Source organism: Diceros bicornis, chromosome 17, assembly GCF_020826845.1.
Source record: "Diceros bicornis minor isolate mBicDic1 chromosome 17, mDicBic1.mat.cur, whole genome shotgun sequence".
Classification (NCBI taxonomy): Eukaryota; Metazoa; Chordata; class Mammalia; order Perissodactyla; family Rhinocerotidae; genus Diceros; species Diceros bicornis.
In genome coordinates this window covers 57,127,767-57,188,714 of record NC_080756.1, presented here as the reverse complement: position 1 = coordinate 57,188,714, position 60,948 = coordinate 57,127,767, and the positions used below count along the sequence as shown (strand labels likewise).

Genomic DNA, 60,948 nt, shown 5'->3' with positions numbered 1-60,948 from the left:
TGCACATTGGAAACAGCTGGGGATTTTAAAAATTACTGATGCCTGGGTTCAGAATTTATTTTTCAGAATAAAAGTTCAGATTTTATTTTTCTGGGGTGCAGCCTGGCATTCAAAAAGTCCTAGATGATTCCAACAGGCAGGCAGGTTGGAGAATCTCTGAACTAGTCCTGTGTAACCACTGACAAGCTGTAAGCCTAGAAAAATTACTTACTTTCTCTCTAGGCCAGATTTCTCATCTCTTGAGTGACGATAATACAGCCTACCCTCTCTACCCCAGAGTTGTTCTGGGGGCCAAATGGGACTGTACATGTGACACTGTATTGAAAGTGCGGCTATAGATCTAAGTGTCCCATGCATCACTTAAGTTCTCTGAACCCATCTTCTCGTATATAACTGGGGATTCAAGGGAAAAAATGCATTATCAAATATGAGAATTTGGGTAAAAATGCATAGAAGACATTGTAAAGGTAACATTATCAAGCTTTACTAACGTAAAGGTAACATGAGCTTTACCTGTGTCATGGCTCGGTAGTGCCATCCCATTTCACATATTATGCAGTTTGAGCGTTAGAGAGGTTAACTCAGTTCTCAAGGCCCTGAAGGGTGTTAAAGAGAAATTATTCATCAGAAGCTCTTTAAAAAAACAGAGGACGTCAGGGCGGAGCTTTACTCAAGACCGTTGCAATAGGGATCAATATTGCAATGGGGGAGATTGAATTCAACTCGGAATACACAGGGACCGGTGGAGATTTATAGCCAGGGGCCAGGGTGAGGGAGAGAATGGAAAATTACTAGGAGGAACTTAGGTATCAAGGGTGAGGGGGAAGAGGAACTTGATCAGAAATCAAGAGTGGAGGAAGAGGAACTTGATTAGATAGAAGGGCGAGGGTATTCTGGGAAACTGGCTTAGGAGGATTCTTTGGCAACACCGGGCTCGGCGAGCATGAGGCCTAGTCTAGAAGGGGGCTCAAAAGAGCCTGACTAAAGCTTGCTCCAGGGGTTGTCTGTCAGGGCGCAGTAGCGGACTGAAACTGGGTCGGTCTAAGTCCGCAGACCTTGCTGATCCTACATCCCCAGTGTTAGGGGTTAAAAGCTAAACCTCACAGGACCCAATGGGTCAGGCGCTGTGCATCAGCGAGGTAAGCTACTGGCTGCCGTCCAGCCTCAAATCAGAACGACGCCAAATCCGGGCATCGGTTTCGTTATCTACCCTGAGTCTCCAGGAGGCGAGCTTGCCCGGGCAAGAAGCGCCTCCACAGCGGACTCCAGGGCGGGCCCCGCACGCACCTTCAGGCGCCAATCACAGGCCCGCGCGCAGGGGCGCAAGCGCCGCAGCCCTGGGCGGGGCCTCACCTGTCACCAGTCTCCTCCGACCTGTCGGCTTCCTACCGCCCTGATTGGCCTTCCGGAGATGACGTAGGCGGCTGCCTCGGCCTATGGCCGCGGAGCCGGCCGGCCGGCGGGGATAGGCGGAAGTGGGGTGGGCGAGGGAGCCCGCAGTGCGGAGCAGCGGCGCGGCGCGGGGCGGGGGACGCGGGCCGGGCTGTGGCCTTGGCTTCTTCTGCCTCCGGGGCCAGCATGATGACGCGCTTCGCTCTGACCGTTGTCCGACAGTGAGTATTGCTGTCGCGGAGTGCCTTTCATTGAGTGCGTTTTGTTGTGGGTGAAAGGACCGTTGGTCTGTCATCCCTTCTCTTCCCTGCTTGCTCACTCCTCGGAGGGTTAGCTTGCTCCGGGCTGTTTTCCAGGTGTTTTCGTACGTGCTGTTTCATTTCGACCCCTCCTCCCCCCAGCAACGCTGAGCCAGAAAGGCAGGTGTTAGATATTGTCAGTCCTGTGTTACAGAGGAGGAGGGTGAGGTCTGGATGAGCATAAAATGATCAAGGCTCCCAGCCGCTTGGCGGCAGAGCTAAAGCTGAAGAAAGACAACCTTGTCTCTGGACGTCTCTCTGCACCGTTTTGGTCCCCAGCAGATTCCAAGTTTGCAGAATAGCTCGTCCAAGCCTGAGAGTTCTGATGCTGGTTGCCTGCCTTCCGCCATGCCCCCTCTCCGTCTCTGCTGTTCCCCCTCATTTCCCAGGACAGTCAGCCCCGCAGACGTATATTTGAGATTTATTTCTTCTCTCCAGAGGTTACGTTTCTGGGAGAGAAAAAAGGGCCCTCCGCCCTTGTCTCAGCTGACCACGTCACCCTGAACAACTCTTTTTATCATAACATTACAGTGAGCTAAATGCTGGCATATTTTTATGTCTCTTATCTTTTTTCTTCTCAGTTATTTGCCGACTCTTAATAGGAAGTGAAATTCAGGGTGGTTAAGAGCACAGATTTTTCAAGCAAGATAGACCTAGGTTAGAATCCAGGCTCCAGCTAGGAGCCTCGTAACCTGGCCTTTTGTTAACTGACTTAATGTTTCTGAGGGCAGTTTCCTCGTATATAAAATGGGGATAGTGATCATACCTCCCTCACTGGGTTAGCGTGAGAATTAAATGGAAGAAAGGTCAAGTCTATAGCACAATGGAGGGGAAGACATATATTTGAGAATTAAATAACTTCTATAAGGACAGCTGTAATAAAAATGCAGTTAGTCCTCAAGTATGTCTGTACAGTTTATCAGACCAGCATTTTGAGTGGGTGCTATGTCCCAGTGGACTGGGTTACACAGATAAGTAAGACACCGTTTTTGACTTCATGGAGCTCACAAGGAACAGTAATATGATTTAACCTTGTCAAGCTCACTGTACCTGCTGTCTTTTCTGTCCTGTTCTTCCTTTATAGGAAGATAATCTTGGGAATCATCTGAAGTTGTCTCTTTAGGATACGCAGGATTTTAATACCTAAACTAGAAATTGAGTTCCTCTCTATCTCTTCTCCCCCACCTCTCTCCATTTTATAGAATGCTTTACCACCGTTTTATGACCTACTTAAGGTCAAGCAGCTAATCAGTAGCAGAACAGGGACTAGAGTCCTGATTGCCCTTTCTTCCGGTGTTAGAGCACTTTCTGGATGCCTTGACCCAGTCAGCACAGTGTCTGGCATGTAATTGAAGCTCAGAAGTTGTAGGAAATCTGAGTAGCAAACCACTCCCTTGAAAAGTCAGGTGATCCCTATTCAGATTCTTAATAGACAATAGTTAAAGGAGTGTGGATTTTATCCCCTCTCTGCTTCTTAAAAAGGGCTTGGTTTTTTAATTGATTCTTCATAGGATTTCTATAGAAACCAATTAATCTTAATAATTTATCATGTGCCAGGCACTGTTGTAATTAAATTCTGACAACTATCCAGTTAGGTAAGGATTGCTCCTGAATTTGCAAGTGAGGAGACTGAGACGCAGCAGGTGTGTAACTTGCTTAAAGTCACATGGCAAGTTGGGGAGGCAGCAACTTGACAGCCCATCCTCTTAACCACTGTACTCTTTTGCCTCCTGTTTTATTGAGTTAAAGCTTAGTATTTGTAGATTGCTTGAACATCACCAGCCATTTTAGAGGCTACTTTCTATTTCTCCTTATATAATGGTGAAGAATGATAAGAATAGTTTGCTTTGTTCTATTTTATTTGTGAGAAAGTGTTGAAATAATTGGTAGAGTTATGGTTAGCTGCTTTCCTTAGTTTTTTATTTTTTTTATTTTTATTTATTTTTTTGTGAGGAAGATTAGCCCTGAGCTAACATCCGATGCCAATCCTCCTCTTTTTGCTGAGGAAGATTGGCCCTGGGCTAACATCTTTCTCTACTTTATATGGGATGCGGCTTGACAAGCGGTGCATCAGTTCGTGCCTGGGATCTGAACCTGCGAACCCCGGGCCGCCTAAGCAGAGTGCACTCATTTAACTGTGGCACCACTGGGCTGGCCCCCTGGTTAGCTGCTTTCCTGTTGTAACTGAGCAAAAAGGGGCTTGTTCAATTGCAAACAAGCCAGTGGTTGAGAAAGGAAAGTTTATACGATTAGCTAGCATAATCGGAAGATGGCAGACTAGTGTCCTAAAGAACGATGGTAAAATCATATAGAATCTTGAGGCAGTTATATAGGGGAAATGAGCAGGGAAGGAGGAGGTTTAGGGATGTCAACCATCCGGTGTGACGAACTTCAAGGCGCCTCATTATCTCTTTTGTCACTCGTGATGGATACTAACCCAGAATTTTTCTTTCTCGAGGTCCTCATGTTCTTGGGGAGAACAAAGTTACCTTATCACAGCTGGGAGATATACGTGAGCAAGAGTCATAGAACTAGCAGATCATGTATTTTGCAAAATTGACAGGTGCTTAATCATCTAGGCTACGCGCAGGCTAGAATGTATTCACAGAGACTAGTGAGTCAGGGTCGTATATAGTTACAATATTGCTTCCTTTCCCTAAGATGGCTTCCCTCGTGCTAACTTAAGATCTAGCTGCTACACTGTGTGGATCATCCTGCTTTTCTCTTTTAGAGTTCTCAAAGCTAAAAATTGATGATTCTTTCAGGAAAAGAAATGATGTCAATCTTGATTGATCATCACCATAGTTAAATATACTGACTCGTACTGGAATCAGCAAGATTGGATCATTTAGCATAATGTTGAGAATAGGCACTTGAGTTTTCTATTACCTGATTCTGTATAACTCTATAAGATAGTCAGATGCTTTGAAACTGATGGCATGATCAGTGTTTTTGAAGAGTTGGATAATTCTATTGAACAGTGCGCCTTCAGACAATGCAAGAAAACTTTTAAAAGCAATTTCTTTAAGTTCAACCAAATTCTTTATGAATCTTGTGCTGTTACTTTATGTGTGTTTATCTTCATCATATTTGGAAGTGAAAGTACCAGTATGTATCATTTTTGGAATAGAATGCCCAAGATTTTAAACTTCAAGTCTGCTCATATTATTCAACTGTAACTTCTCATGATCTTATATGGTGCAGCCGTGTTGAAAACTCCAGTATGTAGGCTGGCATTTCCATCACCTACACAACACAATGAAGGCCCTAGTGCCCTTGAAATGTTAGTTGTAGGTGTCTGCAATCAGCTGCTTGAAAAACCATCGTATTTCACTTCTATTTTTAACTAGCTCCTAAAACTTAAAAATATTTTTACAAACTGAATTTACTTTACTTTTAATGACTTAAAGATGATAAATTAGTGAAGTTATTGATAGCAACACTGATTTGTTTTTCTTTACCTCTAGCGTCAGTTAACTTACTTTTTGTTGAATGTTAATCATTATTCTGGTCATTAATAAAGCAAGAAAAATAAATCTTATCATCTATAAACTTTTCTAAAGGTATGTAATTGTTATGTTACTGTGATGTTTGTTTTCTGGGAATGGAGTTGATCAGTTGGGAGAGACTTTGCAACCAAGACTAATCTATATATAAACAAAAATGTGTCATGAGTTGGGTATCTTATGTTCTTTTTCCCCTCAAACCATCTAGTGAAAGTCTCTGTTATTCACACTTGAAATCTTCTGTATTTTCAAATGAATTAATTGGTGTAGAGCAATTAGGATAAAGCTGTACTCATGATTAAATACTAGGTGAGGCTTTACATTTCCACGTACACTAAAGCATATGTATCTTGAAAACTTGTCCCAAATGTATTCTAATTCTCATGATTTGTCTCTCTCTTGTGGCAAACTGAGTACTTGTTTACTGAATTGAATCTTTAAAAAGATGTGATTGGGAAATTAAGCTTTGCATATTATTTCTAAAGAAATGCCTTAGAATATAAACTAGAACTAACAAAATATCTTTTTAAGTGAAGAACAGTGTGATAATCTACAAAGTGAATGATGCATATTTGTAGGGCCTATAAATGGCTGGTCATAAGACAGCTTCTTGGCATAACCATTTGGATTCTTGCAGAGTCGGGTGTTGTGTTCTGGAAATGGATCACACTGCAGATTTTGAAAATGAGTGGTGTTATTCTTGACTCCTTCCAAATATGTTCCTCTGACTTTTCACCTTCCCTCCACCTTCTCTGCTGCTGTCACAAGCCAAACTTTGGTTAATCGGGAATTAGATTAACAGCAAAACTATTTTAGCCACCTACTTTTCTTTGCCACTCCCAAAACAAACTAACTTTAAATGGTTGCTTCAAGGATTTATACAAACCTCTTGATAAAGCTGATAAAAGCTATAAAACTAAATATTTATGAATGTTTTTGGAAATAAATTCTATTTCTAGAGTCCTACTCTGTAATATTTATAAAGTAATTTGAAGGCAAAATGCCCATTAGAATGCCAGTGATTGTTAATAATAGAATAATGTCTGCAGCAGTTTCTACTGACTTATAACTAAATGAAATCTTTTGTTATATTATAGCTATTTTTTCTCCTTTCACCAAAAATGGTTAGATGGTGGGGCAGTGCCATTACAAAGCTATCAAAGTACTGGAATTCCATTTTTTATAGGATGACATTTTAGTGATATAATCTTTTATTTTATTCTGAATCTTTTATCAAATCAGCTCTTGGGATTAAATTAAAATCTTGAGCTGTCTTTTTAGCAAGCATACAAAAAGTTATCATCTCTGCTGATTTTCTGTGATTTGTAGAGACCTGGACTGGCAAAATTGTTAACTTCTCCTTCACTCTTGATTTTAAATTTATGAAATGAGCAAGAGAGCTTGTAATCCACATAAAGTAGGCAAAATCTTTTGAGGTTTCTGCATAAAAGTAAATATGGGATAGAGGGGGTGGGGTTCTTTGAATTTTGCTGGAAATTGAATTTGGCCACAAAACTGCTATCTAAAGAGGATGTCACTTGTATTTAAACAGCAGTTTTTTCATTCTTGGTCTCAGCAAAGTTATGAGGCTGGGATGGGAAGTGAATCCAGTGTTTGGGAACCCTACTGCATCGTTGCCCTGGGTGCTTTATCTGTCTGAGTGGTAGAGGTTAATATCCTCTTTCACATCCATTTCATATGATTCTGAGTGAGTTTTGGAGTATAAGAAATCTTTCATTAATATTAACAACAACAATGATAATGGCAAATCATTGGTAAATAGTTCTGTGTAATTTAATTTACTCGTCATACATTTTTTTAAAGCTAATAATTCCACACATTTAGAAACCAAACCAATTCTTCCTCATCTTCCTGTTGTCCTTCTCTCACCCCATAGGGGACCATGTTCGTTTCTTCTGTGTCTTTCCAGTGTTTTATTGTGCATATCCAAATGTTTATTCTTATTTCTCTTCTTTCTAAAAAGATAATCTTTTTATGTTATTCTGCACCTTTCTTTTTCTACTTAATAATATATCTTGGTGATTTTTCCATATCTTTTCATATAGTCTCTCTCTTTTGAGGGGACACAGTTACACAGTCTTCCATTATGTAGATATACCACTGTTTATTTATTTTTTTGTGTGTGAGGAAGATCAGCCCTGAGCTAACATCTGCCAATCCTCCCCCCCCTTTTTTTTTTGCTGAGGAAGACTGGCCCTGGGCTAACATCTGTGCCCATCTTCCTCCACTTTACATGGGACGCTGCCACAGCATGGTTTATGATAAGCGGTGCGTCGGTGCGCGCCTGGGATCCGAACCGGCGAACCCAGGGCTGCCACAGTGGAGCACGTGCACCTAACCACTTACGCCACCGGGCCAGCCCCTGTTTATTTGTTAATGTAACCAGTTCCCTGTTAATGGACATGTAGGTTATTTACCGTCTTTTGCTATTAGAAATAATACTGTAGCAAATATTCTTTTAAATAGGGATGAATGCAGGTATTCCCAGTAATAGAGTTGCTGGATCAGAGGGTAAACAGATTTGTCATTTTGATATTTCCAGATGACCCTCCATCACAGAGTACATACACTGAGGTTTTGTTATTTTCCAGAACTTTCTCCAGGTACTGGGCATGTTAGGGTGATGCAACCTCTGTCTGTGCCTTTAAGGAACTGGAGCCGGGATAGACACACAACTGAAAAGTTAGTTAGCATACAGATGATACCTTAAAGTAGTAGTGCCAGGGTAAAAGGGGAGCAGAGAGTTGGGGTGTTTAAGCGGGATTGGTAGGTGGGGAGCAGTGCTGGCGAGGAAAGGCTACCTAAAAGATCTGGCTGCCTGTATTGGGTCTTGAAGAATGAGCACGTAGTAGCCGGGTCCAGCAGTCTGTGTTTTAATAAGCCCACTAGGGAATTCTGATATGTGCTCAAGTTTGAGAACCACTGCTCTAGGCAGGGCTTGGCAACTATTTCTTGTAAACAAGGGACAAGGTTCCGGGCAGAGACCCGAGTTCGTGATTCTGGCTTTAAGATCTGATGGAGTTCCTTTCTGTATCTGAGAAAATCAATCCCATGTGAGATTTTTTCTTTTTAAACTAGTGCTTCACTTAAAAACAAAGCAGGGGTGATCAGCTTTCATAGTAATCAGGAAAATACAAATTAAAATCAAGATAAGATAAATTGTTCAGGTGCCAGATTGGCACAAATTGAAAACTCTTACATTACTAAGTGTTGGTGAGGATGTGGAGCACTGCAGGGTGGTAAAAATTGGTATAACCACTTTGACATTATCTAATAAAGTTGAATATTTGCATACCCTGTGGCCCAGCAATTCTAGTGCTTGGGTCAGCAAACTTTTAATTAAAGGGCCAGATAGTAAATTGTTCAGGCTTTGCGGGCCATACAGTCTGTCTGAACTTCTCAATTCCACTATTAGGGTGTGAAAGTAGCCATAAACAGTATATAAACAAATAGGTGTGACTATGTACCAATAAAACTTTATTTATAAAAAGAGTTGTTTGCCAATCCTTGAGTGGTTCTCAAACATGAGCGTGCATCAGAATCACCTGGTGATTATTAAAACACAGATTGTTGGGCCGGCCCTGTGGGTTAGCGGTTAAGTGCGCGCACTCCGCTGCTGGCGGCCTGGGTTCGGATCCCGGGCGCGCACCGAGGCACCACTTGTCTGGCCATGCTGAGGCCGCATCCCACATACAGCAACTAGAAAGATGTGCAACTATGACATACAACTACCTACTGGGGCTTTGGGGGGAAAAATAAAAAAAAAATTCTTTAAAAAAAAGAAAAAAGAACTTCATTCCTTTAAAAAAAAACCAAAACACAGATTGGGCCCTGGCCTCTGAGTTTCTAATTCGGGTCTGGGATGGGGACTGAGAATTTGTGTTTTTAACAAGTTCCCAGGCAATGCCAATGATGCTGGTCGGGGGACCACACTTTGAGAACCACTGCCCTAGAGAATCTGATGCACACTGCACAAACACATTCATGGCAGCATAGCCCCGAACCGCAAGCAATCTAAATATCTGTCAACGATAGAATGTATAAATATATTGGGGTAAATTCTTACAGTGCAGTGTTACACAGTAACGAGAGTGTAAGAAGTACAGCCACACTCAACAGCCTTGAGGTGTCTCACAAACAGTGTTGAACCAAAGAAGCAATATACAGAAGACTACATAGACAGTAGGCCCCCCTTATCTGTGGCTTTGCTTTCTGTGGTTTCAGTAACCTGTGGTCAACAGCAGTCTGAAAATATGAAATGGAAAATTCCAGAAATAAACAATTCATAAGTTTTAAATTGCTCACCATTCTGAGTAGCGTGCTGAAATCTTGCTCCATCCCGCCCAGGACATGAATCATCCCTTTGTGGGGGCCATCTTGGTTATCAGATCAACTGGTGTAGTATGGCAGTGCTTGTGTTCAAACAACCTTTATTTTACTTAGTAATGGCTCCAAAGTACAAGAGTGGAGATGCTGGGTATTCGGAGATGCCAAAGAGAAGCCATTAAGTGCTTCCTTTAAGTGAAAAGGTGAAAGAAAAAAAATTGTATGCTGAGGTTACTCAGATCTACAGTAAGAATGAATCTTCTATCCGTGAAATTGTGAAGGGAAAAGAAATTCATGCTAGTTTTCGTGTCACACATCAAACTGCAAAAGTTACGGCTGCAGTGCATGATAAGTACTTAATATGGGCAAAAATGTAGTGTAGACAGGGTTCAGTACTGTCTGTGGTTTCAGGCATCCACTGGGGGTCTTGGAATGTATCCCACACAGATGAGGGGGGAATACTGTAGTAAGGTGCAATTCATTATAAAATTCAGCAACAGGCAAACTGATCTGTGCTCTACATGGATGGGAAAGGAAAGCAGAGAGCATCCAAGGTAGTGGATCCACTGGGGCTAGGAGGGCATTGTGATGGGAAAGGGACAGGGTCGAGGAGGCTGGCAGTGATCTGGTAACTTGGGTGGTATTATGTGGATGTTGGCTTTATAGTTACGTTATTTGCTTATATTGTTTATTTCACAATTTTTAAAAGATTACAAATGCATTAAGTTAAATCTTTGATTTCTGTATAGCTCTGTCCAAAAATGACTTACAAGTATAATTATTGAGTGCTTACTAAAAGCTAAGCACGGATCTAAATGCTTTACCTGTATTCACTCAATTATCACAAGAGCCTTGTGAGATGGAGACTATTATTATCCCCATTTCACGGATGAGGACACTGAGGCACTTGAGATTAACCCAGCTGGTAAGCGTAGAGCTGAAGCAGTTTTATTCCCGAGCCTGTTATATGGCAATGAAGTTTATTTTAAAGGATTTTCACCTCTCGTTGACATAGAGGGATATAAATTTGGGCTGTAGAAGTTTGATTCCAAATGAGGAAATAACTTGCTCTGAAGAAACCTGTTTACTATTTTTACCCACCATTTCCAATTCTAGGTCCAGTGCCCACACGGAACAATCCAGCTGCTTTCTCAGGGCAGCCACGGGTCTTTTGCGTCTCTGTGTCTCCAGTGCATAGCGCTGTACTTAGCACGGAGGAGGAGCTCAAGGGAGTCTCGCCTGAATTGTCCTTGATAGCTTTCCATGTATTTGACGATGGCTTTTACTGTAGGTCTGCCCTGTTGCAGTCTTGTCCGGGTACCTGCCCCCCACTTTCTTCCCCTCCAGCGTCGAGTGGCCATTATTTTGTGACAGTATGCAGTCCTTTCACTCTTCTGGTTGCTTCAAAGTTGTTTTGCTTTGGTTTGGTTGTCTAATTCTTAAAAATGTAGTACCAAACCTCTGTTCTTCAGTGTGATCTGCAAGATCGTCCTCAGCACTACACAATGGAGCAGGTTGAGAAGATCTAGGAACTAGGAGAAGGCAGGGCATCTGAAGGCTTGTGAGCTTCTTTCCCATCCATTCAGATTCCCTTGTGCTTTCTCCTTCGGTCCGGCAACGAACGGGCTGACTTTCATGTTTTGGTCCTGCTGCCTGGGAAGGTAGTTTTGGTTGACATTATTATAACAAGATTATTTAACAAAAATTATATGTATATATATATTTTAATAGAATTTTCTACCTTCAATTCAGTTAAGATTGATTTATGATCTATACATTTTAATTTGAGGCGGTTTGAAATTCTTAGCTCATTAAGTACATTAGAGTAGATGATTGCAAATATTAGTTTAGAATAAACTATAATTTTACAGATTAGACTATGAAGTATGTTACAAAATTGATATGCCATCTTTTTGAATATCATTACCTTTCATTGCTGATTTTTTCTCTTCTCCAAAATAACCTAATTTGATATTAAAAGTTTTTTCCCCCTCTCTCTGTTTTAGTGGAGAAACAAGATTTAACAAGGAGAAAATAATTCAAGGTTGGTATACTCTGACTATTATTTTGGCTCTCTCCTTTAGTGTTAATATGATACGTGAGTTAATCAGATTTGGGATTACAGAATTAAAGCATCATAGTCACAGAAATATGATCAGAGCAGATGGTAACCAAGAGGAATAAGTCTCCTAGGTGAACCGGCTGTAAAGAACAGTGCTCCAAGTTGTTTATGGGTAGCTTCAAAGTGGCCCAGTCAGCTGAGGAGTTATATTGGGTCTAGTTGTCTTAAAATATAACTTGTGGGATTTAAAATTATTTCATATTTGGAAGGATAAAGTTTACTGGCTGGTGTTAATGGTATTTTTCTGCTAAGATAGTTATTTTATTTTTAGTAGTAACAAAGAAGAGGTTTAGATAGAGAATTCCTGTTCTCACACGGGATTGTTACTTTATTCTGGACAGATTCCCCCTCCCTTATGCTGTTAATTGGACTCGGATCTTTTACTCTCCCTATGATCCAGCTAGTCTGGCTTTTAAAGAATATCTTGGATCAGCTTTCAGCTGGACACGCTGTTTCTGTGCTGTGATTATAAAAGCATTTAGTTTTAATTTTTTTTGGTTAGGGACATCTGGGGTTTGCAGGAACTGATTTTCATACCCAGTGAGCCTGACTCCCTCTTCTGGAAACTAGTCTGATAATTAAATGAACCTTTGTTTTCCGGGGACATGTGCCCCACCCAGAGCATCCTTTGGAATTGTGTTCCGTACCACCTTGTCCTTCAGGACTGCCCTCTGTCTCATTTTATGAGAAACCGACGATGGAACACGGATAAAAGTTTTTGGGGAGGGGGGGCGGCCCCGTGGCACAAGCGGTTAAGTGCGTGCGCTCTGCTGCAGCGGCCCGGGGTTCGCCGGTTCGGATCCCGGGTGCGCACTGACGCGCTGCTTGGCAGGCCATGCTGCGGTGGCGTCCCATGTAGAGTGGAGGAAGATGGGCACAGATGTTGGCCCAGGGCCAGTCTTCCTCAGCAAAAAAAGAGGAAGATTGGCAGATGTTAGCACAGGGCTGATCTCCTCATAAAAAAAAAAAAGTTTTTGTGTTCACACTTGTCTTTTAGGTTTGTTTTGTGTTCTTTTCCTAACTTTGTAAGTTAGATGCTTAGTTCTTTAAGTTATAGCCTCTCTTTTTTTTCTTTTTGTTAAGCATTCAAGGCTTATGTATCTCTAAGTACCATTTTGGTTGCATACTTACAGTTTTGATATGTAGTAATTTTATAAGTATTCAGCACCAAGTATCTTACATTTCCATTGTGATTTCTTCGTTGACCTATGAGTTATTTAGAACTGCTTTTTAAATTTCCAAATGACTAGGCTTTTTGTTTTTGTTCTTCATCTTTTGTGATTGGCTGCCAGTGTAATTGTTTGTGTTCTGACAATATGGTCTATTTGATAATACTTCTTTGAAAGTTGTTAACATGATCAGTATTTATAAATCTACCATTGTATGCTTGAGAAGAATCTATGTTCTCTGATTTTTGGGTTTGGAGTTATATTTCAGATGAACAACCTTGATTTTGTTTAAATCTTCTATACTTTACCAATTTTGTAAATTTACTAATTTGCCTGCGTGACCTAAATATTAATTTATGCATGAGATATTTTGAATTTCCCACTGTGATGCCCAATTTATCTTATACCCGAAATTCTATCAATTTTTGCTTTCTATATTCTGCTTTTATATAGTTAGATCCTATTTTACTAGGCATATACAAGTTTAAAAATAGTTGTATCTTCCTAGTGAATTGGATTATTGATTATTTATAATGATCCTCACAATCTTTACTAAGACTTTTGCATTAAGGCCTGCTTTTCTGATAGTAATATAGCTACCCCAGCTGTTTGGGGGGTTGGGATTTGCCTGGTATGTATTTCCATTCTTTCCTTCCCACCTTTCTGTCTACTGATGTCTTAAGTGTTGGCTAGTAAATAGTAGGTGGCTGATTTTGGTTCTTTTTTTTTTTTTTTTTTTAATGCAATGTGTCTTTTAATTGGCAAGAGTAGTCTGTTTACTTTTGTTCTGATTACTGATGTTTGGACTTTCTTCTTTGGTGTTCTTTTCTCCTTTCTTTTTCTAGTCTTTCTTTTCCTTCTTACTTGCTTTTACTTCTTAAGTGCTTATTTTTCTTTTTCTTATCCAACCCCCTTTTGTCTTCCCTACTGGCTTTGAAATGATAAACCATTTCTATTCTTTTAATGGTTACCTTTAAATGTTTACCACTCATACCTAATAAAACATAAGATTAATATCCTCCCCCCAAAATACAAAGAACTTATGTTACTGTTGTTTAATATATTAGTCCTATGGTTTTTTAACCACATGAAGTAGACATTATTATTTAATTTATTTAGACAATGTTTGTTTAGATTTATATATATATTTACCAGTTTCTCTCCTCATTTCTTTTGCATCTCAAACTTTCCTTCCTGAAGTATCTTCTTTGAAAGGTCCCCTAGTGTAGATCAGCTGATAGTAAAGATAGTCTCAATTGTTTCTATTCTAGACAATTCTGTTCTTGTTCTATTCACTCTCTTTTAGTCTAGACAGTTCTAGACTGCCGGTTCTCTTAGCACGTGGAAGATACTCTTCTGCTGCTCTTTTGGCTTCCATTGTTCCTGTTAAGAAGTCTTCTTTCAGCCAAATGGTGTTCCACGGTGGGTAATCTGTCTTTCTCTGTAACTGCTTTTAAAGTCTTTTGTTTGATTTGGTATTCTGCAATTTCCCCTAATATATCTAGGAAGGATTTTTTAAAAAATTTATCCTGCTTGGTGTACATCATGTTGCCTTTATCTGTAGATTTATGTCTTCCCTCATATCTGGACAATTCTCAGCCATTATCTCTTCATATTTCCTCTCCTCCATTTTCTCTGTTTTCTTTCTGGAGTTCCAATTGATGTGCGTTAGGAATTCTTGTTTTTTTCTTCGTGTCTCTGATATGTCTGAGATGTGTTCCATCTCCTTGTATCTGTGCTGCATTCTGGGCAATACCTTCAGCCCTGTCTTGGAATTCATTAAGCCTCTGTGCACTTGAGTCTCTGTCACAGCCCAAGGTGGGGTGGTCATCTGCCCACCACAAGACATGCCAATAGTCAAGAGGCAAGGAAGTAGGAGGGAAAGGACTTTATTACAGCTTGCTAGCAAGAGGGAAGATGGCTGACTAATGTGCAAAAGAACCATCTTACAGAACAAAGACTATAGGCCAGTTATTTAGGGGGATGGTCTCTGGGTGGGGGCATCCATCTGGTCTTAGTTCCTGATAGTCTTTTGTTTTACTGAATATGCGTCAGAGACTGGAGCAAAGCCCTATACCCTGATCTTTCAGTTGTCGTTGATGATGGCTATCAGCATAGACTTTCTGCCCAGGGATCATCACATTCCTAAGGAACTCAAAAGAACAAAGTTATCAACTTATTGCAGCTGGGAGGGGCCATAAAATCTACAGTGTGTCTGGGTTAATCAGAGGTCATTCAAACTTACAATATGGTTTCTTTTCTACAATATGGCTTCCATTATGTCAACTTTGTGTTGAGCCAGTATCAAATCCATTGAGGGATCCCCCTCACCTCCAGCAGTCCTGTTTTTCATTATTAAAAGATCTGTTTGGTTCTTTTAGTTGTCTGGTTGTTTTTGATGGCTTCTTGTTACTTATTTTTGTGATTCTTTCTTTATGTTTTATTCACAGTTTATAGTCTGTATTTGACGATTCCAACGTCTAAAGTATTAATAGTTCTAAATCTATTTTGTTGCTTCTGCTGACTTTCATTCATGATGGATTGTTTTCTTGTGTGTTATATTAGTGACTGAACTATTATTTGCTCTAAATTAGGAGAAAACTTGTTAGCTTTTATTGAGAATGACTTGCTCTGAAGAGCATTTGCATTTGATTTGACCACTGACTGAGACTACATCAGCCTCCTTACAAGATCCCTGGCTTCCAGGAATGCTGAGTTCAGTTCTCCCACCTTACTGTCCCATGCAGTGGCCCCTCCCCCAACCACCCCCTGTTTGTGCTGATATCATGGCAGCTCCATTTTCTCCCGTTGATGTTCAAGTTTCAGCTAAGGATATTTTGGTTGCTTTGCTTTGCCTCTTGGACATTTTGCTTATGACTTGTGAACAACACACACACATACACACAAACACACACACACATTTCTTTTGTAGTAGGAGGATCCTTCAAAGTGTTTAATCAGCTTTTCTCCTGGAAATAGAGGTTTCAAAGTATTTTTAAAATGTAAAAGGAAAAGGAAGGAGGAAAGAAGGGAGGGAGGGAGGGAGGGAAAGTAATACAATATGGAACATTTGGGTAATGGAGATAAAGAAGGAAAAGCTTGTTTAGGTGATGCTCCTTCTATCCAAACGTAACCCTGTCTTGAGAACGTGCTCTCGGAGCCAGCATTAATAAAGTACAGCCGATAGAGAGATGGGCGGATATGAAGGAGGGGAGAGCTGGAGATACCTGAATTCTCATCATCATCTAGTTTTCATTAGGCAGACATTCTTTTATGAAAATTTGAATACTGGAGTCTTTATAGGAGTATAGCTTAATTTTACATGCTGTCAGTTCTCTGAAAAGTTATGTGGAAAAGTACCCAAGGAAATCTTTTAATAAAATATACATAAATGCTATTTATGTTCTCTTTAGTATGATTTTATTTGCATCCCTTATATGTATATTTGAGTGTTATTGTTCCTTCTCTTAACACCACAGGACAAGGAGTAGATGAGCCTCTTTCAGAAACTGGATTTAAACAAGCAGCCGCTGCTGGTGTATTTCTTACTAATGTGCAGTTTACTCATGTTTTCTCCAGTGACCTCACCAGGACAAAGCAGGTAGGTCTAGAGTCAAGGTGTAGGCTGATGATTCAAAAGTGTCAACGGTTGTGACTTTGAAAACTCGGCTACCAGAGTCTGTAGGGAATTAAATCACACACAGACATCACCTCTCCCCGCAACAGAATTTCTTTTCTTTTCATTTTATTTCCCTACTTTATTTTATTTTGGTAATTTTTAAATTAGAGTAGCTTGGGGAAAATGTCTAACAAAATGTCTAAAAAAACACACAGAAGGTTTCATAAGAGAGAGCCAGCAGAAACAACAGACAGGAGAATTTAACCCATAAAGACATCAGATATTAGAATTACCAGATACAGTTAAAAAAAAAAAAAAACTACGTTACTATAAAGAAATAAAAGACATGTTTGAAATATCTTTAGGGAACAGATTACTATAAAAACTTAAAGAGAGATTTAAAAAAGAGCCAAATCAACTTCTAAAAGTTCAATGGAAGGAGACTTCTGTGACAGTCATGGGGGAATAATACCGTTGGAATGTAGCCTACGCCCACAGACAACAAGAAAACAGGACAAAATTTGTGGAGCAGTTGTGTTCAGACATTGGGCTTCAGGCAGCGTAGGCCTCTGATCCCCAGATGAAGTGAAACAAAGGAGGTGAGCCCTCAGATTGTCCTGGTTTTCTGTCTGAAGCAATTTCCAGACTCTGGTAGGAGAAACCAAGTAGAGCCCAGGGGTTTCAGTGAGTTAAGGAGACAACGCTTGGAATTTGGGGAGGTTAAAATAACTAGAATTTGTGGGGCAGAGTACTGGAAGAGAGAGCTGCATAGAGAAAGAATTCTAGACGTATGTGTAGAGATTCCGTAGGTCTTTGGGGACCCATTAATCTGCACATGCATAGAATGAAACTGCGTGAGGCCAGCAACACACAACTTCAGGGGAGAGAACAATTGCTGAGGAGCTGTAAGCCAAATAATTCCTAGAGCCCACAGAGGGTTGGGAGTCATTTGAGTTCCCACCAGCCAAAGTGGAGAAATTTTGTTCAATACACAGAGCATGTGGTGGAGAATTCAGAAGGAACACACCTTAATAGTGAGGCTAAACTGTCCCCAGAGGAACATAGTGAGAAGAGAAATAGAAGATATAAAAAAAGAACCAAATTGATCTTCTAGAGATGAAAAATACAATATTGTGTAATGAAAATTTCACGAGATGGGATTAACAGATTAGATGCTGTAGACAAGAAGTCAGTGAATACGAAGATGTAGAAACAGAACATTCCAAAATTATGAAAAGAAAAAAGACTAGAAAAAAGAAAAATGAAGTTGTCAGTGAACTATGAGACAATATTAAGCAATATGATATACATGTAGTTGAAGTCCCAAAAGAGAAGTAGGTGGGGGTGAGTATGGAGGATAAAAAAATATATTTTGAAGAAATAATGACTGAAAAGTTTCCAAGTATATATCTAGTGAAAATACTTCAAAAATTAGGGTGAAATAAAAACTTTTTCTCTCAAGCAGAAGTTGAGAGACCAGAAATAGATCCACACTTATATGGTCAATTGTTTTTTGTTTTTTTTGGTCAGCTGGGTTTTGACAAATGTGCCAGGGTAATTCAGTGGGAAAAGAGTAGTCTTTTCAATAAAGGGTGCTGAAACAATGGGCTATCCATATGGAAAAACATGAACTTTGGCCCTTACCTCACGCTGTACAGAACAATTAACTTGCAATTGGTATAGAACAAATCTAAAAGCTAAATCTATAAAACTTCTGTAAGTAAACACAGGAGAAAAATCTTTATGACCTTCGTTTGGCCAAAGGTTGCTTAGGACAAAGCGTGAACAAGCGACAGATTGAGAGAAAATTATAAATGTGTATATTATATATATAAAATGTGTATATGTATACATCTGCAAAGACATATATATACATATCTGTCTATAGATTGATAAACAGGTGTGTATATATATCTAAAATTCTTTCAACTCAGTAATTAGACAAACATCCCACTTTAAAATGGGCAAAAGATTTGAATTTGACCAGACACTTCACAAAAGAAGATGTATGGAAGGCCAATAAACAGATGAAAAGGTGCATTATTGATTATTAGCATTATTGATCATGACAGAAATGCAAATTAAAACCACAATGAGATACTATTATGCACACCTTTGAATGGCTAAAATTAAAAAGATAAAAGGATGTGGAGCAACTAGAACTCATATATTGATAGTGAGAACGTGAGGTGGAATAACTACTTTGGAAAACAGTTGCACGGTTTAACAACACTAACTGTGTGATCCAGCAGTTTCAGCCTCAGGAATTTATCCAAGAGAAGTAAGAACATACGTCCACACAAAGACTTGTACACAACTCTTTGATAGCAGCTTTATTTATAATCAGCAGAAGGTGGAAACAACCCATGTATTCATCAGTAGGTTAATGGCTAAATGAACGATGGTATGTTCATACAATGGAAACAACTCAGCAACAACATGGATGAGTCTCTAAAACATCATGCTGAGCAAAAGAAGCCAGACACAAAAGAGCACCTACTGTATGATTCCATTTATATGAGACTCTAGAAAAGACAAATCTAATCTATAGTTATGTAAAGCAGATCAGTGCTTGGGGCCCAGGGTAGGAGGGATTGGCTGGCAAAGGTACAAAGGAATCTTTTCGGGTGATGGAATTCTTCTGTATCTTGATTTGATGGTCCTTAGATGGCTGTACACATCTGTCAAAACTCAGTGAAGTGTACATTTAAAATAGGTGTATTTTATTGTAAATTATACCTCAGTAAAGTTGATTTAAAAATACAGAAAAAGTTAAAAAGCCAAAAACAAAAACCTCAGTGAATATACTAAATTATAGATTAGACACAGCTGAAATAATCATTAGCTTATAGATAAATATGAGATACTAAATGAAATGTAGCACAGTATGATAGATTTAAAAACAAGTTTAAAAGACATGAAGAACAGGATGAGAAGGTCTAGTGTCTTTCAAAAGGAGGTGTCAGAGAAAATGGGAAAGATGCAATATTCAAAGAGGTCACAATTAATAATTGTACAGAAGTTGGAAGACAACAGATTCTCAGATGCAGGAAGTATAACAAATCCCAGTCAAGAAATAAAAAGAAACCCATATCTTCACTTAAAATTGCAAAACTCCAAAGAATAAAAAGGGAAATCATTTACCAAAGACCAGTATTAGGCTATCAACAAATTTGCCAATATCGATAGTAATTTCTTTAATGTGCTGAGAGATAAGGATTAACCTCAAGTTTTATACCCAGCAAAACATTTTCTACAGTATAGGTGAAATGAAGACATTTCAGACAGACTGTAAAGAAACTTTCAAAGAGTAATTGAGGAAGGACGATAATTCCAGAAGGTAGGTCTGAATTTCAAAAAAGAATAGTGAGCAAAGAAATTGTTAAATGTGTACGTAACTATAAACAAATATTGACAATATAAAACAGTAATGGTGAAAATGTCCAATTTGTGGGAAGAGGGTTAAAAAACAAGGCAGATTGTGGACTGAAATGATTTCTACAGTTTTGCAAATACACTGTCTCTAGTCAACCAAAAAAACCAGGCACCCAATGAGAGAAGGGAACATGAATAAAAATGAGCAAAAACAAAAGGCAGCAGAAACAGCTACAGGAATTATCCAGTAATGGGACTTATCAGATGTAGACTTTAACTGTTCAATGCATAGATAAAAGATGACATTGAGAATTTCAGCAGAGAACTGGAAAATATAAACAAGAACCAAATGCAAATTCTGGAACTGAAAATACAGCTGAAATTAGAATTCAATGGATGGGTTTAACAGCAGTTTAGAGACACCTGAATGGAGAATTAGTGAACTAGAACCTTTACTGTAAAGGGCCAGATAGTAAGTAAATATTTTAAGTTTTGTGGGCTGTGTGGTCTCTGTCACAACTGTTGGGCTCTGCTGTTGTACTGTGAAAGCAGCCATAAACAATACATAGATGGCTGTGTTCTAATAAAACTTTATAAAAACAAGCTATGATCTGGATTTGGCCTGTGGGCTTGGAGTTTGCTGACCTCTGAACTAGAAGACACATTAGAAGGAAATGTCAAAATCTGGCATGAAGAGACAAAGGATGAACAGTACAGAAGACAAGCAACTTTTGCAAAGGGAAATTATTTCTAGTTCTTTTTCATTCACTAAAACAGCATGTATTATTTTGACATTTTGGCCAAAATAATTATTTTTATGAGAAGAGAAACAGTTGTCTTTCAAATTTCAGACCACGTGTGGGATTTTGGAGAAGAGCAAATTTTGCAAAGATATGACAGTAAAGTATGATTCAAGACTTCGAGAAAGGGTAAGTAACTTCCTCACATAGTGTTGTTTGCCATGAATCATCAGTAAACCACCTCAGTTTATCACGTGGCTAAAAATTAAGTGCACTCCTGCTAGGGACATAGAATCAGCTAACATATGGTAAGAATCTACTATGTGACAATCGCTATTACATACTCACGTAGATAGTGTCTTATTTAGTTATTAAAATCATATGAGGGAGACATCTTCAATTATAAAAGCAATGTGTACTCATAAGAACTTAACACAGTACAGAAGAGTTTAAAAGTGAAAAGTTCCCTCCTCAGCCTCGCAATCCCTACTCCCCAATTTTAAGAATGAGTACACTTTCTTATGCCTATTTTATATACCAGAAAGGAATCTTTCTGAAACTGTGAATTAGCTGAAGCCATACAGCAATTTCAGATGTGAGATTTGACCCTGTCTCCTCCTAGAGCAGTATCTTGAGGATGCTCTGTAATACTGACCTATAAGCCGGTTAATGTCCCTGCCAGCCCTGTGCTTCCTTCTCTGCCTGGATAGGAATGTAACAGAATGGCCGGAGCATCTTTAAAGAATTGCTTTCCCTCACTTACATGTGTTCTCTGTTATAGTTCCACAAATATATGAGAGCTTCAGCATAAACGCTGCTGGGAAAGGCTCACTCTGTGCCTGAGAACCAATGCTCAAATGTTAAGCAAAAATGTTCGGAGTTCAGCAGAGCACTGAACAGGCCTAGTAGGAGAAAGCATTGTCACCGGGCTGGGCCACCTCTTCTCACTCTGTGCTCTCTCCCTGAGTAGGTTCATGCTCTCCTATGATTTCACTTCATGGGCTAATGGTTTCCAAATACGTATTTTTAGCTTAGATCTCTTATCTGAGCTGCACACCCACATATCAAACTGCCTGCTGTTTATTCTCTTTGTGTGCCCCACCACTACTACCAGCTCAGTGGAATGCGCTGTCTTCTCTCCGCCCACTCCTGCTTTACCCAGTTGCTTAAGCCATGCATCCTTGACTCTTCACTGTCCCTCATGCTGCACATCCCATCATCATCTTGTCAATTCTACCTTTACATAGTTCTTGAATCCTTTGTTTCTCTGCGAACCCACTGCTGCCATCCTACTGCCGTTCAGTGCCATCTGTCGTCTAGATCACTGGAACAGTGATTCTCCCAATTTCTGTCTTGCTCCCCCTTTTCCAGTCTAATCTCCACACTGGAGCCAGAGTGATCTTTGGAAAATTTGGTTGCTATACCCTGTATAAAACAGTTCACTACTTCTCTTTTACCTTCGAGAGGTTGTCCTAACACTGACCTGGTCCTCAGCGTGCTGTGGGATCTGATCTGTTGCCTCCACCTGCCTCCTTCCTCTTCCCTTCCTCTTCCCCTCCTCTTCCCTTGTCCTTAGTGCCCAGCCTTACTGATAACATTAGCGAGCACTTACATGGTGCTCACCACGTTCTGGCACTGTTCCAAGTGCTGCAGGTTTATTAATCTTCACAACAACCTGATATTGTGAATTTTAAAACCTCATTTTTTAACCTGCATTTTACAGAAGTAGAAACTAAGGCACACACAGGTCAAGTCCATGCCCAGGGTTACAGAGCTAGTTCATGGCAGAGCTCAGATTCAAATCAGGGCCTGCTGGCCTTGGAGTCCATGCTCTGGACCACCGGTCATGTGCCTCTCACAGCTCTTCTTCGAGTCACCAAGCACCCTGTGCACTTTCCTTACTGGACTTCTGATTCTGTTCTCCACTCTGCCTGGAATCCTTGTTCCCCAAGCCTGGCCACTTCCTGTCACCCAGAGGCTTCGGCCCTCTGTGATTCCCTGACTCCAGATTAGACGTGTCTGCTGTGTATGTCTGTGTCCGGGATTTCCCTCCGTCACGGCACATTTTCACCACCATTCCTCGGTTGGTATCCCCACCACTCTGTGCTCTCAGCATGGGCGGGGAGCTGCAGGTCGCTCCTGCCCTCTCCTTCCCTGCTCTGGCCTCACTGCCTAACCTGTCTCAGTGTAGCATTTGAATATTTAACAAATGGATGTTTCCATTGTTGTGAAAACAAAGCAGGTGATGATTTTTAATGTCCATCTTTGTAGTGGAGGTTGCTCCAGATATAGTTGAGGGTGTGAGCATTTGGACTTCACTGGAAGCGCAGCTGGTGAAATGTGCATGTATTCTATAAAAACGTAATATTTTACCATCAGACTTCTCTCTCGTGGTGGTGGTAGAATCTTTTGGCACTGTCAATACAAACCATAAATAATGATTTGTCTCTTTAAATATCTTTTTATGCAAGTAATCCATTATAGAGAATTCAAGGTAAGAACAGTTTGGGAAAAAAGACAGTTAAAATTTCTACCCTGCACAAACACAGTGAACATTTTGGTATGTGTACCCCTGACTTTTGTTCATGTTTGTCTGTTTATAGGTCTGTCTGTCTAGCTGATGGTGTATGTATTTTTCTAAATGTAATCCTACTATCTGTATTGTTTTTTAACCACCTTTTCTCCCTTACTGTGTTTTTCACTGCCCATAAATGCACATCCATATGATCACCTAATTAAGACTCTATAGTATTCTAATATGTGGATATTGCATAATTTTATTTAACCAAGCTACTGTTGGACATTTAGGTTGTAACTAGATTTTCCACTGATGTAAATAATGTTACACGTCTTTGTAGTTAATTCTTTGTACACATATCTGATACATTTCCTAGAAATGGAATTGCTGAATGTGTACTTTTTTTAAGGCTTTTATCCATATTGCTAAATTTCCTTCCAGAAAAGCATTGCCAGTTTATGCTTCCATGAATGATCTAAGAGAAAGTTTTTCTCACATCAATACTAGCTATTAGTGGTCTCTTCGGTCTTCCAATTTAATAACTTATTAAAAGTGCCGTTTTGATTTTCACGTTGTGGATGCCTAATGAGGTAGATTTCCCATGTTTATTGGCCATTTGTATTTCTTTTGTGACTTGTGTGTCCTTTGCTAAGGCTCAATCTTTATGAATCTAAAAAAGCTGATGAGCTTTGAAGTCACATAGATCTGGGTTTGAATTTTAACTTTGCTAATTATTGGCTGTGAGAATATAGGCTAGTTGCTGAACCTGTCTGAAGCTCAGATCTCCCATTTATAAATACGGAGATGAAAATGTCCATCTCCTAGTGCTGTTATTAGGATCAAATGAGAGAGCATGTGTGGGTGTGAGCTGGCTGACTTGGTTTCTTGCATGTGTTAGTCTCTTGCCCTGAAATCTGTGCAAATCCCTGTATTTGTCCAGTAAAGCCCCACTGTCTACTTAAGTGAACTCAAGTGAGTTGTTCCATACAACCCACCTGGACACAGTGTACAATGCAAAATGTCAGCTGGTTTTCTAGGGTCCGTGGCCCATTACTGGGTCTACTCCTCTTATCAGTTCAGAGGAGATATAATCAAGAACGTGGAAGGAAACTAAGCTTATTCCCCGATGATTGTCTTAAATTTGCCATAAACCTGGACTTGCTGTGCTGAAAATTCACTTGAGGCCCTTTTTTCTCTTGGACCATTGCAGAAATACGGAGTTGCAGAAGGCAGGGCGCTGGGTGAGATGAGAGCGATGGCCAAAGCAGCTGGAGAAGAATGCCCTGTATTCACACCATCCGGAGGAGAGACCTTAGACCAGGTACAGAGCACTGGGGCAGGTGGCACGTTGATGAACTTCCCGACGTCAGAGGAGCTGAAACCTGACTTTCTGTGTAAAGGAGATGTTTCTAAATTTTAGCTAAGCAGTTTGAAAGTTGTTTGGTTCATAAAACAACTCTGCACAATATCATTTTTTCCCCCTTTTTAAGCTATCCTGTCTTTCTCGTTTATTGTTAAGTTGGCAGTCATTACTGATAATGGATTTAAGAAAATGTGTTATTGGATGGTGCTGTTAAGAAAACGCCTTGAGTGCGAAGCAATGGCTTTAGCAGTGGTAGTGGTAGTCAGTAAAGCAAGTGCGGTGCTGTTCAAGGAGAACGATAGGCAAGACTGAAAAAGGCCCGAGGCAAAATAATTCAAGACACAAAATCCTCCTGCCTCTGCTGCCTCCCTAGCTCTGTAAGTGACGTCATCACTGGGCTTGCATTTCTTTGGAGTATTCTGCTTTTCAATTGCACATTGGTGATTTTCCCTCTATTCTTTATTTTCATAATTTTCTTGTAAAAACTTGCTATTAATTTAGTAAAGGAAAGATTTTTTTGTCCTTGTTGTAGTTCTGACTAAACGGAAGTGCCGGGTGTAGTTTCCTGGTTAACACTGTTTCATTTGATGGGCGTCCGTTTCTGTAGGTTTCCCTAACTAGACTCTGAGTGCTTTGAAGTCAGGAGGTGGGTATTGTATCTTACTCATCTGTGTCCCCAGTATGCTTCCATAGTTCCAGAAACATGGTGGGCACTCACTCACTAAGGTCTGTGGAACCACTGATTGAATGAATAGAAATAGAGAGTTGCATCTGCTTATGTAGAACTTAACGATGACAGACAAAATTCAATATGTTATGTTTTATGTTTGTGTTTAAGACAGTCATTAATGTCTCTTTATTTAACCTTTTATTTCTTTTCTTGGAGGTGAAAATGCGTGGAAAAGACTTTTTTGAATTTCTTTGTCAACTGATCTTGAAAGAGACGGGTCAGAAAGGACAGTTTTCACAAGGAGCTCCAAGCAACTCCCTGGAAACTTCTTTGGCAAAGATATTTCCTTTAGGAAAACACTGCTTCTCCGAATTTAATTCAGACGGCGGTGCTCCAGGATTAGCAGCCAGTGTCTTAGTTGTGAGTCACGGCGCTTACATGAGAAGCCTGTTTGGTTATTTTCTGACTGACCTTAAGTGTTCCTTACCAGCAAGTCTGAGCAAATCTGAACTGTCAGCCAGCCCCAATACGGGCATTAGTGTCTTTATCGTAAACTTTGAGAAAGGAAGAGAAGCTCAACCAACAGTTCAGTGTGTTTGTATGAACCTGCAGGAACATCTCAACAGAGTGACTGAAATGTGCTAAATTTAAATCTATGTCAAAATCTAACGATTTTGAGCCTCTGAGGGAGTGCCTTTGACTCTGTTTCCATCCTCTGCTAGTGCTGATTTGGAAACAATTAAAAAGCCGTCTAGCATGGCATGTTATAAAGCTCGAATGGAATCATAGCCACAAAAAACACTAATGGGAAACCATTTAGAATTGACTTATTTTGTCTGAGTACAGCTGGCATTTCCCAGAGTAATTTTACCACCATGCTTGGTTACTTCTCTGGCTTATAAATGGATGGAGGAACTCATTATTGCAAATTGAGGGATTCATAACATTGTTAGTTTTTTTTTTTCCTTTTTTATGTTGATATTTTTCTTTCAAGTCTGAAAAATCTAGCCTATTTTATTGGCTCTTGGTAGGATACTGTATATTTGTTACTATCTCATCCAGTGCTTGGAAGAAGGAACTATTTATAATTCCCACTGCATATTTATAGTGACAATATGTTATATTTAAAAAGTCCTTTAAATGAAAAATGCTTACCATCATAAATTTATGTAAAAGAAAAATGACACTAAAATGTTTAATATAGAAATCGACTGTTGGGATTTGTTACTCTGGAGGGTTTGAAATGTGGATGAATACAGATTATGATTGCAGAATGGTCTCATGAAGAAGTTAAAGCCTCATTTGATTAAAAACCATGAAAGAAGGAATGCAAGTGGGAGAAAATGAAAGAGCAGATCTTTCTTATCTAACCTGTAGGCTGAAGAATTTAATTTGAGGAAGGCTCTAAAGAAAGTGAACAGTTACTAGGGTATCACACAGTAACCCCAGAACGAGAGAGGATGCTTCCTTGAAAAGAGTGGTGCCCTGGGAACCACGACTGTGGGTGTTTGTGGAAGGTACAAATGAGGTTGCCTCTGTTTTCCACCAGATGGCACTGGAGAAAAGGATTTTGGTTCACTTAATTTTGTACCCAAGATTGGTCCCTCAGAAATCCTCATCTAAATGAAGGAAGTGTTTTACATGTGGTTTGCTTTTAAGTTATCATGTTGCTGATGCTGTGAGTCTCAACTTAGAAGAGGAGTAATTCTAAAGTTTGTCAGTTAAGGCTAAAATCATGTATAGTCAAAATTTACTTTGAGCATCGTTTAAATCAAGTATAAACTTCAGTATTATGCTCTTCTCAGTGTCCAGTGCCACCAGTTTTCCTACCACTATTGGAACAGAGCAAGTAGTTTGAGCATCAAGGGAAGTATGCTGCAAAAGAAAACTTGAAAAGTTACTGAAAAGGACAAATAATGATAAATATCCGCATTCCCACCATCCAGAAGTAATAACTTTCCCCCCTCTTTTTTTTTTTTTTTTTTTTTTAAGAAATAGCACACTGAGATGTAGGTGAAGTTCCTTTAACCAGTGCTCGCAGTCCTGTCGCCCTCTTGTGCTCTGCAGAGGCGACCACTGCAATGAGTCTGTGTATGCATTCATCCATTCTTTACATTTTCACCTAGTACCATAAGGAAATGGTATTGTTGTGGTGTTTTAAAAATGTACATAAATATCATTAAGTTGTCTGTATTCTTTATTTTCATCTATTGTATCTTGGGGCTCTATGTTGATATGTATAGATCTAGTACTTATAACCACTGTATTCTACTGAATAAATGTACCACATTTTGTTTATTTATTCTCCTTTTAGTGGATGTTTAGGTATATTCACTGTTTTCCTATAGAAATAGTGCTTCAGGGAATAGCCTTTTGAACCTCTCTTTAGGCTGTGTCGTAAAAATGTGCATCTCCAATTTGACAAAAGCCAATGGTTCTTCAAAATGGCTGTCCTATTTTTCAGCCTCACTGGCAGTATTGGAAAGTTGCTATTTTCCACATCTTTGTCAACACTTGATACTGTCTGACAAAATTTTGTTAATCTGATGAGTGAAAAATATTATACCGTTATTTTAATGAGCTTTTTTCTGTGATTGCTAATCAGTCAGGGCAGTTTTTCATGTGTGTATTGACAATTAGCATTTTCTCATGGTGAATAATATTCTTTGCCTGGTTTTCTGTTGGACTGTTGGGGTTTTTCTCAGTGAGTTGCAGGAGTAATGTTGCAAATACCTTCCAGTTTACTTGCCTTTTACATATGTTTATCATGCATTGTTTTCATGTAAGTGTTTTTCATGTTGAAGTCAAACCCTTATATTTTGTTCTTTATGGTTTCTGGGGTTTGTTTTGGTATCTTTAAGAAGCCTTCTCTACTATAAGGTCATATAGTAATCTCCTTTTTTCTTATAGTTTTAGAGGATTTTTTGAGTGTTAAAACTTCAAATTGTCTGGAATTTATTTTTCTATGGTATAAGGTCAGAATGAAATTTTATATTTTTTTCCGTGTAGTGAAACCGTTACCCCAACACCATTATTAGAAGTCTCTCCTTTCCCAATTGACTTGCAGTTCTACTCCGTTCATACCCCCACGCATTTGTTGGAGTCTGTCTGTGGACTTTATTCTGTTTCAGTGAGATATGTATTCCCATGACAGATCATTTTTAGGTGCTGTAGTTTTGCAACTGAATATCTTGTTGGATGAGTACCTCCTCTTGTTCATTTTTCTCATTGTCCTAGCTGTTTGTGCACCTTTATTCTTCCATATATACATTTTAGACTCAGTCAATTTCCAGAAAAATTCTGTTGCAAATTTAATTGAAATCGCATGCATTTGTTCATTTATCTATTTATTCAAGAAATATTTTTCAAGCATGGCACACACATACCAGGCTATTGTAAGAACTATAAGAACTATTATAAGAACTGTGAATATATAGCAGTGAGCAAAAAATAGACAGTGTCCCCATCCTTGTGGAATCTATATTCTGTCAGGGAAGACACCTAAATATATAACCTGTCAGAGCGTGGTCAGTGCTATTGAGAGACATGAAGCAAGGCAGGGGAATTGAGACTGGAGGGAGGAATGCTGCTTATTTAGGGTAAGCATGGGAGGATTTTCTAGAGAGATGCCGGAGTACTGCAGGATGTGAGTGAGCTCTGCTGATGTCTGGGGAGCTCTTCCCCAGACAGGAAGTGGAGGTGCAGAGGCCCTGAGGAGGCATGCTTTGCACATCTGACTTGGGCAAGGGGAGTTGGGAGAGTGGTAGGCGAGGAGGGCAGAGAGCTAAGGGGATGGGGAAGTGGCGTGGCTTTGTGGCCTATGCTAGGGACTGTGGGGGTCATTGTTGACTGGTTAATGTCTGACGGGACTGGGCAGTGACAGGAAAGGTTTCTGGTCAGAAGACTTGCATTCGAGTTCAAAGCCTGGTTCTTAGTGGTTTTGTGGTTGAGCAAGTCTCTTAATTTCCCTGAGCTGCTGTGTCCTCGTAATAAAGGGATAATAATTATAATTAAGTATGTGTGTGTGTTTTTGGTTTTGATATGTCAAACCTACAGAAAAGTTTCGAGAATAATACCAGAAACCTCTGTATGTCCTTTGCCCGTATTCACTACTTGCTTACTGTTTGCCCCATTTGCTTTGTCATTCTGTATGACATTCTGTATGTGTGTGTGTCTGTGTATGTATGTTTTCCTCCTGAAACATTTGAGAGTACGTTGGAGACATCATGCCCTTTCCCCCCACAAAATTTCAATGTGTGTTTCCTAATGTTGAGGATGTTCTCATATATAGCCACAGAATAAATATAAAAATCAGCATATTGATGCAATCTATTATCTAATCCACAGACCATATTTAAATTTTGTTGATTATTCCATTGATATTCCTTATGGCTATTTTTTTTCCAGTCCAGCATCCAATCCAGGACCATGTCCTGCATTTGGTTGTCATGTCTCTTCATTCTCCTTTGATCTGGAACTGTTCCTTAGCCTTTCTTTTTCTTTCTTGACCTTGTTATTAAAAAAAAAACAGGACAGTTACTGGGTTTTTCAGATATTTCTCATTATTAGATTCGGGTTATGCATTCTTGTCTGAAGCACCCCAGAAAGGTTGTGTCCATGGTGAGTCTTGTGGTGAGGTACATGATGTCATATCGAGTCTGTCCACTATAAAATTACTATTTATCTGGTTCCTCATTCAGTTTTCACTCACTCTTTTAGCCTCCATTGATTCTTTTCTAACTCTGTTTTTGGTTCTACATTTATTAGTTGGCATTATACAGTCAGGAAGAACTTTCTGTTCTCCCCTACTTATTTATATCAGTATGAACTCAGGGGTTCTTATTCAATGACTTAAAATCCAATGTTATCTTTATTTTATCCTCAGATTGTCCCAAATTTGTCCTATGGGAACCCTTTCAAGCTGCTGCTCGTGTTCGGTTGACATATCCTCATCATTCCTTAAACGCTTCTTTACTTTCTGACATAACCAAGATGCTCCAGACTCACCTTATTCCTTCCCAGCCCAGTCCCAGGAATCAGCTTTTTCTCCAAAGAGCTTTGGTTCCTTGTAGTGGAAATGGCATTCAGGAACCAAGATCTGGGTGCCAGGTATGCTCATTGCTAATCTAGGTCTTCCTTGTTGTTGCTGCATTGAATTCCAGTATATGAATATACCACAGTTTATTCTATTGATGAACACACAGACTGCTTCCAGTTCAGGGCTGTAAGGAAAAAGCTGCTACGAATCCTTTTTTTTAACAAGTGTTTTGTGGATATATGTTTCCATTTCTCTTGGATAGCCATCTGGGAGTGCAATTGCTGGGTCATAGGGTAGGTGTGGATGTATGCTTGGTATACAAGAAATTTGTCAGACCTTTCTCCAAGGTGGTTGTACCATTTCATGCTCACCAACAAAGTAAGTGTTCTAGGTGCTCCATATCCTCACCGACATTTGATGTTATTGGTCTTTAGTTTTAGCCATTCTGCTAGGTATGTAGTAGTATCTCACAATAGTTTTGATTTTTCATTTGCTTGTTAACTAATCACGTGGAGCACTTTTTCACATACTTATTGGCTATTCGTGTAGCTTCCCTTGTGAAACGTCTATATTTTAGAATTGTGTTTGCTTATTTTGGAGTTAGAGTTCTTTATACATTTTGGAGGTGCAAGTTCTTTGTCAGCTATATGTGTGTGTGTATGTATGTATATATATATGTATGTATTTTGGTTTGTGTATATATACTTTTATATACTTTAAAAATATATACTTTTATATATTTGTAATTTTATTCCAGTCTACATGTTTATTATAAAATATAATTTTATTCTTAATAGTGTTTTTTTATGAGAAGTTAATATTCATAGAGCTGATTTGTCCTTGTGTATGTTTTATGGTTATTGCTTTCTTTGTTCTGAGAAATCTTTGCCTACGCTCTGGTTATGGAAATACTCAGTTTTCTCCTAGAAGCTTTATAATTTTACCTTTTATATTTGGGTCTTTGAGCCAACTGGGATTAATATTCGTGTAGGTGAGAAGTAAGGGGTTGAGGTTCATGGTTTTCACATAGGTGTCCAGTTGTTCCAGCAGCATTTGTTGACAAGACTTTCCTTTCTCCCTCAATTGCTTTGGTTCCTTTGTCAAAAATCAATTGACCATGTAAGTGTGGGTTTATTTCTGGACTCCTCATTTTGGTTTTCTTTTGCTATTGCAGGTCCTTTGTATTTTTTAATAGACTTTATATTTTAGGATCGTTTTTAGATTTACAGAGAAGTTGAGAAGATAGTACCAAGAGTTCCCATATACCCAGCACTCAGTTTCCTCTATTACCGACATCTTACATTAGGATGGTATACTTGTTAAAATTAATGAATCAATATTGATACATTATTATTAACTGAAGTCCATAGTTTATTCAGATTTCCTTAGTTTTTACCTAATGTCCTTATTCTGTTCCAGAATTTCCAATCCTATCCCATCCCACATTACGTTCAGTTATCATGTCTCCTTAGACTCCTCTTAGCTGTGGCGGTTTCTCAGACTTTCTTTGTCTTTTGATGGCCTTGGCAGTTTTGAGGAGTACTGGTCAGGTGTTGTCTGGGACGCCTGTCTACTGGACTTTGATGTTTTTCTCATATTAGAGTGGGGTTGTGTTTTTTTGGGAGAAAGATCACAGAGGCAAAGTATCATTTTTATTACATCAAATCGAGAGTACATGCTGTCAACATGAGTTATTTCATTTGATTGTTGATGCTGATTTTGATGTTGACCTTGATACCTGATGTTGACCTTGGTCATCATCTGCTTGTGAGGTTTCTTCACTGCAAAGTTATTTTTCCGCTTTGCGTGTTGTATCCTTCAGAAGGAAGTCACTATGCACAGTGGGGGTTTATGCTCCCCTCCTTGAGGACAGAGCATCCACATAAATTATTAGGCAGAATTCTTCTGCCTAAGAGAGTGGCCTCTTCCTCATTTATTTATTTATTTTTCATGTAAGAGTTTGTACTTTTGAGTTAATTGAGACTTTGTTGGCCCAGTATATGATCTATCTTGAAGGACATTCCATTTGTATTGGGAAAGAGAGTATATTCTGTAGTTTTTGAGTTTAGTGTTCTAGAAATGTAAATTATATGAAGTTCATTAATAGTGTTGCTCAGATATCTCCATCCTTACTGGTTTGTTGCCTACCTGCTTAATCAGTTACTGAGAGATGGTATTCACGTTTCCGTATAAGGTTTGTACTTGTCTATTTCTCCCTTCAGTTTCGTCAGTTTTGCTTCATGTGTTTTGTTGTTCTGTTTTTAGAGACGTAAACATTTGTGATTTTTATGTCTTCTTCATGAATTTATCATTATAAAGTGTTCCTCTTTGTATATGGCAATATTCCTTAATTTGAAGCCTAGTTTGTGTGACATTATGTATATAGTAAGCTCATATTTCTTATGCTTACTGTTTTCACTGTATATATCTGTTATGAACTGAATTGTATCCCCTACAAATTCACATGTTGAAACCCTATCCCCAAATGCCTCAGATTGTGACTGTATTTGGAGATAGGGCCTTTAGAGAAGCAATTAAGTTAAAATGAGGCCAAGCCAATAGGGTGGGCCCTAATCCAGTCTGACTGGTGTCCTTATAAGAAGAGGGAATTCAGACACACTGAGCGACACCAGGGATGCATGTACAAGGGAAAAGACCATGTGAGGACACAGCAAGAGGGTGGCCATCTGCAAGCCGAGGAAAGAGGCCTCAGAAGGAAAGAAACCTGCTGACATCTTGATTTTTGGATTTCTGGCCTCCAGAACTCTGAGAAAATAAATTTCCGTTGTTTAAGCCACCCAATCTGTGGTATTTTGTTATGGTAGCCCTAGCAGAACAATATCTTTCCATTCTTTTCTTTCAAATGCATCTGTTATAGACAACATCTAGTTGAGTATTTTTATTTAATCCAGTCTGACCATTCCTGCCTTTAGTTGTAGTGTTTCATTTATATATAATGTAATTATTGATAAAATTGGATTTAGTCTGTAATTTTTCTGTTTGTCACATCTGATTTTTGTCCTACTGTTCTTCCTTTTCTGTCTTCTTTTGGGATCATTGAATATTTTTTAGTATTCTCTTTTAGTATTTCTAGTGACTTTTTGCCCATACCTCTTTGCATTATCATTATTATTATTTTGGTAGTTACTTTAGGAATTACGATATGCAATATCCTTAACTTGTCACAGTCTACTTAGAGTTATTATAGTATGACTTTCACATATAGTGTTGGAATCTTGCAACCATGTTTTATTTCCCATCCCCACGTTGTGGTTTAAATGTACCCACATTTTTGCTATTTCTAATGCTCTTCTTTGTTTCCTATAGTTTTACTGTATGGTGTTACTTCTTTTCAGCCTGACAAGAAGTTCTCTGTTTTTGTTTCACCTTCATTTTTTTCCTTCTTCATTTTTTTTTTTTGTGAGGAAGAGTCGTCCTGAGCTAACATTTGTTGCCAATCTTTCTCTCTCTCTTTTTTTTTTTTGCTTGAGGAAGATTGGCCCTGAGCTAACATCTGTGCCAGTCTTCCTCTATTTTGTATGTGGGTGGCTACCACAGTGTGGCTGACACGTGGTGTAAGTCTGCACCCGGGATCTGAATCCACAAACCCGGGCCACCGAAGCAGAGCGCGCCAAACTTAACCACTATGTCATGGGGCCGGCCCCCCATCTTCATTTTTGAAGGATCTTTCTGTTGGATATATAATTCTGGGAAGGTAGCTGTTATTTTCTTTCAACCTTTTCAATGTGCCATCCCATTGTCTTATGGCTTCCATTATTTATAATGAGAAATCAGCCTTAATTCTTATAGTTGTTCACCCATATGTAAAGTGTCATTTTTCTGCAGCAGCTTTCAAGATTTTATCTTTGGTTTTTAGCAGTTTGACTGTGATATACCTATGTGTGGTTTTCTTTGTGTTTATCTTGCTTGAGGTTTGCTGAGCTTCTTCTATCAGTACGTTACTTTTTCATCAGTTTGGGGAAAATTTAAGCCATTATATCTTCAAATATTTCTTCTAAAACTTTTCTGTTCCTAGCCTTCTGGGACTCCACTTACACATATTTTGGATGCTTTGATATTGTCCCATAGATCACTGAGTCTCTGGTCATTATTTTTTAAATATAGTTTTTCTTTGTTCTTCAGATTAGATAACATATATTAACTTTATATTAAATGGTTATTTCTTCTTTCATCTCCAGTCTGCTATTAAACCCATTTAATAAATTTTTCATTTCAGATATTGTGTTTTTCAATTCTAGATTTCTATTTGGTTCTTTTTTGTTATTTCCTTTTTCTCCTGAGGTTCCTAATCTCTTTGTTCATTATGATCATGCTTTTCTTTAAAACCCTTAAACATGTCTATTATAATAGCTGATTTAAAGTTCTAGCCTGCTAATTTCAATATCTGGGGCATCTTTTTTTTTTTTTTTAATAATTTTATTTGTTTATTTTTTCCCCCAAAGCCCCAGTAGATAGTTGTATGTCATAGCTGCACATCCCTCCAGCCACTGTATGTGGGACGCGGCCCCAGCATGGCCAGAGAAGCGGTGCAGCGGTGCGCACCCGGGATCCGAACCTGGGCCGCCAGCAGCGGAGCGCGCACTTAACCGCTACGCCACGGGGCCGGCCCATGGGGCATCTTATGGTTGAGTTCTAGTGATTGCATTTTCTCTTGACTATGGGCCACTTTCCCTTGTTTCTTCTCATAGAGTGTGGATGATACCAAGTATTGAGTCTGGATTATGTCATCTTCCTTTAAAGGGTGTTGAGTTTTGTTCTGGCAGACAGTTAAATTAGTGGCAGATGCTTGTGGTCGTGTCTGGCTTGGTATAATTCTCTGTTAGAGCAGGTGTATTTCAGTTTTGAATTTAGTTTTGGGGTGTATCCCTTTCTCTGGGGCTTAGTCCTAAAATGTTGCCTTTCTTTGGTCTCAGTTAAATGCTGATGCACTCAGTGAGTCTCTTTACGCTGCCTTACTTGGATTTCTACTTTCTCAGCATTTGATGGCCTCTGGTATCACTCACTGTTCATCTCCCAGTTCTGTCGCAGATGATATTTTTTAGGTCTTGCTGAATCTTTCCCTAAGTTTGTGCAGCCCAATCCTTGGCCAAAGGCTTGCAGTGAATGCCTATGCAGACTTCTGAAATCCCTCTTTGCATAGCTCCTTCTTCTTAGCTACTCTGCCCTACAAAGTCCAGCTGCTTTCTCAGCTCAGTGAGACTGCCACTCTGCCTGGGTTCCATTTCCCTGTCAAGTGCTCCCAAGGAAGAAAGTGGGATGATCATGGGACTTAACTTGTAAGTTTCTCTTCTCCCAAAGATCATAGTCTTTGCTACTCCATACCTGAAAACAGTTGCCTCATATATTTTGTTTTGTTTTATAGTTTTTGGCAGGAGAACAAGTCTGGTACCGGTTGCTGTGCCATGGCTGGAAGTGGAAGCTATGTGGCTTTAAGCATTAAGTTAGTTAAGATGTACAAAATTTCTGTATAAACATTAAGTATCTATACAAACATATGTAAAGGTTGTGATTTCTTTATCCCGCAAGGATTTATAATTCTACAGACAAGACAAATATTGGACTTTAAATACTGGAAACCCTGCCTCTGGTTAGGTCTCCTAAGCTTGTAGTAGCCAGCTGTATATAATGTATCATAAAATTCACTATATATAAATTTCTTTTTCTTCCCTTCTTCCATCCTCACCCCACTAATTGTGCTGTGTTAAATTTTCCTTTCCTCAGGGAGAACTTTCATGGACAGAGAAAGCAACTCTTCTAAGTGTGTGGAAGGGAAATGTCCACAGGACATCTTTTTTCGCTACAGTGTTTAATTCTCCTTCTATAATGGAATGAAGGCCTGTTTGTTTCCAATGGTTATTTTGGTGCTGCACCATTCCTATGGGTTATCGGATGTTAAAATCCTTCGGGCCAGAAATAAAACTTAAGAATCACTTGCCCCCCTGCCTTTTATTTCTGAAATACTATGAAAGGATGAACCTTATAAGCAGAGGACAAGTTATCTGTTTCAAACCAAAAAAAAAAAAACTGGAGAGAACTTTAAAAACAATAATCTGCCTTTGATAAGTCTGTTTTATGTAATCAAAGAAATAGAGCATTTGACCGGTACTTCTGTATCTGTCCTGATGGCTATCTATCACCCCTCTCTATGGTACAGAGGATTTTGGTACTCAGACTCTTAGAGGGACATAATCAGAAGACAATCCCCTTAGTAAACTTTGTCAGATGGTCATTTGAACACCAGTCAAAATAGTGAAGCCTATACTAAGTTCTAAAGTCATGTAATGAAAAACTAACTGTAGGCTTGAAGTGATGATAATTTGAATATAGAAAGATGTAAATGTGCAGCAGGCATCTTTGCTTCTTGTATTTTGGTAGCTGGTCAGGTAGATTAAAAAAGGAATTCTGGGGATGCCCAATACAGAAAGAGAAGATGTGTAGATTCATTATCTTGGTGTCCTGCTATCGTCTCAGGGCAATAAACACTGGGTGTGTAAGTATAGCATCTGGTTTACTGGAATATTGATGTGGTTACGTCTGAATATTTTTCAAACAGGAAAATTTCTTTCTTTAAAGGAAACACTTTAGAGCTAGAGTGATCAGAAATCCAATATTGACAAAAAAATTTCCTTGTTTTCAATAATACTGTTTGGATTAACCAAATTTGCTGAGTCCTCTTATGAATGGAAAAAACTTTGAATATTTAAAAATTCTGATTTTTTTTCAGTTTCACTTTGTCTGGATTTTCCCAATGCTTCCCTTCCATAATCCCTTTTATTTTCATATTCTGTATGAAAGAATACGCAGATTAAAAGCTAAGAGAAGCTGAGATAATTTTATTTTTCTTTTAAACAGAAGAAAGGAAAAAGGTGGGGTTACATTTTTATAAATATCTATAAATATAGAGCGATAGGCAAAATCTTCCAAATAAATAAATAAATATTGCCACGTGCTAAGGGACACAGGAGATTGTGGGGGCTTCCTTGGCTTTGCCAAAGAGAAAGCTCCTGATAAATGGTATTGAGTTTGTGAGATTACAACAGTTTTCTACCAAAGCCCTTTGGGATTTTCCATCTCGTTGTAAGTAGTGGGGAGCTTCTAATAGCTTTTATACTTATATCTCCAACGGAAAATGAAAGCCATGTCAAGAAAATATTTGCCGTGCACTGCTATATAGTAGTATGCATAGTTTTAGTGTTTCAGAATAGGAACTAGTCCTTCAGGTTCAGCTTAAAACCATCAGGTGACAACAGTTGTCCAATGTTTCATAAGTAAAAAGAATGGATCAATTTCTAAGGTTGGGTACATGATGGCAGTGGGAAAGAAAAGGTGACTGGAAAGAAGCTGTTGTTGAGATGTAGTCTGCTTGTTAATATTCTGCTCTTTAGGTGGCCATTTAAATAGAGGTGGGAATGAGGCCCCCTGTAGGAAGACCTAAGTCATGGGGTAGAGCTGGGCGAGGGCTGAGCAGCAGCCCTGCCTGTCTGGTGCTCCTCAGCTGCTGGGTAAGTAGAGTTTTGTTTTCCTCGGGCTATAGTGGGGATCCTGGGACTGAAAGCTGTCTTCATTTAATGCTCCAAGAATTTCCAAATGGATTAAGGCCCAGACGTGTCAGCCTCGGAGCGTTTTAGCTAGTCCTCTAGCGACTGCTGCGGGTGCTGGAGAGATCAGTCAGGAGCTGCGACGGTGTTGTCCTGTCAGAACTCCTGCACTGTGGTGCCTGGGTACTGGACTTCTTTTCCCCTTGAATCCTTGATGCCACTTCACTTAGACAAAAGGACACAATTTGCCAGTCCACAGAAGATCTAACCCAGAGCAGTCCCATTGTCTCAAGACCCGCTCCTCATAAAATTTGTATAATTCATCCAGAATGGATTGCTACTCAACCTGGAAGTAGAGGCTTAAGTAAATGCCTCTTAGGAGAGTTTGAATGTATTTCCATTTCCTGGCGGGGTAGTTTTATGAACCAACACCAAAGCTCTTCCTCAGGCCAAATTCACTAGCACCAAAGGTGGGGCCAAGAGACAAGGCTATGTCCTGGGCCACTTGGGAACAGAGCCGGGTGGTTCTTGGTCCTCTGGCTCTGGCTGCGTAGAGGGAGAGAGCATGGTGAGGGGTGCCCACCCTGTGGGGAGGTTGAGTTTTCTAGTTTGATTTCAGCCTCAGTATTTAAGTTCTGACCAGCCTACCACCAATCTTTTTTTGTGTGTGTGTGAGGAAGATCAGCTCTGAGCTAACATCCATGCCAATCCTCCTTTTTTTGCTGAGGAAAACCGGCCCTGAGCTAACATCTACTGCCAATCCTCCTTTTTTCCCCTTTTTCTCCCCAAAGCCCCAGTAGATAGTTGTATGTCATAGTTGCACATCCTGCTAATTGCTGTATGTGGGACGTGGCCTCAGCATGGCGGGACAAGTGGTGTGTCCAGGTGTTAGTGCGCATCCGGGATCCGAACCCAGGGCGCCAGTAGCGGAGTGTGCGCACTTAACCGCTAAGCACTGGCCGGCCCCCCACCAATCTTTTTGACAGCTCTTCTCCAGAGATGCTCAAGGAAGCACAAGGCTTGAGACTAGGATTTTCATCAATTTACCCAATTCAGATATAATGCCCTAGGTCAAGGTTGCAAACTCAGACGCCAACAGGGTCCAGGCAGATAATATAAATAAATGCAAGGAGCAGTGGAGAAGCTGCTGGTAGTGGCACTTCCTTCACCTTGGAAGTGATGAACTCACTAAGCGGTTGCTTTGTTTTTAGTGCTAAACTGATAAAAGGGGCATCAGGAAGAGAAATACCGGGGCGAGAATCCCTTCTCTCCTCCTTAATGAGGAGATTTCTAGTTTACCTATTGGGACTTCTTAATTCAGAAAGGTGGTACAGGTGGAGCGAGGAAGGCGTGAAAACTGCCATTTCAGGGCTCAAAGCAGACCCTCAGGGGACCTCCCGAGGAGGGGAGTGGGGAGGAGAGGCTAATCCCACACATTCCCGTCGCCGCCACCACCTTCCCCTTCATTGGAGTGTAAAGGGAGCTGGTCCCTTTAGAGACAGTTTTCTGAAAGATCGACTGAACAGGGTTCCTGTCTGGTTTCCCTAGTAGAACTTGGGGAAGGGGCGGCAGCGCTCCGCGCCCATGCCGCCGGCGTGTGTGTTCACCCTGTTGCCTCTGACCACCCCTAAGGGGTCGCTGGCCACCACGCTGTTGTCCTCGGCGCTCGGGAGCTCCTGCGAGCAGGAGAGGGGCACGGGGGTCATGCGGGGCCGCGGCTTCAGCACGTTGAGCGGGTCGCGCTCCGAGTTGTCCTCGGCGCTGCGGGTGTGCCGCCGCGGCCGCGGCGTGTTGAAGTGCACGAGCGGGATCTCGTTCCTGCGGGACAGGAACTGCGAGTAGGGCGGCGGGTTCGTGCCGGGCAGGAAGGCCCTCTTGGCGCGGCCCAGGCTGACGAGGAAGAGGTGCTGCGGGGACTGGTACACGTCGTAGCCGTTCTCCAGGGTGCGCTGGCGGAACCTGCAGCTCTCCGGGCTGAAGTCGTGCTGGAAGGGCAAGCGGACCAGCTGAGGGCGGCCGACCGGCCCTGCGCGCTGCCGGCCAGCCTGCAGCCCCCAGTCGGCTGGCGAGGGGCCCCTCCGCGTCCCCAGCAGCTCTGTAGGGGGGTGCGCCTAACCCCGTGGAGCCTTGCTGGGGAACACTGCTTCTGACGAGTGCTTTCCAAACGGCAAGCACGGAGCACAGACCCCGCTGCCAGGAGTGGCGACCGCGAGGGCCTCACAGCCCCTGCCTGGAGACCCCGGTGGCCGGCGGTGGCTTGGGCTAGGCTGGACAGAGCGCAGCACCTGTGTCCGGCGGCCGGCGGGAGGGCTAACCTATGTGCAACCTCGTCCCTCCCGCTCTGCCTTTTTGAACCCTCTTTTGGCTCAAAGGGATTTGGGGTCTGTCTCCTTACCTGGAGGAAGGAGATGGGATGGGGTTTGTAGGGTCAAACATAAATGAGGTTACTCACATCAGAGAGAGAATATAGTTTGGGAATTAGGGACATGAACTTCGGCAACAGGTGGCCTGGGTCTGAGCCCTCACTCTGCCACTCAGTACTGGGTTTTAGTGAGTGCCTGCTAGGGCCTTCACATATTATTTCATTTAATCCTCAAACTCCACGAAGTATTTTACAGATGAGGACTATCTATATGCCTATATGTGGTTAACAGATATTGATGACTGATTGACTGATGGTCTATATTTGTTCAACAGGTATGTATCTACCGTTACAGGTGCTGGGACACAGCAATAAGCAGAACAGAGAGCCGTTGCTCTCATGGAATTTCTAGGGGGCCTGTCTGGTAGGAGGCTCCTGAGATAAGCAGTCCTACTATTTTACTATCTCAAAATCCTTTGGAATATGCCTGCAACCTGCCATTTGGGAAATCCTTTGCTTCCCAATCTGAATGACCAGCCATCACGGTTGGGGCAGAGATCATTAATTAGAGATCTTCAACCGGAGGGAGCTCCCCTGGGCATGTGGTCCATGCCACTTGACTTTTCCAGGTGAGGATGCTGACGTTTGGAGAAGCGAGGGCACCTCCCCGAGGTCGGGGCAGTCTAGCACAGAATCAGGAAGGCCCAGCGGCTTCTCCTGCTTCCCGCTGCACTTGACAGCGTGAATTTGCGTGGCTGGAGGACCTGGTGCTGCGCTAGAGACAAAAGCGGGCACCAACAGGTGGTGCAGACTGGGGCTGAGAGCGTGGGCTGCAGAACCAGACTGCCTGGCTCAACCCCCAGCTGTATGAACCTGAGCACTTAGTCCTTAGACTGAATAAAGCGCTCAGTGAGAACATCACCAAGGAACACTGCAAATGGAACCTTTAGGTTATAACATTCTATTTTCTGTCAGAGAAGTTAATTATTTGCCAGTGGTGACCAGCACAGAAAGAAACTCACTGATCCAAAAATGTTTCCTCTGAAGTCCATACAGAGGTATCTCCTGCTCATCACACCGGTTATCACCACAAAGCCAGCATCCTCTGATCTGATCATCAGGGCACCTACGGAGAAAATCAGTCAGGTCAAATCTCGCTACACATCCAGTTTCCTTGTTCAAGCACTTCCTGAAAACGCATCTTCGTGAAACCTACCTTGACTGATTGTTAACCGTGGTGATGATTTCACTTAGCCCTCCCCTTGTACTTCCTTATTCAGCCTCATTTCTTCTGGCTGTCCCCCCCTTTCCAACCCCCTACTCCCCCACATTTGCGTCCTGTGTCATCCTCCTGCCTGCACGGAGCACTCTGAACTCACGGCATTCTTTCACCTGTGCTGTACACGTTTCTCTCTCTGCCTGGACTGAATTTACTTTCCCCTTTGCCTGGCTAATACCTCTTAATGTTTGTGGTGGTGGTCACATTCTTCCAAGCCTTCTGCTTTTGTGATTTTTAAGTCTATGCCAAGATGTCTTTCAAAGATCCGGCTTGCATATAGAGTGTGATTCTCCACCCGAGTAGCTGGGTAATAGTCTGCCACGTGTCAGTTAACACCCACTAGGTGTCAAGAACTGCATTAGAATAGATATTACCCTCCCTTGTCTGCTTGTTGAAGTCACCCATCCTCCAGGGCCAGGCTCAGAAGTCACCATATCTATGAAGACTTTCCTGATCTCCCTAATCAGAATTACTTGTTCTTTCTTCTCAGCTTGCTCAGCATAATGCCTACACCTCTATTACACACCACAGTATTTCCACATGCATCTCACTTGGCCTCACAGCCCCCAGGGAGGTAGCCCAGGCAGGGGTTTGAAATGCTCTTCTGTGTGCAGAAGGTTGTAAATGCCCATCATCTGTGCCTCGTGGGTGATTTACAGCTGAACTCTCCTCCCCTACCCCATGTAGGCTCAATACAAAGACCTCGGAGGAGAGTAGCAGGCCGTGCTTAGACACTAGCTGAGTATAGAGCCTGATGTGGACTGAAATTGGATTGATGTGGGACAGAGAGAGTGAGCAGGGGAGCAAGGCCAGAAAGAAGAGGCAAGAAGAGGGCCAAAGAGAAAACTAAATTTGTTTCCAAGTTTGGCTGAGGGTTAGCCTTGAGGGAAGCTTCTGGAAGTGGAGGGGGATATGGGAGGTACAGAGGATATTTAAATTATCACAAAATGGGGTCTGCCTATGTGTCTCAAATTTGTGGCTAATTTTATGGTAAGCCCTGAGAGAAGTGTAAGGAACACGTAAGAAAGAGTTTCTGTGCTGATGAATTTTCAATCTAATTGGGGAAAACACTACACTTAGTAACTGTTTTTGAGTGGTTGCACTCTACGTACATATTTTAAATTGTCGAAGCAACTGTTCTGATGTTAATATAATTAGTATTAATGCTAGTAGTCACAGCATCCTAATTTAAGTCACAAGGAAACTAAGGCAGGATTCAAAGTCAGGTCAGTGACTCTAACATCCTCTTCCTACGACCCTGTAGCCTGCCTCCCACAGAAATCATTACAGGCGTGAGAAGACAAAACTAAGTGCCACAATTCATGCCTGCAGACCACAAGAACCCCAAGTTGTGTGCCCCCAAGTGGGTCAGGGAAGGGGCGCTGAACCAGGACCCAGGGTACTTGGATTCTGGTCCCAATTATGTCCCTCACTGAGTTTGTAGCTGTGGGCAAGTCGTTGCTCAGTTTCCTCAGCTGTGAAGAGAGAACAGTAGAAGCCGTCTTGCGTACTTTACAGGGTTACGATTCGAATCGAACGGGATGAGGGTTGTAAAAGTGACATGAAAGCATGGAGCAAGTGGAGGGCATTATATAGTATGTGCTGACCTGCTGTTTGTGACAAGCCCAGATCTTGGCAGTCATGCTGGCCTGATGCCTGAGTCAGTGTGGGCAGTGTGCTTAGTACACATGCTCCTGGTCACCAGGGCCAGTCCCAATAGAAAACAGCCTGCAGAGAGACAGCGAGCAGCTGCTATGGAGGACGCACACATAAATTAAACCAACATGAGCCAATGTGAAAGTTCAGAAAATAAGAGACGGATTTTCTTCTCTTTGCAGTTTCAGAAGGCAGGTTTGCACAGTCTGCACAGATTCAACGGCAGAAGGAAGGCACAGATCACTGGTTCCTGGAGCCACAACCTGTTGGAGCCAGGCAGGCTCAGCAGACATTTCCTTGAGTGACAGCAGGTGTCTGTGCATGTGAGCCTATAAGAAGCATGGGATTGGGGTCAAGGTGTCCTCTAGGTCATTTACTAACTATGTGACCTTGAGCCAGTTATTTACCTTCTTGAACCTTTGTTTTCTCATGTGTAGTAGAATCATTTACCTCCTTTGGTTGTCTTGAGGATGTAATGAGATAATATTTTTATCCACTATAAAAGCACTTTCTAAATGCTAGAAATGTCTACTGTTGCTATTTCGCCTCAACCTCTGCTATAAAAGTAGAAATTTATCTGCCCCTTTCTATTCTCATAGCCAGTAAATGATAAATAAGATGATAGATATAAAGTGCTTTGAGCTCCCCAAAAGAAAGAGCCCGAGGATAATTCAGCTTCAAGTAAAGAAAGTGCCAGTGGGGAAGGTCGAGGAAGTAAAAACATCAGGATCTAGGAAGTGTATTAACCAGGGGTAATAAGCATCTCCTTTCTGCCGTTTCCACAAGGTGAGAATGACAGGGCGTGGGAGGGCGGCCTCATTCATAGTGGGCAGCTGACATAGACACTGGAGCGGCTCCATGACATCAGCGCTGCCAGTCCCAAGAGAGGTCCTGGAATCTTGTAGGCAGATAATTTCACAAAACCCAAAGATGATTAATCAGGAATTTACTAAAGCACCATAATCAAGTGAACCAGATTTCACTGGAAACTTATAATTAATTAAGGGGGAAAAATCACCCCACATCTTTCCATCAGTGTAAATGCATTGTTTTACATTCCTTGGGGAGAATCTTTCACCAGTCTGTTAAATACTTGTGCCACCCATCTATACGCATCAGTGTTTCCTCTTTCCTTTTTTGGTAACTTTTTATCTTAGTGTATAAATTTTTTTTTGGTAATACACATGATAACTGATTTGAATAGTACAAAAGGTGTTATAAACTAGGAAGTGTCTCCTTCCCACCACGCTGACCTGCGTTCCCCTCCCCATGTTTGTGTTAATTTCCAGAGACACAATGCTTAGCTAGTGTCTATACCTGACAAAACAAAATCACATTTCTGTAAAAAAAAAAAATTCTGAAATCAGTTCAATTCATTTTGCTTCTTCTCAGTCATTTTAATTCAGTCCAACTAGTCCTTAGTGCCTCCTCTGGGCCCGACGCCGGTGGATATTTGAGAGCAAAGTTCTACAAATCAGTACCACTCACAGCCCACACAGCAGGTTGCACTGCTGTGCTCTTTGTCTTGTTCAGGAGGACATGTCTTTGGAGGGTTCCTTTCAGTGAAGGGATTCCATGATTCTAGACAAGTATTATAAGCATTCTTTAGTTGTATGAAGCCCTTTCCATCTATGGGAATCACAATAATTTACCACAATCCACTATCCCGCATTTTAAATCACCTATCATCTTGCAGTGGAAGCAAGAGTGGCCCTCCAGGCGAGGTGCAAAATTATATTTCCTAAAAGTCTGATAATAAGCTGGGAGACAAGAAGGGATGAAAGATCGTGAGGTGTCTGAAGGGCTGTGTCTTCTTGTGCAGTCACAGAGCTTTGCACAATGTCAGACATATTGGAGGTTCTGTTAAATATCGATGGAATAAAAGGAGCAACACTTTGGATGCATCGAATGTATCCAGACTTATTGCTAATGACTCGAACTTGGCTTCCAAGATGTTGACTCTAGAATCCTAGTATATCCCTTTGAGTTCTGGAACCCACTTGGTATTTGGAAATACCTTTTCTCCCTCCTCTCATCTCCTATGACCATCCATTGAGCACCCGGACGGGTGTGAACTCTTGGCTTTGCATGTGCATATATCTTGCCACCAGGTTTAAGGACCTTTGATTCTTAGCAGAATGAATGCCTTACACAGAAAGGCCACAGCAAAATTGCTGATTAATTCAGTACAACAATAAAGAGCAAATCATTATTCCTATAAGAAGTTTTCTTTAATTAAAAGACTATGGTTACTCTTTCATTACTTTAATTTGATCTATATTGAATCAGTTTGCATTTTTCTTATCCTTAGAGTGATTTTTAGATGTTTTCCTAAAATAGAAGACCTTGTCTTTTTCAATATCTCTCCCCCCGCCCACCTCATTATCCCTTATATAGGTGCACACCAAGGGGCCCTCATTTGAATCATAGCTAATTGATTGATTATTGTGGATTGTGATCCAACTTTCCACAAACCTAATCTTGAAAACATTCCAGTTGTCTCATGTTGCCAAGGTGTTCCCAACTAGCTCAATTTGCTACCGAGTGGAACTTTCAGCTCCACAGAGATGAATCACCAACTCATACCAAACTGGGTACTTCTGAAGCCCCCAGTAAACCTGTTGGATGGAAGGATGCATGGATGCATGGACAGATGAGTGCATGGATGATTCATGCACTTGGTCAGGCTCATCAAGACAATATACCTGAACAGTCTGTCTTTAGTACATTTTTCCTGAGAATTTTTATAAGGCTAGAATACTAGAAGCTCAGAGTTGGAAAGAGCCCCTGAGTTCATCTATTCTAACCCTTGGTCTGATACAGGAATCTTCTTTACAACCTCCATTGCTAACCCAGTCCAAAGTTCATGAGCTAAAACGGGATGTCTATTGATCTACCTGGCTTCTTTTCCTCTCAGCCTCTTTGCCTTTCTTTCTGTACATTTTTTGACTCTTTGGACAGGACAAAGAGAAAGTGGCTGCTAGTGTGGGAAGAGGGATTTTTGTTAAGATAGAAATTATTCATGTTGGGAGAAACCAGTAAACACTAATTAGGGATGTGGCAGAATCTTCTCCCAAGGTGTAAAAATACACACACACACACACACACACACACACACACACACATACATAAGTGGATCCTGGGCAAGAAACTGGATTAGTCTTCTGGTCCAGCCCAAGGCAGCCCCAAGTCCATTGTAGCTGGATGGACAGAGGAGCTCCCCCTTCTTCCCAGCCTGAATGAAGCCCCTACTCACTGTAGATGGTCTGCTGGGGTGTGCCATCCACATGGCCGTCCTTGTGGATCTGCAGGTGGTAGCTGTTCCTGGCTGTGGCCGTGTACAGGTGGATCAGGCCAGCCCAGCTGGAGCTGAGCAGCGGGGAGGCGTTGGGATAGGCTCTCACTACAGAGCACAGGATGCAGACTAAGAGCCCAAGGCAGGCCCCCGACATCGCCACTCTCTGAATGGCTGGCACGGAGTTTGAAACCTGACACTGCCTCCTCCACTCAAGGCTGTGCCTTGCTGGCCTTTTCTCCTCTTCTTCCTTGTGGATATCTGGCGTGAGGATCCTAGGCTGGATTCCCTCCTTTTTCCCCTTGGACTTTTAAAGGGTAGCCGTGTGACATCAAACAGGAAAAACTCCACTGTCCACATCCTCTGTGTTGTAATCAGCCCATTTGGAGAGAGTGCAGAGACCTCTGAGGCTCACGGAAGGCACGTCGGTTCCAGACACACACACACCCCTCAATTTCAAGCCAACGCTCCAAAAAGTGAATGATGTGTGGGCAAAAGTTATCTCGGACTCTGGATTGTCTGTTGACCTGTCCCAACTTCCACCAGGAAATGTGAAGGCAGTCAGCGGTTCCGAAAAAAATCCAGCTTCAGCTATGCAGTCAACTGACTTCTATGCAATTAATCTCCTATTGAGTCTACTCATTTTGGTTTTCTCAGTCCTTTTAATTCCAATCGGGGACTATGTATCCAGTGCTCTCTCTGTACACAGCACTAGGTGGGTGTTTTGAAGGATACTGAAATAATACAGGACACCATCAGGCAAATGGCATCCTCCAAGACTGCCTCCTCATAAAGATATGGAAGCTGTGAGCAGAGGCACAAAAACCAACGTTGCCTCCTTGGGAAGATTTCAAAATGGGAGGAAAGAAAACAAGGTCTTGAAGTCACTGCTGCTTTATGAAATGCTGGGATTTGATTTCTCAGTTTCCCTAATTTGGACTGTCTAGGGAGAGTAAACTGCTCTTATTGTCTCTCCAATACTATGGAGACTCATTCAGAGACCTCATGAAGATTGGAAGGCTGCTGACGGAGCACAGGGGATCAGAGACCAGGAAGGTCCCAGGAGCAGAGCAGCAGGCCAGGATGTCCCCACAGTTAGTGTCTACTGGGTGCCTGGCTCCTGGGCCTGGATGCTTTCTTGCAGATGCTGCTCACAGGTATGCCCTCTGGGAAGCTACTTCTGATGTAGGGGGATAGTCCTAGCACATGCAGTCCAACGGGGAGCAAACTACTGGAACACATACTGGAAACGTATATGCACACGGAGACTGCTACTCTACCCATTTCCCATTTGCTGAGTACATACCATGTGCAGGCATCAGGCATCATGGTTGAGAGAAGGGGGAGCAAGATGTGATCATTGCTTCAAGGAGCTCACAAGCTAATGGAGGAGGCAGATTAAAATAAGTAACCGTCATACAAAGCACACTGGGATGTGCGATCACACAGGTGCAGGCAAAAAGAAGTGCCATTTGTTATCCTACATTTGTACGAGTTTTTCTAGTTTATGAAGCATTTTCACATATATTAGCTCATTTGAATCTCACTGCAACTCTGTGAGATAGGCACACCAGGCATTATCAATATTTTAATCTTATACATGAAGAAATGGAGATCTTGGGGTTTGTATGTCCAAAGTCACGCAGCAAATAAATGGGAGAGCTAGGACAAGGTCTTCTGCAATAATAATCACAGTGACAACTAACATTTACTGAGAGCTTACCAGGTGGTTTACTTGTAGTAACTCATTTAATCTTCATAACAGCCCTGTGAGGAGGTGCTGCTGTTTCCTTTACAGAGACGAGGAAACTGGTGTCCACAGTTTAAGTAACGTGCCCACAGGTGTGCAGCCACTATGCAGAAGAGGTCGGGCCTGAAGCTGGGCAGCCCGACTCCAGAGCTCCTAAGCACCGCTGGATGTATAAACCCACACAGCGTGTTAGGGCCGAAGCCGCGAGAGCCAGGAGCCTGGTAAGAGAGTGCAAGGAGCAGCGGGGCCATTGACAAACCAATAGTACTCTTTGGTTTTTCTCTAGTAAAACCAGGATGTGTCTCTAAGATACAGAGTGTTGTCTCCCCCGGTTAGGTAGAAGATTTAGGACATTTAAATGCTTATGTATAAGACAGTCTTCTTTCATAATGGTCACAGTATGGTTCATAAATATAGTACCACATCTTAGCTAACGAAGAAATAGCCAGCTTTCAGAATTGAAATGCAAATCATTCAGGAACATTTGCCAATTGATACCCCTACATTTCCTCTTCTGGTTTCGAGTGGTAGAGGTGGGAAGTACTTGTGAAACAATCAGCACGTATTGAGAAACTTCTCCGAGCAAGAGAGAAGGGAAGAGGGAGTTATAGGAATAAAAAGCAGAACAAACTTATCCTCAAGGGGGTTATAATACAATTGAGCGGAGAAAAACTTGGTTCAATATAAGGCGCTTGTGAGAGGAGCTGAATTACTAGATGTGTAAGAAATGCTAAGGGCGTTCAGAAAAGGGGGAGTTTTCGGTGGGTGGACACTGTGGTTAAGGAGGGCTTGGAGGGAAGAGAGACTCGAGGGAGCCTTGTAGGATGGACAGGCAGGGCGTTTCCCAGCACCCCAAGGCACGCTGGGGCGGGAGTGCAGGTGTCTTGGGAGGAGGGCATGGGCATCGTTCCATTCCTGGGCTGATTGAGGGGGACCGTCCCTGGCCTCTTCAGCTTGTCTTGTTAGGAAAGAGAACTGATGTGCCAGCTTATTCCGCTTCCAAAGACTTCCCTCCAGGAAGAAGCCCTGAATGCCTAGCAGCCGAATCTGAAGCAGAGGACAGCCCAGGGGAGCAGGTTTATTTATGAAGGGAATGGGGGAGGAGAGAAGCATTCCCCACTTGACGAGAGTAAAAGAAGGTACAACACTACTAGAATAATTCTTTCCACCTGAGATATAGGAAATTGAGAGCAGAGACGAGGATTTGCCTGTCAGCATGCAGACAGCAGAATTTCCAGCTCCTGGTTGAACTCCCTACCTGAGGGTTCCAAAGCTGGCTGCCCGTTAGAACCACAGAAACTACCCCAGGACTAATCTTAGACCTACTGAACATGCAGAGGTGAAGCCCAGTTATTTGCACTTTTTTTCAAATCTACCTGGGAGAGTCTAATCCCCCACACTAGATGTTAATGACGCTAAAGTACTTGTCAAGAAACAGACTTTGCATCCCAACCATGCACTGGAATTAGTACACAGAAACCAAGGCCGCTTCTCCATTTGCCACTCCCTTCTGGGATTTCCAGCCTAACTGGGCAGGGTAAGATGTGAACGGTCCTTTCCAGGAAATTTTAGTACTGAACACCAAATCAGTACACTGTGCCTTTGATCCTTGAGCCTGGTGGGTGTGGCATCTCTCAGAAGCATCAGATGGTGAGGGAAGGGAGGGCCCAGGGTAAGTTGGTTTCTGTTCTTTGCATCTAGAGGGCATTCATCTGTCACAGTTCAGGTCGGAGGATCTGGGAGCTAGTGTGACCTTAGGAGCCAAATATGAAACACTGACGGGAGCAGGAAGCCCGGGGAGGAGGCTGGTGGTTTGTGGTTTTCAATATCGCTGGCCTTGGGGCCCTGGTGGCTGCCTGGGAGGTGGCAGGTGGGGACACCTGCTCTTCTCCAGCCTGCCCCACAAGCCACTGCTCCGGCTTCAGGAAAATTTGCCCTGGGGGGCTGCGTAGGGGCCTCTGGTCCAGTCCCTGCATTTACAACCACAGAATCAAGGCTTTAAATATGGGATGGAGGCTATAGGAATCTATATTCCCACAATCCCATTCCTTTCCCTTATCCTCTGACTTCTTTCTCTCACAGTCCTCTCTGGGAAGGTACTAAGGATTATCTCCCCAGATCACATTCTCTCCATGTGAAGACTTTTCAACAATTTTCAAAATATAACGTGTCTTGACTGCTGTGAGGCTGTGATGAAAACATGTTGGAGGCATCAGGGTGAAAGAGCACCGGGAGCAGGGAGGTGATCTTAGGGTGGCTCACGGTTTCCTTTTCTTCTTGAGGCTCTGTGTGAAGGCTCCGTCTGCAGATGGTAGGACCTGGCAGGCCTCTGCTCCCTATTGCGACCTCGTCATGCTTTGTCTCCGTCATTTCCACAACGGTTTCACCGTCATCTGGCTCATCCGGTCCCTAGGTTCAGGCAGGTGGGTGTCTAAGCCATCCAGGACAAATGATTGTTTCCTCTCTTTTCAAAGTTATCTGGGAGGTGCTACAGTCTTCCTGAAAATGCCACTCCCATATCTTATTCTCAGTTAAATATTCTCAGTAATTAAATACTCTCAAACATTTGCTATTCTTATTAAAAAAAAAAACCTTTTATGCTCTGTGTGAAGTGTAAAACAGGTGGCAACGTTTCGTGTTACACATTTGAGAATCGAGGCTTATTTTAAAAAGGGTGAAGTAAATAGCAGTAAAATGCCTAGCCTTCTCATCAACAGTCATTACCGACCTATCCGTGTCAATATTCATAAACTTACCAGATAACTGGAAGTTTGAGCCTGGTGGGTTGCGGCGTCTTACCAGAAGCTGGTAATATGATTATTAATTTATTAATAAATTTATTTCTTAATTATAAATTTATTAATAAATTAAATATTACCATGCAGTATTTAATTTATTTAACTCAGTTAAAATGTGCTTCCTTATATGCAATCAGATTCTTTCTTGTTCTAATATATCCACTCAATCAACATGTAACTATTTAGAGAAAGCCTATTTTTATGGCTAGTACTTTGTAGAAAATCTTTAGAGAAGCCTAAGAATGAAAAAGTACAGTCCTGGTCTTCCAAGTGTTTACAATGTACAGGGCAGAATTTAGTGTGGATTTGCCCAGCCCTTCACAACCTACAATGCACATTCACACCTAGTGTCTCATTTGATGCTCAAAACAGTCCTGGGAGGTGGACTAGGAAGTCTAGACCCGATACCTCCCGTGGGGTCAATCTCCTCCTCTTCCCTTCTTTCCCTCCAAATGAGATGTTTCCATTTCTCCTGCCCAAGATAAACTTTCCAGCTTATTCTCATCATGGTAGCCTTTCCAAAATAAAGGCTCGTGGGAGGCCTCATCTCCAGGGCAGGCCCTTCAACACTCTGGGTGAGGGTTCCTGGAACTCAAGCGGAGTGGAACATCGAGGCCTGGAAAGGAGTTCAAATCCATATAAAATGTCGAGGTGCTTCTCCAAGGTTCACCCCTGCCCCTCCTGCTGATGAACCCCAAGCTTCCAGTGATCTGGTAAGTTTGTAAATATTCACACTGATAGGTCAGTAATGACTGTTGATGAGAAGACTAGGCATCCGAGTGCTATTTACTTCGACCTTTTGAAAATAAGCCTCGATTTTCAAATATGTAACATGAAACTTTGCCACCTATTTTAAACTTAATACAGAGCATAAAAGGTTTTTTTTTAAAATAAGAATAAAAACTGTTTGAGAGTATTTAATTAAAACTATACATATCCGAGTGTTGGTTTGCTTAGAAGTTGAAAGTTTTTCCAGAGAATAAAACGACCACACTGAGTATAAGAATTCTGAAGAACATTAGAAGAGAGATCTGAGGGACAGTGGCCGAAAAGAAGCTGATGCCAGAACGCTGAAGAAAGATGGGCTGGAAATGAGAAGAAGCAAGAAAGCCTCAGGACTTAGTATGACCAAGAGCATCCCTCAAGAGCAAATGCTTTACTGTCAAATGCGAGCTGTCAGGGCCCAGAGCTGAACACATACAATCCAGGCACTTTCTCGCTCCATCACAGCTGAGACACTGCACAATGAGGAGTGCTGGGGACTCGGAGGACACATAAAGCAAAGAACTGCAGCGCAGGGGATTTTTAGGGAAGTGAAACGATTCTGTACGATACTCTAATAGTGGATACATGCCATTATGCGTTTGTCAAAACCCACAGGACTATACAACACAAAGGATGAACCCTAATGTAAACTGTGGACTTTAGTTAATAATCATGTGTCAATATTGGTTCATCAGTTGTAACAAATATGCCATCCTAATGCAAGATGTTGATGATAGGGGAAATTGTGTGCATGGCGGGGAGAGGAGGGTATATGAGAACTCTCTGTGATTTTTGCTTAATTCTTTCGTGAACTTACAACTGCTTTAAAAAATAAAGTCTATTAAAAAACAGGAAAGTAAAACTCAGCAATAGCATTTGCCTCAACAGGTGTCAAAATCTAGTCACCACCTGGAACAATTCATTCCAGGATTAGATAAAGGAAATGTGCTAAACCAGCATATATTTCACTATGTAGAGCTAGTCACTTTTCATTTCTTTAAAATAAGACACAAGCAAATCTCTCACCCTTCCCTGTCACATGTATCCACTTCCCTGTCAAAAATGGAACTCATTTTTTTAAAATCTGTGTGTTCAAGCTTAGACACGTCACTTCCTCTCGGCACCTGTTTCCCCAGCTGCAAACTGGGGAGGTGGGATGTGTGGATGAAATCATCTCTAAGGTTTCTCCCAGGTATTCCCGTCTGGGAGTTTCTCTGGGGGTAGGACACTGTCTTGTCTTCCAGTGCCCCTAAATTGTCTGCTTTATCACCTGCTATGCTAGACCTGGTAACCTGGGAATTACCCGCCTGTGGATGGTGACAGGAAGCGTTCCAATTCTCTGCTGATGGACTTGCTTCTCTCCTCCTGCCTTGCTTAATAATGTCCACACTGGATTAACTCAAGGGAGGCAGATGCCTTTAATCTAGCACTTAATATCATATATATGATTATATATATTTTATAATTTAATATTATAGGTCACTCTAATATCAGTCTCAGCCCAACAGATTTACTCAAAAGTAAATCTAAATGTATAAATAGCACCCTCATTATACATTCCAAAATGCAATACAAATGACTTCTGTCATATCACAGAACCCATGCCACCACTGTTTCGCCTTTGGTGCCGTAATAAGAAGCTTATTTTGCAGGACAGAGGGGTTAAAGCCTTGCAGATGTCTGTGCTGGGCACCTTGGTCAACTGAAGGTCCTGGACGAGCCTGAGAGCAGAGGGCAAAGGAGAAGTCCAAGTGATCGGTCAACAGCTGCAGCCAGGAGTTCCTTTCCTTCCCTCTCAACTCCTCACCGGTCCTTTTCCCCGCTGACACCCCTTCATCCCAGAAGCCCTCTCCTGGCCTCCACCTCTACACCTGTGGGAGAGAAGACGTGTGTCCCAGGTAGGGAGGCCAGGCCTGTGTGCGTGACCTCACAGAAGCTTCACTGTGGGTGATAAGAGCAGGGTTTTGTTCCACTCAGAGCAAAGCCAGAGTTGGGTCAGACTTGGGGTGGGGGGAGCATGGGAGACACAGCTTTTGAATCAAGAATTCTCAGTGTAAGGCTGGTCAATTTGTGTCCCCCTCCCCAAACCCTACACATATTCACACTTTCAGGGGTCTCCTCGACTCCTTTTTCTTTCTCTTCACTCTTTACCCTCCAAGAAAAAAAAAATATTTTTGTTATATTTAAATAAGGCTTCTTAACTTTTCAAAATGCTTTCATAATGGTTATCTCACTTGCCCCTCACAGAAATGGCCCACATGGAGAGGCACTTCCCCCAAGCCATTATTCCTACAAGTCAGTATGAGATCAAGCCTCCCTTGGCTGCCAGAGTTCATGGAGAGAAGTCCTTGCTAAGGTGACTGAGTTCCCCAGCTTTCCCCCCGGTGCACCCCCCCAAGTCTCCTCTTTGTGCCTTTCTGAATCAGAACCTCACCTGGAGCTTTCTGAGCTTGGAAGATTCGTTAATTCTGAATCCATTCCCTTTCCCTATCATTTTCTTCCCCTTCCTCCCCCTACTAATTCCTTCCAACCAAGGCAATCAAAGGGTCTCTTCTTCCCCCCACTTTCCTTTGGGTGTGGGTCATAAAAGCATAGAATCTCATAGTTGGAGGTTGGGAACCTTGGAGATCCTCACTACAGCCTGTTTTTACAGGGAGGGAAATTGAGGCCCAGGGGTGACTTGCCCAAGGTCACATGGCCATGTTAGTGGCAGAGCTTAGTATTAGAATCAGGCTTCTGACCCTCAGCGAGAGTACCTTCCTCCACACCACGCTTACCTTTACTCACTGGGATAAATTCATTGGGAGGGAATCAGGCCCCTGGATCCTGAGCCTGCCTCGTGTCTAGTGGGTGATTCTTTTCATCTGCTTTGCGCAAGGATCTCACGTCTCATTTGTGCCACTTGGAATACAGGGTGCTGTGGAGAAGTGTGTGGTGGCTTTGTGTGCCCTTGGAAAGGGGGTGCTGTGGAGACAGAGGAAATGGCATTCGGGCTTTGGATGAGGATTTCGCAAACAGAGGCATCCTTGCCTCCGTAGTCCTAGCACTGGCCCCGGGGATGGGAAGGTTTGGCTTCCCACAGTTTCCCTTTCCCCCACCTCAGGGACATGAACTTCTCTTCATGCCTACAGCAAAGGTTTTGTCTCTGGCCCAGATCTTACCCTTACCAACTCATATCGCGCAGTGGGAAGAGCAGACCTTGGAAGCAGGAGTCCGCCTTTGGCAAGCTCATCTTCACCTTTATGATTCTCACTCTGTTCTTTGTAGAATAGAGGGATTCAGCTAGAAGATATTTGTACCTTTCTAGGTGAGGGAAGACGGAGCAAGGTCTAGAGCCCTCGGTGACTCTGCCTGCAGGGCCTTGCCAGGCTGCTGTGTTCTCCTGTCATCCTACTCTGCAACTTTGAGCAGAACCAGAGGGAAGACAGTGGTGCTTCTAAAGCTGGAATCTGCCCAGGGAAGGAACAATAGAAACTTTGGACTGCAGAGGAGCCGTGTGTGTGCGTGCATGTGTGTACGCACACACAGTCTGCCTGATCTGATTGGTGCTCAAAGGCTGCCCATGGGAATCCAGCCCACCCTCTCAGGATGCCTGGGGCTTGTCACGCAGCCCACGTCAGGGAGCAGACATCCTGGTTCCCACTCACCTCCTTGGAGCCTGTGACCCAGGCCGGCCCACCACGTTGGGACTCTGCACATCCGGACCCGTGTTATCTCGGGATCCTGGGACTCCTTGGCTCCCCTGCCCTGCCTCCTCCCCTTCCTGTGGACACGTAGCCACCACACACTTCTCGGAGGGTTATTTCTAGCTGAGGGGCCGGTAATTCAGCCCCAGCCTGTCAGGTCAGGCCGTCTGAGTGCTGCAGCTGGGACGGGCCGCCTGACACGCGTGGGTTCAGCAGAGTGCAGGATGTTGGGGCTTCCGGAGGCAGGCATCCCCTCGGCCTGCTGGAGGTCATGGTTGCTGAGATGTGGGGGTGGGGCGGACAGGATGCTCCTGCAGCATGACTGGGAGGAGCTGCGTGTCCATGGGGAGAGGCGAGAATTCAGCCTTCTCACCCCTCCAGCAGTTCCCTCTACTCCCACCCACTGCAGCCCTCTCCCTGGCACAAATCATTTTTCTTTAGTGTAGCTTAGAGTTCACACAGTCCTGAATTGAATTCAGGCCCTGAGTTAGGCAATCTGGGCCAGAAACCGAGCTATGCCCCAGGGTAGGTGTGCCATCCTTGTCAAATGACTTCACCTCTTTGAGCCTCAGTTTCTTCATGCGTAAAAAAGGAGATAATAATTGTACCTGCCTCATTAGATTGTTGGCATAATTTAATAATATGGCATATATAATACTTAATCTCATATTACATGGTCACGTAGCTCTGCTTGGTAGATGGTACATGTTTATTGTTCTTGTTGTTTTTCCAACCCCAACCTCCTACCATAGCCTCAGGCGGTTCCTACCCAGCTCTCACCTACAACCAGAATTCCTCACAGGTGACTTATTGTTATTTCAGAGTTATTTCTGATGCCTGGCACATTTTAGGTGCTTAATAAGTATTTAGTGAATAAAAGAATGAATTTCTCCCTTAGCTGATGCGATAGAAGAATAAAGAACCTGGAATGAAAACCAAAAACATAAAACCTGGGTTCAAATCCCAGCTGCACCCCACAGCTAGTGTTGGGGCCTGACCAAGTAAGCTAGAACACTCATTCTCAACGTCCTCTGGTCTCCCATCTGTCAGGTAGGGATAATGGGTCCTGCTCAGTCTTATTCCCAAGGTTGTGGGAACAAATGGGCAAGGCGTGTGACACTGCCTTGGAACCTGTGAGGGGCTGCGCAGTTCCAGGCAGATTATTAGCTCCAATTATTTCAGATTTCCCACTCCAGGGAGAGAGACCTGTTCTATTTAACCCCTCTTCACTTACCATGTTCTCAGCCAGCACTGAGGTTTGCCTTAGCTGCCAACAGTCTCTTCCTTCCTATTCTCTTCTCTCCCTCAAAACATGGGGCTCCTTTCCTCAGAACTGAACAAACTCACCTCATAAAGGAAGCCATCCCCACCAGCCTCACCCAAGCCCGAGGGCTCCATTCAAGCCATCACTCCAACACTCCCTGGACAGAGATAGCACATTGTCTTTTTCTTTGGGCCTGTTCTCATATTTTTGAGGAATTCATCTGTTCACCATGATTTTCTGGCAACCATGTAGGCACCTCTCACTCCCTTGGTGTTTTTCAAAGCAAGACCACATGATCTTACTTGAACTTTACCTAAGCTCTCAGTTCTGTGAGGCAGGTGAGATGGGTTATTAGCCTCATTTTATAGATAAGAAAATTGAGACCTAAAAAAGGTTATTGATTGACTCAAGGTCTCATTGCCAACAAGTTGTACCCAGTTCTTCAGTCTTCTCTGCATTACAGCTGGGGAATCCTGAAGGTGAGATGGTAGATACTAGGGTTCTTCTGATGGGCTAGTGGCATGGGAGCTCCGATTTGTCTGATAGCGTTACCGGATGCAGACTCAGGATCTTTACCCGCCGCACAGGAGGGGCCAAATAAAACTGGAACGCCAGGCTTATGGCAAGAAAAGAGTTTTCATTTCGAGTGACGAGACAAGAGGATTTCAATTTGTCCCTTCTCCGTGAAAGATGGGAGGCAAGGGGTTTTAAAGGTTGCGAGGGAGAGCATGTGCTGGCGCTTAGGTAGGGAAGGGGAAGCATGTGGCCATGCTGGTTGACACTTTTCCACCAACCTGTGTTTGGCCTTGAAGACTGAATTTCTTTCCCTTGACTCTCTGGACTTTCTGGTTAGTTTTCATCTTCAGCCTGCGTTTGGTCTTGTGAGGCTGAATCTTGACGTCTGGACCTTGACTTCCGGGGAAAACAGCTCACTCATATACTGAGGAGGGACAGAAAGACCTGGTTAGTTTTGAACAACAGTTGATGATGTTGAGTATGCACAGCTGCAGTTAGCAAAGCTTATCTCCAAGTTTTTGCTCTCTTCTTCTAGCCCAGGGAAGATTTTTTAACCGTTTTGTGCTCGGTTTCAATAGATCTGGGGTTTCCAATCTCTGCTTGCCCTCTTACTGGCTGTCATCTTGGACAAGTTACTTGGCCTCTCTGAGCTTAGTTAACATGTCTGTAAAGTGGGGATATAATATCTACCTCATATGCAAAGTACTTGACCCATCTTAGGTACCCAACATTCCCTTCCATTCCTTATGTTTCCTCAAAGCGTCCAATAGCCTCGAATAAGTGTGTGCACATTACGTTATATTTCCATTCCTACAACCATAAAGGTCTTCCAAGGTGGGATGAACTGAATATTTATCTAATTATTCAATGAATATACAGTAAGTGCCTAATGTATACCAGACATGGTCCTAGACTTAGAGATAAATGGGTGAAAAGACATGATCCTTGTCTTCAAGAAGCTTGCAGTAGTGTGAGGAAAAGCACCTGCTACTCTGGGTGTGATTCGTGCTATGAAGGAGGCATGTTCAAAGGGCTCTGGGACCAGCAGCAAGAGCCTCTAACTGGCCAGGGAAAGGGAAGCTGGCCTTTACAGAAGGGTCAACAGCTGCACGGAGTTTTGGAGTCAGAATTAGCCAAGTGGATAAAGTATGATAGAGGGGAGATTATTTTAAAAGGGGAGATCACAAGTGGAAATGCAAAGACACGAAAGAACGTGACATTTTTGGAGAGCTCTAAGAATTTCAATATAACCACAGTATAAAAGGAGGTGTGAAGTATTGGGAAATGAGGGGAAAGGTGGGCAGAGTTGCATTACGAATGGACTTGTATGACATATTAAGGAATTTAGATTATAACCTCAGCCTGTGGGGGTATCCTGGACATTTTGAGCAGGGAATCAGCATGATTAAACTTATGGTTCAGGATGATCACTCTGGTAGCAATGTGGTTGAATAAATTTGAGAGGGAACAAGACTATATGTAGGAAGACGAGTTAGAAAATTTTCAAAATATTCTAGATGAGAGATGATAATAGGCTGAACTAAAGCAGGGGCCATTTGGGGCTTGAAAAAAATAGGATTATGAGAAATCTTTAGAAAGAAGAACTCACAGGAATAAATGATTAATTGTACATGAGGGTCAGACAGAAGGAGGAGTCAAGGATGATGCCTGGGTTTCTGAGTTGAGTGCCTCCAGGGGCTGATGGTATCATCACCAGGCAAAAGAACACCAGAAAAGAATAGGTTTGGTAGGGGAGATGATGAGTTCAGTTTTGTTGGGTTTGAGGTCATTAGGAGATGTGTGGCTCTTGGGAGAGAGATCAGGCCTGGCGATAGAGAAAAGGGGGTTGTTTTTATCACCTGAAGAAATCTTAAGGATGGATCATCCAGGGAGAACTCACAGACTAACGAAGGAGGACCCTGGACATCCAGGCAAATATCAACATGAAGAAGAAAGTGGAGGAAGAGGACCCCACAAAGGAGATCAAGAAATGTTACCCATAGAGTTTTGGCTGAGAAACCTGAGGACCTGATTCCTGGATTACCTACCTCTGGTCACAGTGGATTCCTGATAGAAGATGCACAGAAGATACTACAGGCAAATGCACCATCTTTATTACGAGCCAGAACTTGGTGAGCTGTGCGAGGCAGTGTGTGAGCCCTGAGGGCATCAGTAACTTTAACTTGAGATCTTGACTAAGGACAGACAAAGGCAACTTCTTCTTGGCCTCTTTCCTCTAAGCTTCCGTCCTGCTCTTGATCCTTGGGGTCTTATCTCTCCAATTCCCAAAGGAGGAAATGAATAAAGACATTTAAATAAAGGGAAGAATTGAAGGCTCCTTTTCAAAAGGCTGGAGCAGAGGTGACCTAGTCTCTTCTCCCTCCAACCCTGCCCTGATGCCCACCAGGTTTCTAAGGAGGCAGAGAGAAAAGGGAAGGATTAAAATGGATCTTAGTGGCTGAGAAGAGGGCATGGTGCGACTCACCCCACGCCACTGGCACGTATAGTTGATTTATTCCTCCTACGAAAAAGCTCCAGCTGCTAGTATCAGGACCCCAGTGTATACCCCTCAGAGGAAGGAGCCCATTTTGTTATTGACTCATATCTGAGATTCTATTCCCAGGGGTGGAAGAGGAAGTCTTAAACTCCCTGTCAAGATCAGAGTGTGTTCTTAATTATCAGCAATTGGCAAAGAAAAATGGGAGAGTGGAGTTTTAGGGAAGCCAAAGAAAGAAAGATTTCCAGAAAGAGGATATGATTAACCATGTCAAGTGCTGCAGGAGGAGACATAAGCTGAGGGACCAGAATTTGCAACTTTTCATTCATGATTTCACAAACAGCTGGGTTTTTTTTTTGTTTGTTTTCTGTGTTTTTTTTTTTTGGGGGGGGGAAGATTGGGCCTGCGCTAACATCTGTTGCCAATCTTTTTTTTTTTTGCTTTTTTTCTCCCCAAAGCCCCAGTACGTAGTTGTATATCATAGTTGTAGAGTTGTAGCTCTTCTATATGGGATGCCACCTCAGCATGGCTTGATGAGTGGTGAGTATGTCCGTGCCCGGGATCCAAACTGGCGCACCCTGGGCTGCCGATGCAGAATGCATGAATATAACCATTGTGCCATCGGGCCGGCCCCTTGCAAACAGCTGTTTTAATGGAGCAGGATTGGAGACCAGGTTGTGTGTGGACTGAGGACAGAATGAGGAATTAGGAAATGAAAATAGAGAGTGTGGATACTCATAAAGTATGGGGAGACAGTAATAGGAAGGGACATAGGGGGATATTACAAGCTAATTAGCTAAGAAACTCAAAAGGAAAATGATGTATTTATAAGATCACAAAAGGAAAATTTTTAGAGAAATATTACTGCCAATCCTCATTTGTCTCAATCATAAGGCTTTCAGCTTTGGGAGGGCTTACAGGGCTCAGGTGTGACTGACTATCTTCTCCAGTCAGGGAAATGGGAAATCAGTGACTACATTTTGAATTTAAAAATTATTTCGTCTGCAAAACTATAAAACTTCTGGAAGATAACATAGGAGAAAACCTAGATGACCTTGGGTATGGCAATGACTTTTTAGATACAACACCAGAGGCATGATCCATGAAAGAAATGATTGATGAGCTGGATTTTATTAGCATTAAAACTTCTGCTCTGAGAAAGACAAAGTCAAGAGAATGAGAAGACAAGTCATAGACTGGGAGAAAATATTTGCAAAAGACACATCTGATAAAAGATTGTCATCTAAAATATACAAAGAACTCTTAAAACTCATCAATAAGAAAACAAACAACTTGATTAAAATATGAGCACAAGACCTGAACAGACACATCACCAAAGATGATGTACAGATAGCAAATAAGC

At 42.0% G+C, this 60,948-nt stretch overlaps 2 protein-coding genes across 2 annotated transcripts; one reads left to right on the top strand and one right to left on the bottom strand.

The window, feature by feature from the left end:
• Nucleotides 1-1,402: 1,402 nt before the first annotated feature.
• Nucleotides 1,403-27,096, top strand: TIGAR (TP53 induced glycolysis regulatory phosphatase). The gene is made up of 6 exons (XM_058559023.1): nt 1,403-1,613; nt 11,551-11,588; nt 16,315-16,436; nt 20,681-20,758; nt 24,298-24,408; nt 25,337-27,096. The coding sequence occupies exons 1-6, from the start codon at nt 1,579-1,581 to the stop codon at nt 25,763-25,765; spliced, it is 813 nt and encodes a 270-aa protein (XP_058415006.1). The 5' UTR covers nt 1,403-1,578; the 3' UTR covers nt 25,766-27,096.
• Nucleotides 27,097-39,258: 12,162 nt separating this feature from the next.
• FGF23 (fibroblast growth factor 23) lies at nt 39,259-46,466 on the bottom strand. The gene is made up of 3 exons (XM_058557431.1): nt 46,271-46,466; nt 41,102-41,205; nt 39,259-39,702 (listed from the first exon to the last, which is right to left on the bottom strand). Exons 1-3 carry the CDS (start codon nt 46,464-46,466, stop codon nt 39,262-39,264), a joined length of 741 nt encoding a protein of 246 aa, XP_058413414.1. The 3' UTR covers nt 39,259-39,261.
• Between the last annotated feature and the right edge of the window lie 14,482 nt (nt 46,467-60,948).

Excerpts from the sequence above, each read along its gene's own strand:
- TIGAR (XM_058559023.1), top strand. The coding sequence starts at position 1,579 with ATGATGACGCGCTTCGCTCTGACCGTTGTCCGACA. Across the intron at positions 16,437-20,680 it reads ACCTCACCAGGACAAAGCAG|ACCACGTGTGGGATTTTGGA; the intron begins GTAGGTCTAGAG and ends TTCAAATTTCAG. Across the intron at positions 20,759-24,297 it reads ATTCAAGACTTCGAGAAAGG|AAATACGGAGTTGCAGAAGG; the intron begins GTAAGTAACTTC and ends GGACCATTGCAG.
- FGF23 (XM_058557431.1), bottom strand. The coding sequence starts at position 46,466 with ATGTCGGGGGCCTGCCTTGGGCTCTTAGTCTGCATCCTGTGCTCTGTA. Across the intron at positions 41,206-46,270 it reads ACCCCAGCAGACCATCTACA|GTGCCCTGATGATCAGATCA; the intron begins GTGAGTAGGGGC and ends TTTTCTCCGTAG. Across the intron at positions 39,703-41,101 it reads GAGGAAACATTTTTGGATCA|CACGACTTCAGCCCGGAGAG; the intron begins GTGAGTTTCTTT and ends TTGCCCTTCCAG.